We start from the raw sequence: 71,181 nt of genomic DNA on the forward strand, positions 1-71,181 counted from the left end.
CTCATTTTTTCCATTTTAATTCTTGATTATGAAATTATTAACGGATTATTATGAACTGTATAGAATTTAGCCATGTATTGTGATGTGATTGAGTTTTTTGAGCAAAATTATTATTTATGCGGAATCAAAGAGTGAAATTAATTTATAATTAGCTGCTAAAGTAGTCAAAAAAAAAAAAAAAAAAAAACAGATGTTGCTGTTGCAATGGTCGTGAGTTTGCTAGTTTGACATTAGAATTTTACACGATATATACAAATTATTACTACTATATTATCTGACTTGATTAAAACCGAGTATGCCATTTAATTCAAAGGATATACAATGTTAGCAAGCCCCGTAAGAGTTTTGTGAAAATTCAAAGTTTTAACGTCGAAGATGAATATTCCACCAAGTTTAAAGAGTTTTGTGAAATTTTGCATGAATAAAACTGTGGAACTTGTAAGCTACCAGATGCAGTCACACTGCATCCACTTACCCGAATCTGACTGTTAACCTACTTACAAAATTAGTTTGCAGCAAATTCACCCGATTGTGTTTCTTTTACCAGCTTCTTCACAACCATATAGTCACCTCTAAGAGGAAAATATAGTATTCCTTCCGTCTCTAAAACATAGACAGGTTTGTGTATAAGTTTACATATAAACCTGCCTATTATTTTGAAACGTAGGTAGTATAAGACTAATATTTTTCTCCCAAAGAGATATATTTTTTTATGAGATCCTCAAAAGATGATACAAAACAATGTTTGATGGTATTTCCGTTCTGCAAAAGGTGATACAATTTGCAACTTTTTAAAGAAATGAAATTTGAAAATGACTTTCGCCCTTCACTGCCGATCGTCATGATGCATCAAATAGATTAATGTACGATAGGGAAAATTAAGAAATGACTAATGGGGTTTGTTGAATTATTGCCCATGTTTTCTTTTAAGATACTCGTGATCCTTTCGCCTTTTTTTTTATTTGAAATGCATGAGCATGATCCATGCACTTTAAAGACAGCAACTAAGAATACATTAAGGCAATGCAGTACAAGTTTGTACAACTAATTCAGTGTGCAAATATTTTGGTTTTCATTTATCTGTTTGGTCAATGACAATGATCCTGTGGACACGTATATGTATATGTAAGAAAATTCTTTGCAGATCGCATGGTAGACTTTTCCGACGTTAAGAAGTTAATTTGCAATACAACAAGTTAAATTGTTTCATTGTGAATAAAGAGATTAAGCATGGAAAAGTAGAGAGTAGCTAATTAATTTGGTGTAACCAACGAATGTGTGTGTGTTTTGGTCTCCGGTCTATTCCCATTAAGTTTAGTTAGGTGCAAAATATTCATCATAGTCTAGGCTTTACTTCTATGGGGTGTCCATATTTTCTTGACTCGATACCAATGTACGAGTCTGTAATATAATTATCCATCGATATGCGCTAATCTTGGTTTAAAATTTGGATCACTTATTATTAGTATAATTTAAGGCTAAAAACTACCACCCTACTAGAAGGAGCTATCTACCAAAACCATCAAAGGATTCGAAAAAAAAAAAAGTACTATCACAATACTATATTTTGGCTCAATATATTACTCCAGTGTTTGATTAAACGAAAGCCCGTGGTTTTGATCATCATTCAGATGAATTTTCAGGACGGTGGGCTCTTTTCAACCTGGTTTGTGCATATGCTTGCTGAATTCTCAAATAATAAACTGATCACTAGTTGGTACGGGTCAACCATTATCGAAAACGCCCCAATGTATATAGTTATCCACACCAAAATCACAAAACTTCTTGTTTTTGATGAGCAATATCATTTGAACTTTTGCCGATCAAAAAAAAAAATAAATCATGTGAACTTCTAAAGGTAATCGAGTAACAGTTTATTTCATATGACTTCCACTGCTTGATTATTCAGAATTGTCATACGTTTTTCTGTTGCTTTATTACTCGTTAATTGCACTACTCATTGGTCATTTCTCCATGGACAACAACTGTCTGTAATATTCAGTGACTTCAGTTACAGCGCTGTTGTCTGTATATTATTAACTCATGCAACAAATTCATTAAATTATATTCTTCTTTCAGGTATTCTATGATCCAACCAACCATTAGTTATTGCTTATTATTATTAGCAAGTTACATTTAATTTGAGTCTATCACTTAGCTGAAACTGAGTCAGCTCGGTTAACTTCTCTTTTTTTTAAAACAGAAAAGTGGGATGAATTGAATATCGTATACCTCCTTTTTGAGAGAGCAGGTGAAGTAACTATTAAACTTTTTATTTAAAAAATAAAATGAAATTTGGTGTTGTTTAGATAATGAAATAAAATCTTAACCTCGATTTCAATTTACAAACTAAAGGGTGAAAAAAGAAAAAGAAATGAATAAATGATGATTGTTATTCACCACCCCACCAATTTCTTGATACCGTACTTTCACAAATTCCGAAGGATGACTCTTAGTTAAGTGTGGAACCCATTCACCGCATCATCATTGCTGACTAGGGTACCAACCAGTTTGTTTTATATGGATTTTGACATCCTCCCCGATAGACTAATATATTCTTATAATTAGTAGTGCTGCTATTCATGAGGTGTTTGATTGTTCTTGTTGAAAATAAAATTTTCTGTTAATTTGCAGTTTTGTTAGATGAATTTTGAAACAAAATGATGTTGGCTACAATCATAAAGTTTGTGTCCGGTTTTTTTATTCTTTTTTTCTTTTCTTTTTTAACTTTACTCCCTTTTAAATATTCTGGATAGGTTTGTTGTTCAAGTTCTAAGAATTTGGAAACAAAATGATGTTTCCCATAACATAAAATTTGTGTCCGATTTTCTTTTTTTTGCTCCCTTTTATATATTCTAGATAGTTTGTTGTTTTAAACTTCACTCTAGTTTTGAAAATCACTTTTTACAGTCGGGTACCCTTACAATATGAGGTAAAAAGCATTAGAAAAACCAGTGTGACAAAACGGTTATAATAGTCGTGTTAGACTCTTATAACGAGCCTCAATACTACTACAATGTTCTAATTCATGACTAAAATTTAAGGAAAACCTTAGATAAAATTTGGAGCATAAGTCAAACTTATGAGTACGCACTACAAGAAACTTAATATATTGTAGCACCCAATGTTTATGGCATAAACCCTATCAGTATCGCGATAACCTATGTAGCAAGAAGTCTATTGCTGCACCAAATTTTTATTGCTGCAGCAAGAGATTATAAATTTTTTCCACATTCTTTTCATATTGTTGCCACAGTTGTGTGGCAAAAGTTTCCTTTTGCAACAGTAAATTATAGCTTTTAGCTGCAGCTGAAAAGTAATGTGACTAGGGATTTGCTTTTGCAACACCTATATTGAAGGTGTGGCAATATATGGTGTAGCAATAGCTAGATTTTCTTGTAGTGACGTGTCACATGGTGGTCAATTTGTACCCTTAAACACATGGCTCTCCTTATTGGGTATCGATATCCTATCAGTTCTCATATATGGGTAAAATATCGCGACGTCGGTGATATTGACTTATACTGACCGATATTGAGGACTTTTGTGTAGTTAAGGTGTTGTCATCCAAATAGATTTGCATATATTAGATGTCCAAATATACCTCAAGTACGTTAAATAATTAAGTTAAATAAAGGTGATGGACCGAACCACCGGATCCGAAAATACTGTAATTTTAATAAATTATTACATTAAATACGACTAGGTATGCATATTTCATTGTTTTCACTGGTCACAAAAACAATGGGAGAAAGTATTAGAATTTGAGTTAGCTCCTTCAAAATTACAATAATTCGTAGATAACACTCGATGTTGAGACTGTTGATTGAAATTTCATTGATTCTTCATCGTGAAATAGGATTGATCATTAAATGACATTGAATACATTTGATAGCTTAACTTCCAATTCGTTCAGCGCACAAATATTGAGAATATGTAATATCTTAACTATAAAGTTAGCTTGATCTTGAGTAAGAATAAGGTAGCTAAATATACCTTTTGTATTCCGCATCCGTCAGTATTGGACAGTAGTTGTACATATTAACGGATACAGTCGATACAACACTGAATCGGTCCGTATAAACGGATACGTATCTGATACCAGGGAATAGTGATAAACTGACGATTTTGGATTAGTGTCAATAAACACAAATACGATGGGATAGATATATACAAAAATTCCTTTTTAATTTATCAGTCCCACCGTTGAATTTGGAAACCAAGTTCTCCCTAATAAAGAAAACCCGTCTGAAATTTATTTCTTTGCCCATTTTCTATTGAAATCCTAGCTCTTTCCGTGATCTCATTAGTCTTTACACAATTTTTGGAAATCCGATTTTTACATTCGGAGATTGTCGTGTCACATAATTCAAACAGCCTTAATACACTTCTATTACTTCCTCTGTCCTTAAATAGATCACATATTCACCTTTAAATTTTGTCCCACTAACAGATGACCTATATTACTAAATAAGAGGATATTTCTAAAACTATCATTTTAATTGATTATTGTCGGTGTAAGAAATATGTGTAATTTGATAGCCATATAGTTACGTGGGTGTTTTAAAATGCTTTTCAATGGTATAAAGTTTACGAATATCCACTTGTCTGATCAAAAAAAAAATGTACGAATATCCATGATATAATTTAAGAGATATGTCATTTCTTAATTTTACTAGTTATTATCCATAAATATATAATTATGAAAAATACATTAAAATATTCTCTCCCTATTGTCTTAAGAATCTTTCAAAATTGAGCTAGATCATCTATTTAAGACCGGAGGGAGAATTTCCATTCGAGGGAAAAACTCAAACAAAAAGGCCCAACACAGCTCAGCTTTTACGCCGCTCAGATTATTTTAACGGCGGTGTTTTTAAACATCAGCCTACCAACAACGGTGAGTCCCACAGAGGACAGCTAGTTATGGAAGGATAACATGGAAGAATCCCCAGGATAGGAAATAACAACAATTTAATGTAAAAAATCCTTTGTTTGTCCGAAAAGAAAGTTAATTATATCCAAATCCTAATGTAAGTTAAATAATTACCATAAAAATTAGGATTTTATTTCCAACTCTGAAAATCCATAATTAATACTATAAATTTATACATCCCACCACCATCTTTTCTTCGTATTCAATTCATTAAAACCACCACCATCGCCAACCAAACCTGACTTCTTTATATCTCTCTAGACCCACTTTCTCTATAAATCTCTCCATCTAAATCCTCTTAAAGATCTCTCTTTCTCTTTTTCTTTCATTCTTTCTCTGTAAGAATATCCAGTCCATAAACAATGGCACCAGCAAGCAACACTGTTAATGGTACTGAATCAAATTCACTTATAGTATCTTTTGGTGAGATGCTTATAGATTTTGTACCGACAGAATCAGGAGTTTCATTAGCAGAAGCACCAGGTTTCTTGAAAGCACCAGGTGGTGCACCAGCTAATGTTGCCATTGCTGTATCGAGATTGGGTGGTAAAGCTGCGTTTGTTGGTAAACTTGGTGATGATGAATTTGGTCATATGTTGAAGAATATCTTGAATCAGAATGGTGTTAGTAGTGAAGGTGTTATATTTGATCAAGGTGCAAGAACTGCTCTTGCTTTTGTTACGTTGAAAGCTGATGGTGAACGTGAATTCATGTTTTACCGGAATCCTAGTGCCGATATGCTCTTGACTGAATCTGAACTTAACCTTGAGCTCATCAGAAAGGTAAATAGTACTTCTTTTCTTTTATATCACTTATTCAATCCTCCAACTTAACCTTGAATTCATGTTTTACCGTGAAGTTCGTTGGGTGGATGATACCAATGACCTGAGTAGTTCGAATCAAAATTCACTGGATCTGATTCTGGGGCTGGTTGGTTTGACTTGTTTTAGTTTTTGGATCAAGTATATTCAGTAATGTATATATGGATCTGGATACAGGATTGAAACAAGAAAGTTGTGTTTGTATTTGACTTTTCTATCTTGGAGTAATTTGATGTTGATACATTAATTTCTTAATCAAAATCACTAACATAAACAAATCATTTTGCAGTAATGAATCTTTGAATTCAGTGCTTGTAATACTTTTGTATTATCCATAGAAGATTACAAAATTTTCAAATTGATAAGGACATGAGATTTTTTTTTAGTTTTTTGTTGTCCAGATTCTTTTTTTGTCTTTTCAAATTGAAATTTTAATTTATTCCCTGATGCACATCCCATTATTCAGTAAATTTGGTCTAATTTTTTGATGGATTTGATTAATTACAGGCTAAGATCTTTCACTATGGATCAATAAGTTTGATTACTGAGCCATGTAGATCAGCTCATCTAAAAGCAATGGAAGTTGCTAAGGATGCTGGAGCAATTCTGTCTTATGATCCCAATCTGAGATTGCCACTATGGCCATCCGCCGAAGAAGCTAAAGAACAGATCATGAGTATCTGGGAAAAGGCAGATGTGATCAAAGTCAGTGATAATGAGTTTGAGTTCTTGACTGGCCTTGAGACTGTTGATGATGAAGTTGCAATTTCCTTGATGCACCCAGGATTGAAGCTCTTGTTGATTACTCTAGGTGACCATGGATGCAAATACTACACTAAGGTACACAACAATTGCCTGCCCCGGACAGATCTATCAGGTCCTTGCTAAATGCCATGGTACATTTGTTTAGTACTGACAACTTCTGTAAAAAATGCAGCATTTCCATGGAACAGTGGAAGCATTCAAAGTAAAAGCTGTGGATACAACCGGGGCAGGAGATGCCTTTGTTGGTGCCCTCCTAAACAAGATCGTCGAAGACGATTCTATTCTTGAAGTAAGTTTACATTGCTCCATAATCAGAACATATCATTTAAATTGTTGCAGGAGATTTAGGCGCCAGTTGATTCAGTTCTGATTAGCGCAAACAAACTAATCCTTATTTCATCTAATTGCAGAATGAAGCAAGTTTGAAGACAGTGCTTAAATTTGCAAATGCATGTGGAGCGATTACTACAACCAAAAAAGGAGCTATTCCTGCTCTACCAAATGAAGAAGAAGTTCTTAAGCTTTTCCAAGCAGCAGCTTAAAACACACACTAAAAGTTTCATATTTTCTTTGATTTTATCCTTGTGTCTGTTTTTGAAGTTTACATGGAAATCAGTTTTAGAGTTAGGCCGTCAGTGAGAAAGAAAGCGAGTCTAATTGTTCTGATGGACTCTTTTCTTCTGTTAGTGAATTGTGCAAGTGTTTGTATGCATCAAATCTTACGAATAAATGAATGAACTTGTTTAGAGTTGAAAATATACTTCACTCCCTTTTTCATCCTAAACCTGCAAGATTGAACAAGTTTTCCAGAATGCTCGACTGTCAGTGCCCGAGAACTGGAAGAGCTCATGCTCTTTGTTCAGCTTCAAGATAAAGAAAAAGAAAATGAAAATGCACTGTCACTTTTTAAGATCAAGAAAATTGAATTAACTGAATCTAGAAAGCTATAACAGGGACATATAAAAATGCAACTCCAGGTCAGCTCAATATCTTCACATGGGAAGATATTCTGAAAAAACTTGGTGAACCTTAGAAAATCACTACATCAGTAAAACCTTTCAGGATCTCATTATCAATCAAGCAAGAACAATATCTTATTTATAACAAGTTGTATTAAACAAACCGAAACATCATTTTCAGTTTATCAGATACGAACTAATTTATGATATATAACTATAGGCGTGACTTACAGAATATAATGAGATCATCAAAAACTCAATTATACTGATTATTTTTCTTGAAGCATAAGCAGTTCTTGTATTTTGTGCTTCTACTCATAACAAAGATTACTAACTACTACCACTATAGTACAATTGCTTTCGGGTTTACAATTTTACATTAACTGACCTTCATTATCAAAGAAGCTGAAGCGTGCTTGCACTTTTCTAACTTCGCCAGCGTGCGAGCTAGAAATGCCTTTACCAGAGGTTCATTCTCCCTTCCATCCTGTTCAAGATATAGATAAAGTAGGGTCAGCTTATCAGACTATAACACGAAGGCGTAAAGGACTATAAGGATGAATTTGGTGCATGGCTCATGGGGGGCCAAGATGAAGATAATCCCAGGGATGATATTTGCATACTCATAGGTCAACTACACTGATTAAGGCCAATTAATACAATAAGTTCGGATGATCAACATGGTCGGGCAAGATCATTCGTTAAGAAGAAAGAAAACAAAAAGGTGGTGGATCACATTAAAAAATGCAACAATAGTGTAAATAAATTGTGGCAGTAGAGCTGTTTACTACAAATGCATGAACTTATGAACGACAAAAATATTTAAGAACTGTATTTTGAGCCCAATGAAGCAGAAGAAAAGCCTAAATTCAATTGAAGACGAGGAAAAGAACAACTCCATTACTAGATGTACCACCAGTTCAGTGGCAGTTGGACACTAAATGCTTTATTAGTTCCAGCACTTATGAACTGTTTTGGGACCAATATAAGAAAACAACATAGATGTGTATTAAAATCTGGGGAACTTGGTGGATAGGTTCTAAATAGAATCAGATACATGCTTCTTGCCAAAACAAGTACACTACGGATAACTAAGAATCCATCTGATGGTAATCAAGGATTGACATCATTATATGACCAACAAACAAGTAAACTTAAAAAAAGAGAAATGTCACTCTACCATTTTTTTAGTCTCACTTGTCTATTACATCTGCAATTCTGATTCAAGTTTGTGGATTGTCATTATGTGTTTTGTTAGTGCAAGCAAAAAAACTGTTTTAGAGACTATAACCAAGGAAGATACTGCAGCTACTAAGGCTGAGAACATTTGAAGAGGATTGGGAAGGGAGAGCTCACCAACCAAGGTTTTATTGCTAGCCACATCATCCTAGGACAGAGGAAGAGCTCTTGGTCCATTCCATCAGCAGAAAATACTGGCAAATAGAATCTTTAATTTAATAAAAGTTCTTCTAGGATTCAATTATTTTTTTGTTTCACATTAAGATATCATCCACAGAACCAAAAAATCATAAAAACAAACCCAGTTACCCGAATATTGTAGATCCCTATTGAGGAAACACCATCAGGACTGTTACTTACAGAAGAGTGTGTCTGTTCACATTTTAATTGAGTTTTCAAATGCAGTATCAGATTTAATTTGGTATTTTCGACATCTAAGAACAAATTTGATGCTAACTTCAATAGGCAGAAGTCTAATAACTGCGAAAACTAATGATTTTCCTTGAAAATACCTAAAAAGTAAAAGCAGATACTTAATAATCGGTGCATTCATTTGTTTAGTACAAGTGCAATCTAATCTTTCAAGGGGAAAAAATATTTATCATTTCAGGATCACTAAACAAACATTATCCAAGCCGTTGGAGAAAAAAACCGACCTTTCCTGTTCAGCAAAGTGCGCCTGTCTTTCTGAAGTTGGGCTTAATTTTTACATAGTCGACAAGTTCTTTGACATGTTTTAAAAAGCGAAAGCGTGGGGCGAAGCGCACTCATACCAAAGCGTAAAGCGCTGCAAAAGCGTAAAGCGGAAGCGAGCTTTTTGAAATATATAATAATATATATAAATAAGAAGTTATCAACCTAATAAAAGAAAACTATGAAGTTCAGACATAATGAAAGGAACAATTCGACTAACTAAGCATATATTCTACCCAAGAGCTATTTAAATATACTAGCCACGAATGTCTGCGTCATTCATATCATCATGTAGATAGTCATCGTCATCATGATCATCATGCCCTATAAATTAGGTTTATTAGTATTTAGTTAGAAAACGTGAAATAGGCCCTACTGGGCTTCAAAGGCCGACTTTTCACTGCCTAATATAAACAGATTCGTAAAGCGGCGCTCTAGAAGCGCCTAGGACCTGAAGCGCAAAAAAGCGACCAAAAGCTCGCCCCAAAAGCGCCTTTTTAAACCATGTCACTCTCTAAAGGCCTCAAAACAGATGATTCCTGCAGTACACAACAACAATGGAAACCGTATAAGCAACAAAACAATGAAACTCAAACTGTACATAGGAAATGAGAATGTGAATCTCATTCATATGAAGGGGTCCAGAAACAAGATCATAACAAGCACTCTAGCAGACATTATAGCTGCACTTATCATATTCAAAAATTGCACATTTTGGCTAGATTGTAAGACAGAAGAAAAACATTCTTGTAGTTCTGGCAACTTTTCTACTATAATCCACCATTAGCAGCACCGCCTACATTCCTGAGTCGAAATATCTGCCTACCCAAAGAAGTAGTACAACAGACATAAAGATGAACATAATCAAACCCAGTAAACATAAAGTGAAAATTTCATTACTCTAAATAAAACCCAGATTTTGATATGCTTAATAATGTAATAAGAAATCACCAAAAACTCTAAAAAGCTTGATAAAAAAAAACTTAGTGACAGAATCCATAAAAATAAAATTAGGGAAAAACCCAAAGACTACCTATTTGATACAGGAGTCTCACATGTGTAGCCATGTCTGTGATTCCCTCAGAATCACCTCAGCAGATCTTCTCCACTTCTGCTCGACAAACAGAGATGGGTGAGTTAAAAGATGAATTTTCCCCCAGTGAGAAAGTCTTTTCTACATGCCCAAGTTTTACAAGGCTGCTACAGGGCGTCACCAAATATCACAGTGGTTACTATTACTAGTACCCATTCCTATTCTTCAACGTCATGGAGTTTGGTAACCCCAGCTAACATCGGGTCTTCAAAAGAACTAATCCGCTAACCGAACCAACTCACCAACTCTCACCAATTTTAGAAATTTTAGATCCGATCTAAAGGACTGATTGAGTCAGTTTGTTTCGGATGGTCTACTTTTGATTTTTTTTTTCATTACTAACAACTACTACATTACAATACAATGGGCTGCGGGTTACATTGACTGACCTCCATCTTCAAAGAAGCTTAAACATGCTTACACGTTCATAGCTTTGCTTGCATGCGAGCTACAAATGCCTCTGACAAAGGTTCTTTCTTCACTCCCATGCTTTAACCCCAAGGTGTTGAGAAACTGTTCAAAGCATAGATAAAGTAAGGTCAGCCCATCAGACTATATACAATCCAAAACGGAAGGCTTGAAGGACTAAAAGAATGAAGTAGGTGTGTAGGTGTGTGGGGGACTATTTAGGTCCAACATGGAGATGATCCTAGGGACACCTACATGTAAAAACTTAATTGCTCAAACAATTGTACCATGTCAAAAGCATGAGGAACTTGATCATCAAAAGAGCATTACGGCTAAAATTGATTAAGGTCATTAATATTAATAAAGATAATCAACATGGTAGGGCAAGACCTATCGTTAAGAAGAAGAAAACCGAAAAGGTAGAGGATAATTTACTATAAATACATGTACTAATGCAAGACAAAATATATTAAAGAACTCTATTCTGAGTCCAATGGAGCAGCAGAGAAGCCTAAATAGAATTGAAGAGAAGGAAAAGAACATTTACCTCGCTAGTTCCTCTTGCCGAGGTCCATTACTAGTGGTACCACCAATCTTTGGCAGTTGGGAGATAAATGTTTAACTACTTCTAGCTATATGATGAACTGTTTAGGGACCAAAAACCAACAAAACTTGTGTATTAATATCTGGAAGACTGGAACAGATGAAGGGACTTGATTGATTCTTACCAAATCAGATGATCCTCGCCAAACAAGTACAGTACTGGATAACTAAGAACCCATATGAAGGCAAACAGCAGTCTTACTATATGACCAACAAACAACTATACTTAAAAGGGATATCAGTCTTTATATTACACCATTTTCATTGCATCAGGCACTTCCCTAATCTCAATTGTGAATTATTCCTGGGACTCTAAATCAAGTTCCTGAACTAGATTTTGCGTTTTATAAGAACTAATTTCAGAGCCAGCAAGACCAATATTGCGGCTAACAAATTTGAGAACATTAGTAGAGGATTGAGAAGTGCTGAGCCCACCAGCCGAGGATTTATTTTTATCCAGTAGCCACATGATCTATCCTGGGACAAGAGAAGAGCTGTTGGTCCATTCCATCAGCAGCAAGAAGAATCTTTAACCAGATAGAAGTTCTCCTAGCATTCAGATTTCGGTTGAGACCGTGCTGTAATCTGCACTCTGCGGAACTAGAATAAATTATCATGTAGGTGTTCAGTTTAACTCCATGTTGGACCTAAATTCGGAAGTCGGATCCCACCTTCCCTGTTCTGTAACTTCTAGAGACTCTTATAGAACAGCAACTGTTCACATTTTAACTCCGTATGTGGTACTTTTGACATCTAAAAACAAATTTGATACTAAGTTTATTATGCAGAAATCTAATAACTCGGAAAGCTTACAATTTTCACTGAATAGACCTAAAAAGTAAAAGCAGGTTTTCTATAATCGGTTATTCACTTATTCGGTACGAACGATATCTAATCAAAGCGGCTTATCGTTTCAGGAACATTAACCAAACATTACCCAAGCCTTTGGAGAATAAACTGACCTTTCCTGTTCAACTCCACAAGTTCTTCATTTAGTCATTTTTAGGAACTCCACAAGTTCTTTGACATGTATCCGTCTCCAAACATCACTCTTTAAAGGCCTCAAAACAGATGATTCCTGCAAGTACATAACAACAACAGAAACCGTATGAGCAAAAAAAACAAGTGATTTTGCAAACTGTTTATAGGAAATGTGAATCTTAAAGGGTCCAGAAACAAGATCATAACAAAGCACTCTAACAGACATTATTCAAACAACCAAAGACCAAAACCCGTTTCCAGTAGCAAGTACCGGGTTGGGTTGGGTAGGAGACAATGTTAACTCCCGAAAATAGGACATAGTTTTTACGCCGGCCTGACCAAGCCTTGCACAACCCGTAGGCAACATTATTCAAACAACCATCATTTCAAAAATTGCACCTTTTGAATATAGATTACAAGACAGAATAAAAACATCCTTCTAATTCTGCATCTTTTCCACTGTAATCCACCATAAGAAGATGAAATAAACAAAACCCACTAATCAAAAAGTGGAAATTTCATCAATCAATCCGAAACAAAACCAGATTTTGATATTCAAATGTAATACACAATAATCAAAGAACCTAAAGAGCTTAATAAGAAAAGCAAATAATAAAATCCATAGAAACAAAATTAGGGCGAAAAAGAGTACCCATTTTGATAAGTTGAGTTTCACATGTGTAGCATAGAGAGAAGAGATAGATTTCCTCCGTTCAGCCGGACAAACAGAGATGGATGAAAATGAATTTTGCCCCAAGGAGAAAGTTTTTTCCCCTTCTAAAAAGCCCATGTTTTTACAAAAAGCCCATGATTTTCTAAAAAGCCCAGTTCCTTTTTTCCTGCAACGGAATTACCAAATTTCACAGGATTGTCATTACCAGGGGTGAGCATTTGGCCCGTAATCTGCAGATTTAACCGGGATCTACCGTTCATTTGCGGATGGATGCCCGGACCGTTCGTTAATGGGTAGGATGCGGATGGAATTTTTGAAATCCAACGGATAACGGATTGGGCCCGGATGTAATCTTGAAAATCCGTTGGACATCCATATCCGTTAAATTAAGGGCATTTATATAGTTTTAGAAAATACTATGGATCATTTAAGAATTTTTAAGATGTTTGCTTGGGGTGTTGTACATGACATTTTTATATTTGTATACATATATAAGATATGTAGGTTTTATAAGGAGTCATTTGTGTTAGCTTTATTTTCTTTATTATAAATTTTAACTAAAACAAATCCATTGGATTATCCGCATCCAATCCGTCCATCCATGTATCCATTGGATGCTAATCCGTTGAATATGGATTGGATGCGGATGCCAAATTTCAAATCCGTAATGCAATGGATTGGATGCGGATGAGGCGAAAACCGGTCCATACCGGCCCATGCTGGTGTATGATTTCTATCGGCTTTGGCCACAATGTAACCAGGAACAACTGCCATGGTATTGATTTCTTTCGTTCTCCTTTTTAATTTTACTTTGAAAGGAAAAAGGGATCCACAGAGCCCTTAACTTTTATTTATTTAGACCACCTCGTTATAATTGAGGTTTGAAGAGATACATACTAGTGATGACATTGAATTCCACCGACCTGATGTATCATCGTGTTTGGAAAACTGATAAAGGTCATGAGCCAATACATTTACATTTTTAGAAACACAAAGGAAACTAATGTCTTCAAAATAATAAGCTTCGTCAAAAATGCGCAGAACCAAGGAGTTAATACTCCAGGGTATATCACTTGTATCTCCCATGATGACTTTTTGAACATTAGAAACATCTCCCTCTATGAGTACCTTCTTTAACTGTAATCTTTTCTCTCGTTTCTCGTAATCTTTTCTCTGGTTTCTCCTATATAGCTCATACCATGGACGTGCAAAATTAATTAGAGAAAAAAGTCGGTTACGACCCAAAGAAAGGAAAGTTTTTCGACAATGCTGACTAAAAAAAGGTTGAAGGAATAATTCTTTTCAATTTATCATGTTTAATTTAGACGAATTTAATCAACTAAAACTAACTTTAATCTATAAGTTTAATCGCACTAATATAATCTAACAATTAATACTTTTAATCAAACTAAGGACATTTTTGTCACCGATAACAATATATATGGATAAGGGGTTTTCACTTTGAATAACCCTAGAAAAATTTTATTAGGAAGACCCGATCAAATGAGGTTATTAATATATACGAGTAACTCAATATGTAGCCAAAATATGCTTCAGTTCCAAATATTTTTTATCGGAGTATTTATCTTCTTTCTTTCAAAGATTATCTATTAACAATGGCACCTAAGAGAAGCTTTACTATCAATGCTTTTGTTAGTATTAGTGATGCATCAAATTCACTCATAGCAAGTTTTGGTGAGATGCCAATAGATTTTGTGCCAATAGAATTAAGAGTGTCATTAGCAGAAGCACAAGTTTTTTTTGAAAGCACAAAATAGGTGTACCAACTAATGTTGTTATTGTTGTTTCATGACTTGGTGATAAATATGTTTTTGATGGTAAACTTGGTGATATTGAACTTGGTCGTATGTTTATAAATATCTTGATAAAAAATGGTGCCAGAAGTGATGGTATCATATTCGATAGAGGTGCAACAGATGCTCTTGATTATATAACTTTAAAACCCGACGACGGAAAAAAATTCATGTTTCGTAGGAACCCTAGTGCTAATATGCTCTTGGCTGAATTTACCCTCAACTTTGAGCCCATTAGAAAGGTAAAGTTTTCTCTTCGGATCAACAACACCTCAAATTTGAATTTGTCAAGAATGATTTCAATTATTTTAATCAGAATTTTTGTCCGTAGATAAGAAAGTTTCAAGAATATACGAAATTATGGTTGGTGATAAAGCTTTATATGAATTACAGAAACAAGTGATTTAAGAATGTCTAAAAGCTAGATAAACATTCTTTAGTTAAGAAACCTTATTTTTAGATTTTTTTTTCAATCCTAAGCAATAGAGGAGAACGATTGTGTTTATCCATCTCTTACACGAGTCTTCCTAAAAAACATTCATTGGTGTAGTACCTCTAGGTACTATTCATAAGTTCTTGAAAAACTCTTACAAACCCTTATAATAAATTTCTCAGATTATAACATGGTGAGAAAGAGGATCAAGAATAGGTTTTCAGACCAGTTTACTGAGCTGGTGAAGAAATAAAAATCAAACTGTGGGAATACAAAATTAAGAAATTAATATTTACGCTATATAAAACTAATAACTAGAGAAGGTTTGCGAATACAAAATTAAAAAATTAGAATTTACATATATGCAAACTAGTAATTAGAGAGTTTGCACACAAATATTTGCAGAATATGTGTTTAGTTACGCATAGTTTTAGGTATTATTATAGTTACCGGATATGTATGCTTTCCCAAATAATTAACATTCGAATTTTGCCATCTTATTAATATTTATCCATTACTTACTTAAGAAATTCCGATTTCAAGAGTTTTTGAATCTTCAATTATTTCTTTGTATTATCTTTCAATACATCCTGTTAATACACGAGACACATTTTCATGATTAAGTTATTATAATACACATAGTAATTAAATAATAAATATATTTAATTTATTATCAAAATCTTCCATTATTGTTTTCTAAATATTTTTTGTAATACTTAAATAAAAACACATACACCACTATCAAATATGAAAGTGCCTTTATAAATTCGTAGAGCTTGTAGTAACTCTACAAACTTAGGAAGGCAATCTTAGTCCATTTTGAAAATGCAGGGGTACCAAGATACACCACTAACTTTTTCTTAGGCAATCTGTATGAAAAAACTCAACATAACTCTGAAAGTAAAAACTTAATCAAGGAAAATGCCTAAAGTTATATCTCTCTCTCTTTTTTTTCAATTAAAATTTCTTATCGATTTTTTTTTTTGTTTCATTAATAGATTTAGGGCATTTAACGTCATTACAACGAAAATAATATATGAAACCAAAAGAAAAGATAAGGTTGCGGCGAGCTGATGGTTTAATCTTGTTGTTCTCTTACTAGTGATGGTGTTTCATTAAACTTAATGTAGATGGCTTCGGCAAAATTACCAGTGGAATCAGAAACTGCTCCGGCGACAAATGATTCTCTTTCTTCACGTTATCAAGTACCGCTTTGGCAGTAGCAGAAAAGCTACCGGAGATGAGACCTTCTACAATGCCAGTCTCATCTCGATGAAACAGCTTGCGCACGGTAAACAGATATAGGGAAACCAGCTTACACAAAATAAGATATTCGGTATTCGTCTTCTCGACGTCACTGAAAAGCTCAACTACCGGATTATTCAATAGTGCAACAACCATTTTCCGGAGACTAGCTGTTAATAATCCTATATAATAGAAGCGGAAATAATAAGCTAGTTTAACAACACACATCCCAGCAACAAAAAAACCAAAAAAACAACAAACTTTATAGAGCTAGGCCTATGTTCCCATAGCATATATGACATACACCCCACCGTGCCGAGGTTAAGAAACACCGGCCATCGGATTGTTATTCTCCAATTCGCCAGCTTTAGTAACTTTTCTTGTTCATCCTCATCACCTGGTTGTGCTTTGTGCATGACTTTTAGTGGTAGGAGATCTGGTGCGAACCTTTCAGGTGGAATAAACACCTTGACACATGCCAAATCCATTCTCTTAAACCTTCCAGAAAGACAACGAGGAAGAGAGAGAAATGATTACTATAATAACCATAGAGTGGGGCATTTCTCTCTCTCTCTATCAATCGAGATTAGAACGTTTACATAAACAAGTACGTGAAACTAATAAACACGGAGAATACTCGAACGATACCAAAGACCAATGTTCAAGTATCAATCAATCCTTATCCAACTAACAAGGATGGATCTAGGAACCGTGATTGATCAAACGCACAACCTATGATATTTGGATTACAAAGATAAATAATATAATGCGGAAAAAGAAATAACACAGAAACCAGAAGTTTTGTTAACGAAGAAACCGCAAATGCAGAAAAACCCCGTGACCTAGTCCAGATTGAACACCACACTGTATTAAACCGCTACAGACACCAGACTACTACCAATTAACTTCGGTCTGGAATGTAGTTGATCCCTAAAAGTAAATCCACCGATTAAGGTACGTCGCGTTCATTATGCCTGTTGAATCTCGCAAGACTCTGCGCACTTGATTCCCTTAGACGATGTTACCCACGACTAAGAGTTGTTTCAACCCTTAATTGAAGACCTTAAACCAAATTTGCATCCCACAGATTAAGCCTATATTTGCTTTCCAGATTTACAGTTTAAACGGATGATCATATCAAACGATAGATTCAGGTGATGGAAATCGATAAAAACTTAGGAAAAAGTCTGGTTATCCTCAAAATCCGGACTTATGCAACTCGAAGTGCATCCTATATTATTATTCACCTCACAAGTATAAAAATTGCGGAATCAACAAAGTAAGAGACGAAGAGACTCTGCTGATTACTATCTATCTTGATCGTTGGAGCAAGCTCTGCAAACAATCAAGATCAGGATACTCGAGTTATCAAGATAAAAGATAAATGGACCTGGCTTCACGAATCCATGTGAATTCTTTATAGTCGCTACATCCTAAAAGTGTTTCTGGAGAGGACGAATCTAGATACAACTAGGACACACCAAAAAGTAGTGTCGGGATTCAAAGATCCAAGTTTCCAAGAGTTTCCCTTATATAAACTTCAAAGCCTAGGTTGATTTAGGTTTAAGCTAGTATATCTTTGGAACCAAGCAAAAAATATCCACTGTTAGATGAAAGCTTTGAATCTTAATCACATATACAAGATATACATTATGGTTAGGTAAACCATAACCGAGCCATGCACAAAGACTATGTTCAACATGGTTAGCCGAAACTAGCCGATTTGAACTTAAAGGCTTAACACTCATTTTCATCTTCACTAGGAGATTAATATTGAGTCACAATCATGTGATCAAATGAGTCTAGTGTTAATTAGAAAAGATCAAATGCAAATTACTTCATAGAATAATTTATTCGTAAATGAATCATAATCCACATAGTTTTTAAATGCACAAAGTAGAATTACTTGAACCATTCGTGAATCGGCTCACAGTATGTGAACCGGTTTGCAAACTTATATGCAATTACCGAGTTCTGGAGTCAACAGAACTTTTCAGCTGATAAACCTGTTTGCACACTTATGCAATTACCAAGTTCCGAACTCTTACAGAACTTTTCAGTTCACGTACCGGTTTGAAAACTTTGACCCGTTTCAAAGTTCCAGAGTCTACAGAACTTTTTAGTTCATGTACTAGCTTGCAAACTCACATACCTTTGTCGGATCCATAGTTCACAGAACATTCAGTTTGCGTACCGGTTTTGTTACTAAACTAGTTCTAGAACATAGAGCTGTTTTGGTTCGCATATCGGTTTGATTAGGTTAACACGGTTCCCTTACCACAGTTCTACAATTGTTCGTATACGAATATACAAACCTATCTGGATCACGAAACCAACAGATTCACCCATGATATACATACGAATATGCGAATCACACAAATCTGAAAGTCGATATATAGCTACTCTTATGGATACATGTAATACGGCTTCAAACATATAACAGTTTTCTCAGTTTGTAACTGTCATATATTCCGAATATAGTAGTTCTATTTCTCTAAATCAATTCGAAACATTCCTAAATAAATAACAATGACACTTATCACTGTTCTAGGCTATTTTCGAATGATGAACTTGAATCATGATTTTGTTCCAAATAATAAATTTTCTCCACCAAATAGATCAAGTATGAACAATTTTTCATTAATCTTAGTCATTATATTTTGAGAAATTCGTAAACGAAATGATTAGTTCTCGACTCGAAATTCTTGTCTATCCAAGCTAGTCTAATTAGTTATGTGACAATCGTCTCAAGATAGAAAAGTGGACATAACTTGAGAAATAGGTGGTTCAGTCTTTACTTACCTTTTGTTGATGAAGTTCTCCAAAATCATATCTATAGACGACACAACAATTCCCACTAGTTGAATTGCTAGTTTCTCCACCTAATTTACCACCAAACAATGGGCAAGCGCAAGAACCATAGCCCTAATGTCCAATTTGATCACATTATTATGCCGCCCGAAACACGGGAATTATTAGAATGCACCTTCAATTTCCACTAGTGAGCTTCCGTAGACAATTGAATTACTCATAGTTTTCCCTTTGTAGAAGCTCTTTATGGTCCAACTGCTACCACTGTAATAAGTCAGGTTTGATGTTGCAGTTCATAGGCCTTAATCTCAAACCCATCTCCCTAGTTCGCTTGCTGTGCACCACAGCCACTGGTGGCTTCAATTTATAAGGAAATCGAGTAAATGGAAGGACAACAGTCCTTAAAACTACTAGACTCAGCCAACTTTGTGCTCAAAATGCAGTTAAACTCCATCAGCTCTAATCCACTATTAGCATTGAATATATCTTGTATGTGGTTCTGAATTCCGTCTGTTGGTTCATTAGGCCCCTCTAGAGTGATATGCCATAAATATTTTGTCGCTTATTTGGAAATTTGTCCAATCTATTTGACATTTCAAGTTTTCAACCTGAAGTGTCGTTCTCTTGACAGAACCTCCAAAGCCGCTTTGCTAGAAAAGTATTGAAAATTACATACGTGTAATTTTCTTTCCAACCTGTAAAGAGTTTTTCATCCTAATAAAGACTAAAAGGTTATCAAAGATATTGAAACAATGAGAATCAATTCCGTATATCTCATATTCAAGACTACAGGCTGTCATATATCACATGGAATGGAAAGAAGACACCTAAGAAGATACTAAACCTTTTTAGTTATGTAAACTAGGATTATATGTATTCATTGTGAATATTTTGTTTCCATCTTTACGTAAATTCTTCGTTGTATTCATGCAATAGTAAAATATAAATAGACATGAAGTTTTAATCTTCCACTATCACGGAAGAAACCAATATTTGTGTTTTAGTCTAATCTTTAGTTATCAAATTTAAGATGGTATCTCCTAGGGTTACAGATCCATTAGATGCTTCCGTTGACAAATCAAACTCTGAAAACTCAAACTCAAATGGTCGTTCTTTGATCACACCATTCACCAACCCATTCGAATTACATCATTCAGACAATCCAACAACAATCCTAGTAACTCCATTGTTAACTGCTGATAACTACGGCATATGGATCCGTGGGATTTCACTAGCCTTAAGGGAGAAAAACAAAATCGGATTCATCGATGGGACTCTAAACAAACCTGCAGCATACTCAGAGGATCTAAAAAAGTGGGAACGCTCAAATTACATGGTGAGCAGCTGGTTGCTCAACTCCATCGTCCCTGACATTCGTTCAAGTGTCCTTTACTGTGACACCGCCAAAGAAATTTGGACCGATCTCCATGAGCGTTTTTCCCAATCAAACGCTCCAAAGATTTATCAGTTGAAGCATTCAATTTCTTCCCTCAAGCAAGAAGGTCAGGATGTCTCATCCTATTTTACCAAGCTGAAAACTCTCTGGGACGAACTCAACTCTTTGACTACCGTCCAACCTTGCATTTGTGGCCACGGCAAGGATATGATGGAACGTTTTCATCAGGATCGTGCTTTTGAATTTCTACAGGGTCTCCACGATCGCTTCTCAATGGTACGTAGACAAATTCTTTTAATGGATCCGTGTCCATCTACTGGAAAAATTTATGCTCTTGTACGTCAGGAGGAGAAGCAACAAGAAATTGCTTCCCTTGCTGTACCCACTGTTGAATCTGCGACACTCAATGTTCAGCGATTCCAAGATCGTAACAGTGGTCCTAACAAGCGGCCTAGGCCTCACTGTGACCATTGTAACCGTGTCGGGCACACTCGTGCAACATGCTACAAGTTGCATGGTTATCCACCAAAGAAAAAAGAAGGCTCCACCTTTATTGCTGCATACCCTACATTTGGTGAAGCATCGTCCTCTGTTCCGGCACCGGCACTCACAGCTGATCAATATGCTAAGCTCCTGGCAATGCTCTCTTCCGAGCCTGCTGACACTGCGCCAATTCTCAACATAGCAGGTAAATCTTTACACTTTTCTTCATCAGTTTTTAATATAACTTCTAAATCATCCAAATCATTAGTTTTTTCATCACACTCATGTATTATAGATACTGGTGCGACGAATCATGTATGTTTTGATATTACTGTCTTTAGTACATACGAACCAGCACCTAAGAATTTCAATGTCCAGCTTCCTGATGGTTCTCTTGCAACCATATTACATATTGGACGTATTATTTTCTCCAAAGATTTAATATTAGAAAGGGTGTATCATGTACCCTCATTCAAATTCAATTTAATATTTGTAAGTCAACTCACCAAGTCGTCTTCTATTACAGCACTTTTCTCATCAAATTACTATCAATTTTAGGCCCTATCCGGGAAGAAGCTGATTGGTCTGGGTGAGTACCGTAATGGTCTCTATTATCTACGGCCACCCCCGGAAACATTAGTCACTACTCAATCATCGTTTGATCTATGGAACAGGAGATTAGGACATCCGTCTTCAGCGCGCTTTAAGTTTTTATGTCAAAATTTTAATTATATTAGTTCAAGTTGCAGTCGACCTTGTGGGGTATGTCCGCAGGCGAAACAAACTCGCAACTCATTTCCTTTAAGCACTAGTTGTAATAAACAACCATTTGAAATAATACACTGCGATATTTGGGGGCCGTTTAATATTGCTTCACTCTCTAATGATCGTTATTTTCTTATTATAGTCGATGGTTACACACGTTGTACATGGATTTTTCTTATGAAAACCAAGTCAGAAACATCAAAATTTCTCAAGTATTTTTACGCTCATGTTATTACTCAATTTCAAAAGAGAGTCTCCGTTATAAGCTCTGGATCTAGAGATATATATTTACCTCAATTACAAACGATTCGCTCCGATAATGGAACTGAATTTCTTTCTAATGAAATGAAAGCTTGGTATTTCCAACATGGAATTACCCATCAAAGAAGTTGTGTCCACACTCCACAACAAAATGGTATTGTTGAACGTAAACATAGGCATCTTTTGGATGTTGCGCGTGCACTACGTTTACAATCTAATTTACCTTTATCATTTTGGGGTGAATGCATAATGTATGCTACTTATTTAATAAATAAGATGCCTACTCCTACTTTGGGCTACAAATCCCCCCACGAAATGCTCCTGGGTGGTCAACCAGACTATTCAATTTTAAAAACATTTGGTTGTCTCTGTTTTGGACGCAACACCAAACCATCTCACAAATTTGATAATCGTTCATATCTTGCAATTTTTTTGGGTTATCCACATGGACAAAAAGGATACAGACTATATGATTTGGCTACCAAGAAAATTTATGTCTCTCGTGATGTTCATTTCCATGAAACTACATTCCCTTACAGTGACATATCTCCAGATGGTCAATCGACGTCACTTTCTCATTCCGTTAATATTAATCCCTTGTCTGACTATGCTTCATTTGATGAAGATGATCACTATTTCACTGAATCTTCTGATGGTACACACATATTGCCACTTAATCATCCTACTACAGTTGATGTTCCTCCTCCAATGGATACTACGACTGATCCATCTCCTACTATAGTTGACATATCATCCACGGATACTTCGCATTCCCAATTAATATCTCCATCACCATCTATGTCCCAAAATGAGGGACGACCTATTCGTACTCGTAAAACCCCAAGTCACTTAAAAGATTATGTTTGTCAGACTACTACTTTACTTACGCATGAATCTCCAAAATCCGTAAAATATCCATTAACCTCCTATTTATCTTTTCAACAATTTTCTCCTACTCACAAGGCATTCATCACAAAAGTTCTATCCGATAGAGAGCCACGATCCTATACGGAGGCTGCGAAAATTCCTGTATGGCGCAAATCTATGGTTGAAGAAGTTAAGGCACAACAAGAAAATGACACTTGGGACATCGAAGATTTACCTCCTGGCAAGACACCTATTGGATGTAAGTGGGTATATAAAATCAAACGCAATTCAGACGGATCTATACAATGCCACAAATCGCGCTTAGTTGCCAAAGGGTATACGCAGGTCGAAGGGGTGGATTACCATGATACATTTTCCCCAGTTGCTAAATTAGTTACTGTAAGAGCCTTACTATCTATTGCTACCATTCAAGGTTGGTCTCTTCATCATCTCGACGTCAATAATGTCTTCCTACAAGGAGATTTACATGAAGAAATTTATATGCGTCTACCTCCAGGTTTCGCTAAACAAAATCCAAATAAGGTATGTCTTTTACGCAAATCTATTTATGGGCTAAAACAAGCCTCTAGACAATGGTTTGATAAATTTTCAAATACTTTGCTTCATGAAGGATTTCAACAATCTTACGCAGACTACTCACTGTTTACCTTTCGTCGAAATTCAATCATTATTTATCTTCTAGTCTATGTAGATGACATAATCATCACTGGAAACGACGATCAGACAATTTCTCAGTTAAAATTATTACTCGCTCGTCATTTTTCCATCAAGGATCTTGGACGATTACAATATTTTTTAGGTATTGAAGTGTCTCACTCTCCACGTGGTCTATTTATTGGCCAACATAAATTTATCGCAGATATTCTCAATGATGCTGGTCTGCTTGGAGGAAAAGTTTGTAACTTTCCAATGGAACAAAATCTAAAACTTCTTCCCACAGACGGCACTCCTCTTCCCGACCCATCTGTTTATCGTCGTTTAATTGGTCGTTTACTATATCTAACTGTAACACAGCCGGATATCACCTACTCTGTCAACTACTTAAGTCAATTTATGAAAAATCCACATACAGCTCACATGGATGCTGCTACACGAGTTCTACGTTACCTAAAAGGTACTATCAATCACGGTCTTCTTTTGTCTTCTTCTAGTTCACTTCATATTAGTGACTTCACTGACTCTGATTGGGCTGGTTGCCCAATAACACGTAGATCTACTACTGGATATTTTACCATGTTGGGTTCTAGTCCACTCTCCTGGAAAAGTAAGAAACAACATATTGTTTCAAGATCGTCTGCTGAGGCTGAATATCGAGCACTTGCCTCCTTAGCCTCGGAACTTCAATGGCTCAAGTTTCTACTCCGTGATCTTGGGATACCTCACTCTAAACCCATGACCGTCTACTGTGATAATCAAGCTGCATTGCACATTGCAAATAATCCAGTCTTTCACGAGCGCACGAAACACATTGAAATCGACTGTCATTTTGTTCGTGAAAAAATCAAATCTGGTCTACTTATCCCGTCTTTTTTTTCTTCCCATCAGCAACTTGCTGACATTTTTACTAAACCACTGGGAGCTGAAGCTTATCAAAGAATCGTTAGCAAGTTGGGCGTGGTCTCTATCTCTTCCCCCGCTCCAACTTGAGGGGGGTATTGAAAATTACATAGTGTAATTTTCTTTCCAACCTGTAAAGAGTTTTTCATCCTAATAAAGACTAAAAGATTATCAAAGATATTGAAACAATGAGAATCAATTCCGTATATCTCATATTCAAGACTACAGGCTGTCATATATCACATGGAATGGAAAGAAGACACCTAAGAAGATACTAAACCTTTTTAGTTATTTAAACTAGGATTATATGTATTCATTGTAAAAATTTTGTTTCCATCTTTACGTAAATTCTTCGTTGTATTCATGCAATAGTAAAATATAAATAGACATGAAGTTTTAATCTTCCACTATCACGGAAGAAACCAATATTTGTGTTTTAGTCTAATCTTTAGTTATCAAATTTAAGAAAAAGCTTCATTCCTAGGTTGAAATTTAATAGCATAGGCCGTGCGCCTCCTTGAGTTTGCACTCATTGCTCCAATTCAGGGTTAACCTACTTGCCATGGAGAGTCATAGTCTCTTTAGGAGTCGTGGATACAACATACTAGAAATCTCTGGTTGCTTTTGTCACAAAAAGTTTCTAATTTTACTTTTGCAGATGTTTCATTATTTTTTTGTTTACAGTTATAACCCTTTCCTAATTTGGTCTGATTAACAGAAGGCACCTTCAATTTCCAAGAATCAGCTGCCTCAGACACTTGAATTACTCATACCCTTCCTTTATAAAAACTCTTCATACAACATGCCACTATGTCCAACTGCCACCATAAGGAGTCGGGTTTAGACCTTTGCAGATTCATGGCTAATAGAGCTGCTAGCAGGTTTGAGAGCGCTAGAGAGCTCCTAATCCAAACGTCTTCATCTCAAACCCAACTCGCAAGTTCCTTTGCTATCCATATAATGGTCACCTTAGCCACTAGTGTCTCTTTGTAAGAGAAATTCAGCAGATGGAAGGGTAGCAGTCCTGCAGAAAACTCCTGCACCCAAAAACTATTAGCATTGTACAGTTCTGAAATTCTGGCCATTGGTTCGTCAGGCCCCCCTAGAATGCTGTATCATGAGTAATTTTTGATTTGATTTGGCATTTGAACAGTTCGACCCATAAAATGCCCTTTTCGTTACAGAACCTCCAAAGCCGCTTTGCTAAAAGAGCTTCATTCATAGGGCCATGCATAAGACCTAGGCCTGAGCCTCCTTGAGTTTGTACTGCTCGTTGCTCCAGGACAGGGTTGAGCTACCTTCCTTGGAGGGAATTGATTTTCTAACCCGGATCTCCAATTGAGGGTATTCATGGATTTGATTACAGCATACTAGAAATCTCAGGTTGTTTGTCACATTTGATTTTCTCAAACAAATGTTCTAAAGTTTTGCGTTTGCTTTTTTAATTCCTTCTATGGATCTCATTAACAGGCTAAGATCTTTCACTACGGATCGATAAGTTTGATAACCGAGCCATGCAGATCAGCTCATTTACGAGCAATGAAAGTAGCTAAGGATGCTGGAGCAATTCTTTCTTATGATCCAAATCTTAGACTAGCATTATGGCCGTCAGCCGAAGAAGCTCGTGAACAGATCATGAGCATCTGGAAACAAGCCAATGTGATCAAAATATGTGACAACGAGTTTGAGTTCTTGACTGGCCACGAGACTATTGATGATGAAACGGCAATTTCTTTGATGCATTCAGGACTAAAGCTCTTACTGATAACTCTAGGACGCCATGGATGCAAATATTATACTAAGGTACACATTATGCATGCCTGACCAATTAAAGCAAATGAATCATCTGGCCTTATACGCGCAATTGTAGGACATCATTGGCCCAGTTGATTTTTAAGACCTTTTGATTTAACAATGGCCCTTTTCTGTAAAAATGCAGCATTTTCATGGAACGGTAGAAGCATTTAAAGTAAAACCAGTGGATACAACCGGTGCTGGAGATGCCTTTGTTGGTGCCCTCCTAAACAAGATAGCGAAAGATGGATCTATTGTGGAGGTATGTTCACATTATCTATGGGATGACTAAAACACATCATTTAAATCGTTCCGTAGTACTGAAATTGCTGCAGAATTGTTTCAAATTAGAGAAAGCATGCCAATGATTTTTGAATGTATTTGCAGAATGAAGAAAGTTTAAAGGAAGTAATTAGATTTGGAAATGCATGTGGTGCAATTACTACAACGAAGAAAGGAGCGATCCCTGCTCTACCAACTGAAGAAGAAGTTCTTAAGCTTATACGCGGAGCTTAGAAAACAACTAGTATAACCATCTTCGAGTTTTGTTATTTTAGTTTTATTGGTAATCAGTTTTTAAAGTTAGTCAATGGCGGGGGACGCGTTTATTGTTCTAATCAAATTTCTATTTACTTCACTGATTAGTGAGTCAGAAGGGTTTAACTGCATCAAAATCTTACGAATAAACTTGTTTCAAATTGAAATTTTGTATGTCAGATGACTGCCTGAGAGAATGGTCAAATTAATCAAGTATCCAAATCCGAATCAAACTCTGAACCTTACTTATTATAAACAATGGCACCAGAAGGCAGCAGTGCTGCAAATTCATGTTTTACTGGAATTCTAGTGCCGATATGCTCAATGAGTGAATCTGAACTCAATCCTGAGCTCATCAGATTTGCAAATGCAATACAAAAGAGAACGGAGCAATTCCTGCTCAACCAAAATAGGATGCATTATCATGTTTTTCATCAAAATAGGCTGCGGCTTTAAGTATGATTTTACTCACTATGGTAAATTACATTCCATCAAATGAAAAATAAATAAAAATAATAAAATCTGGGGAAAAATTTCATAGAAGATTAACATCAAATGAAAAACATGATACAAGATTTCAATATAAACATCATCCACAGATATTTTCATAATTTCATTAAAATAGAAGTGGAAGATATTTTTTCGTAACCGATCTATTAATTGGTTCACATACATCTATCTGGTGGATACCTGATTTGGTATGGAAAACAAAAAGAGAAAACGAGACTTGGATTAAACATCCTCTCATGGAATACCCGGTCAATTCAAAAGAGAAAGCCGCAAACTCTAACACAAAAATGGAGTTTTAGATCAGAGTTAAAGATCAAGAAAAATAATATTGTGAGAGGAGTACTATTTCTTTTCATTTGATTGAAAGGTGCAGTTCCTGCTATACCAAATGTAAGCAGTTTTTCGTATTTCCTACTTCGCCATTTTTAACAAAGACATATCATGAAGTTTAATCAAGTAAAAAGGTATAAACATTACTCACCACTGCTACAACTATTACAGCTACTACAATACAATTGCTTGCGGATAACATTGACTGACCTCCATCTTCAAAGATGCCCAAACATGCTTGCACGTTTCCAGTTTTGCCAGCAAGCGAGCTAGAAATGCCTCTGCCCAAGCTTCATTCTCCCGTTCCATGCTTAGACTGCGAGGTACTGAGAAACTGTTGAAAGTATCGATATAGTAAGCTCATCACATCACACATAATCCGAAACCGGATGGCTTAGTTAAAAGACAATAACAATGAAGTTTGTGTGAGAAAGATTTACATGGGGATGATCTTTCCTCATGTAGGGTCATTAGCATGATTGTCCTAAGAAAGGTACTATATCAAAAGCATGAGCAACTTTGTTACAAACGAGGAAAAGACTAGGTTGATCAAGGTCATTCTTATTGTAAGTTTGATTATATAATGGAGATGCTCAACATGGTAGGCAACATCATTAGGAAGAAGCAAAACTGAAATAGTAGTCGGTCACAGTGAATAATACAACAACAGTGTAAATAAAATGTGGTTTAAACACTCCAGGGCCATATTTTATGAATACAGATGAACTTATTTAGTACGATATATTTGAGAACTCTACTTTGACCCCATGGGGAGCAGGAAAGTAGTCTAAATTTAATTGAAGACGAGGAAGGAAACAAATACATAGGAAATATAACTACCTCATTAATTCCTCTTGTCGAGGTCCACTAGTAGATGTACCACCACTTCTGTGACAGTTGGATATTAAACGGTTTAATTAGTTCCAGCACTTGTACAGTATAAGCCGTCTGAGAACAACGAAAGAAATCTACAAACCTGTGTATCGAAATCTGGAAGAGCTGGAGAGACTTGGTGGATAGATTGTAAATAGAATCAGATATATGGTCCCTTCCAAACAAGTAAACCACCGGATAACCAAGAAGCCATCTGAAGGTAAAATAAGGATTAGCACTTAAGGATATATATAATTTGTGACAAAAGAAAGGAAATGTCAGTTTTCTATAACTTCCACTGCGTCAAGAACTTTTGGGTGTCTCACTTATCTGTGATATATATAATTTGTGAACTGTGATTACGTGTTATTTATTGTAGCAAAAGCTGTTTGGGTGCCTGCAATCAAGAAATTACCCATTAAGAGTCGGAATGGTGACTTGACAATCCTGCATGCAGCAGCTAAGGTCGATAACATCAGAAGAAGACTGAGACGTGCTGATCTCACCAGCAATAGATTTATTGTTAACCACATGGTCCCCTGTAGGAGGAGGAAAGAGCTCTTTGTCCGTTCCATCAACAGGAAACACTGTGGAGAAGAATCTTTGAACTGATACAAGTTCTTTAGCATTTGAATTGGGTTCTGATTGTGCTATCATCTAAACAAAACCAGAATACATTACCATACACCCAGATAACCTCTTTTAAAGAAAACCGTCAGCACTTCATACTTGAAACAGATTAACAGAGCGAGTCTTATTCACATCCTGAATCTGACTTTCAAAACATTAAATGAAATCAGTACTTGGGAACAAGTCCGATACTAACTTAGGAGGACATTTATATAACTTCAGAAACTAATAATTTCCACCAAGAGCAGCTAAAACTGATGTCTGAATTAAAAAAAAATTCAGGTTTTGGCCTTTCAAGTTAATGGTATTCAGGATTGTATGAGGTCTAACTACAATGTATTCGCATGAGTCTTACCAGCCCGTTTGGATCTCTTGTGTGTATAAACAGTAAATCCAATACGGATCATTAACCAAAGTTACAAAAAATTACCTAAAACTTTGAATGGAAAAGCTGACCTTTGGAGGATCTTGTTCAAGGTCCACAAAGTGCAATTTTATATCCGCATTTAAGCTTGCTTTTACATACTCAGCAAGTTCTTTGACATTTATCAAATAAATCATATCGTCTATAACCATCACTCTCAAAATCCTTAAAATAGATGATTCCTGCAATAGAACACATACAACCAACATCAACAACAAACATATCGTCAGCTTCTATACCATTGCGGAGTTTTATCTGCAACTTCAGCTAGAAATGACCATGCCTCATGACACTTTTTCATCAATAAACTCACCAGTACACCTAGACTCTATCATGGTTAGGGAGTTAAATTCTAATCCTTCGTGCAAAATTGTGACCAGTCTTCACTTGTCAAAGCCATGGTAACGACATTGAAGCAACAAATCATTAAACCGCTCTAAATAAACTGACAGAGTTTCATCATCTAACTGGACATACCATGATTTGCACAGAAATTTTTGAAAAATTCTTTCGTGAATAACTTAATCATCAAAATTGCACCCACCCACTCACCTTTTGACTAAGTTGTAGAACAGAACATAGACGTTCTTGTAATTCTGGCAACTTTCCACCATAATCCACCATCACTACCGGCCGCATTCCTGTGCATAATGCCAGAATATCTGCTCCAACAAATTTAATTTATAAGATTTTTAAAATTAGGTCAAAGAAAAACAAGAAGTTTAAAATTTTTGGGGGAAATGGAACGAAAGATTAGTACCCGTGTGTAATCGGCGTCTTGGTGAAGGTTTTAATCTCCATTTGATTTGAGAAATGCATGAATCGATTATATTCAGAGCTGCGTCTAACTCCATTGTTGGCAATCAGTAATAGACAGTAGAGAACTGTAGAATGGGATGGATGAACTGTATTTTATAATCGGGTATCCAGATCCAAACAGTCTATCATTGATTGAGATATGGACGGCCCAACCTTTTTATACTGAGTCCAAAACCATGGGTCCTGTACGAATACGAATACGAATACAATGTTAACTAGTCGCCAAGTCCCTTTTCTTTTTCCTGATGTTTTGACTCGAGGTCTGAGTAGGCTCGTATATCCGATTTGGAGCTGTTTGAGGCGGTTGTCATTTTTAATTTGACTATAGCAATTCTAAAACAACCAACGAACAACACCGCCTCCTCGCATACGTTTGGAATATGTGGTAAGGCCCAAAAAAAAAAAAAATATTTTCATTGTCAGGCCCACAATTAATTTTAGGTACCGTGACACCCATAATTATTTCCGTGACACCAATGATTATATGAAATTATTAAGAATGTCTGCATGATTGATTCACACGACGGGTTATGCATTAGGGGTATAATTGGAAACGCAACTTGGATATAACATATCTAAAAATCCGCGCCTTGGAATTTTTTACAAATTTTATATCGTTGGAAATCTTTTTAAGAGAGCTACGCAACGAGTACAAACAACAATATCAAATTTTTGTTTTTCATGAAAAAATCGGAAGTGATCATCATTTTAGGCAAAGTTTCGAAAACTGACTACATAACCATTATGCAGCCACCAAAAAAGATGCATAACACATTCAGCAGACGCATAACGAATTATGCAACCATTTTCTCCACTGCATAACAAATTATGCATCTATAAAAAGTTACGTAACCATTGTTTTAGTTGATTTTAGTGCGTACATAAAAAATGGATGCATAATGCAGTATACATCCATCTTTACGGATGCATATCAGGTTATGCATCTATTTTCTCGATGCATAAAAGATTGTGCAATAATTTTCTCGATGCATTATGCAGTCATATTTTCGGATGCATAGCATCCATTTTCACGACTGCATAACATGTTATGTAAATATTATTGTAGGTGCATGACAAGTTATGCAACCTTATTTTTTGTTGGTTTCAATACTAAGAAAAAAATAGCTGCATAACGTGTTATGCAACCGTTTTCTGGACTGCATAACAAGTTATGCAAAAAAAAAAGTTACAAAACGTGTTATGCAACCAATTTCAAGAATGCATAACAAGTTATGCAACAAATTTGTAGATGCATAACCTGTTATGCATCACTATTCACACCTCCATTTTCTTTTAAATGCATAATAACCAGTTTGTGAAATTGAATATTAAGATATATTAACACAATTGAATGCATTCATTATCACAAACTGAAGTCCGCACATGTCAATGATAATAGGGAAGGCTACCTCCGCTTCTTTTGGTGCTGAAAATTTCTCATAAGCAACAAGGGGAGTACCACTTTTTTCCTGCCAAGTGCCAGCCATACATAGAGAAACTTACAATTTTTCTAGAAGTGTGTTTCGAAGGTAATATCTCAAGTTAAAGTAGGCAATAAACTCTTACTGAGTGAGCACGTAGGTCTAATGCAGATCTATCAGCAATACCAACACACTCCATCAAGCGGTACGAGCATTTAATCCCAAAATCCGAATAATCTACCGCACAGTGAGCCATCTCAGTTGCACGATGCTGCCGGAACCGTAGACGTTCTTTATTTATCCCAAGGAGTGTGAGGAACAGATATACCCTCCCAATGAAGTAACCAAGAGTAACCAAGAGTTTCGTACTATGATGAGGTTAGCTGGGGGAGCTTCACTGTCGGTTTTCTTTGTTGTTTTTCACTCGATTCATTAAAACTTTTTGATTTGACTAATGGGGCAGATATCTGACTGGAATCCAAACTTCTTTTTATAACTCTACTGTTTTTATTTTTTGAGTCAAATGTTAAGAATTGGAAACGAAAATTATAAGTCACATTCTGATGAATCAGATCCAGATAGACAAATCGAGTCAGAAAAAAAAACTTAAAGAGACTCATAATCCATGCTTATTTGATTACTTTTTTGATTAATAACACATTTGTCCTCTAAATAACTACCTAGGCACAACCAAAGATTATGCTTATTACGAGGGCTCGGTCCCCAACTTCCATTCCTTATGGGAGGAAGTTTGAGAACCATCAAACCACTAGATGGTTCTTTCATGCTCATTTCGGAAAGCACCAAAAATACACGATCATACAATAGTAAACAAAATGAAAAGCGAAACACACACACAAAAAAAAGCACTTTAAAACGTAGAACTTATTGGTTCTATATCGCATCCATATGCAAATCAAGCATAGACTTCAGGGTTCTCAACGAGGTAAGACTCGATAGCTTTGTACTGTCCCTTAGCTTTCTCTTTCCCGGCCTTGATCTCTTCTTCATTCAAGACAGTGTCGCCTTTTGGGTGATAAGTGCTTTTAGCCTTAACAATGCATCCTCCGTCAGGACCAGCTTCAAACTTAAGCTCGTTAGAGACATGATCGATTTTATCCCCAAATGCGTCACATTCAATCACGGTATATTTGCACACCAAGTTTTCTTTGTCTTTTGAGTCCAACCTATGCTTCATATATTTCACTGGACTTTCTGCACACATTAATTAACATGTCATTTACTCTAAAAAATTATAATCAAAGTCAAAAAGATTTAAATAGGAGAACAGTTCTTCTATAACCTTACCATCTACCATGTTAACTTGTTGAACACTTCCGGGACCTCCGTCACCGGATAAAAAGTCGATGCTCTTGATACTAGGAATGATCTTAGGCATTAAGTTGTGAGCGTCGAGGAACAATGCATGGAACAACCTGTGAGGTGCAACGGGTGAAGAATATTCATCTTCGAAACTGATAGCACCCATAGTTAGTAAAGATTGTAGGATCGAAAAAAACTTTTCTTGGAGAGGAAATGATTTGATTTTGTACAAGTCATTAGAATGGTGGTATTTATAGATTAGGAGATTAAGCTTTTGATACAAAAATTTCAAAGAGAGTTAAATTCAAGTATTTTTAATTTTTTTCTAGTCTTCATTCAAACCTTCGAGATAATAGAAAATTCAATTTTCTCCTCTAGGATTTTTACAACTACTCAAAATCATTGAGACTTCTTGGATCTAGTTGATAATGCTTGGTACGTTCACATGTTTTGTAAAGGTAAAGTCAAAATAAGTTGCTTTCTAGAGGTTAATGCATGGACACCGGCGGCAAGACTTTTCTCTTTCTAATCTCAATTATTTACTAATAATACTTTTCTCCTTGGGTTCATTGGAAGCTTATCTAACTCCACAGTTGAGAACTACAGGACGGTACAACTGTGGAACGGAATAATATGTTATTATTGTCTACTTGGCATAAAGAGTAGTATATCCGGAATGTCGGACGGTATCCGAGTTTGTAAAGTTTATCGGATGGATCCTGATATCTTTGAATTCCAGATGGTGCAAATAAGTTGCTAAATGCTAATGGAAGCCGAAGGATCACGGGCCGGGGCAAGAGTTTTGTTGCTAAAATACTATTGCTAATGGTGCCAATGAGTTGCATGGTCATTGTCATGGTCAAGCAACCGAGCGGCGGTGAAGCTCCCCCAGCTAACCTCATCATAGTATGTACTAGTAACTCCGCCTATCATTTCCTTTTACCTAGCTACTACTGTTATATGATAATGTCTCAATCCTTGTAGGAGAAAAATGAGATAAGAACAATTTTTATCTTGATGCAATGATATCGTGTCCGATAAATCTTTTCATTAATTGACACAAGGGACTCATGGCCAACATAGCATGACATGTCAAGAAGCAATGGTTTAGTCACCAAACGACGTGGGAATTAGGTGGACAGCCACCAACGATAACCATTGGCGTTATAACATGAGAAGAATTCTCGTTCTTTCTTTGGTGTTTCGCTTAACACGCCAAGGCATCAATGTTGGCCACTCCTTGCGCGTGCTGCTGACACTTAAATTGTCTACTTACTTTCTGCGAATCTCATGCAAACCCTGTAGGCACAAGATTTTACCGTAAAGTAACTGACAACGCCGTGGAGTGCCGTTTCAGTTGTCAGTATTTGCAAAGGGGAAGTCAAACCAGTGTTAAAAAAAAAACGGACAACGTTTTCACGGCTGTTTCCACTCTGTTTTGCATATTCTCAGGGAAGTCTTCCGTTACCTAAATATATACGCACAAAAGAACAAGAACAAACTTTACTCTCTCAACAGTCTCCATCGTTTACATTTCCCATCACTATATCTTCAAATTAACCCTAAAATTTTCTAAATCCTTCCTTGTTCCACGACATCTTCAATGGATTATTTCAAGATTCTCCCCGTGGAGATCACAGTAGACATTTTAACTCGTTTACCGAGGGAATCGGCCCTTGAATGCAAAATGGTATGCCCAAATTGGAGAAGTCTTATTTCTCATCATCCATCGTTCTCCAAACTGCACTTGAATCGTCTTCTAAACAATCCTTCTGATCATAATTCCGGTAAGTTGAGTTTTCTTTCAATGGGTTATGAGGATGACCGTTATATTTCCAGGGAACTCTACTATTTTGATTATACAAATGGGAATAATATCAGTAGTATTAGAAGGATCAATTTAACCTTTCCTTTTGTATTTTATGACATCGTTGATTCGTTTAATGGTTTGGCTTGTATTTATGGGAGACAATATCATGAAATATATGGACCTGCATGTATATGTAACCCAATTACCAGAGAGTGTGTAATTCTTCCAAAATGCAAAAATCCTCCAAATTTAAGATGGAATCATCTGTTCGATGGATTTGGTTACCTACCATCAACTGATGAGTATAAAGTTGTTAGAATGTACGCGTTACTAGGAGAAACGAAGAATTCTGTAGAGGTGGAGATATACACTGTTGGCAGTGGTACTGGATGGAGAAACCTTGGAAAGTTTGACTATAGTTTGGAAATTTCTCATGGCGTACACGGTGCCTTTGCGAATGGAGCTCTTTATTGGATAGACATGGAAGAAAGGGTTGTGGCTTTTTATTTGGCTGAGGAAAGGTTTCGTGGATATTCATCTCCTCCTCCTTTGCCACTTCATCTTTACTCGGTTGTCTCCACATTAGGAGTTTGGGAAGGATTTTTACAGTATAAGGCCAATCATAATAAGAATTCTAGCTTTGAATATGAAATATGGATACTGAAGACAGAGAATGATAACCATGAGTCTCCGGGTTGGAGTAAAGCGCACACTGCAGTCAGAAGTGAACCATTTGCCTTTACCAAGAGTGGTTGTGTTTTGGGGTACCAGAATTCCTGGTTTTATATCGACGACCCAAAATCTTCAACCTCGACAGTGCTTGTGGATTGTGGTAAAAAAATATTTCAAGTACTTAACCGGATCCAACCTCAGCTTCATGTAATTAACCGGACTTTCTGCATTCATTTTATTTATGTCACTCTACAAATTCTAATTGAGTTAAGGAAAAACGAAGAATACAATTCCTGTACTTACCATCTACCATATTAACTTGTTGAACACTTCCTAGACCTCCATCACCGGAAATAAAGTTGATGCTCTTGATACTAGAAATGATCTTAGGCATTAAATTTGTAGCGTCGAGGAACATTGCTATGAACATCCTGTGATGTGCAACAGGTGAAGAGTATTCATCGTCGAAACTAATGGCACCCATAGTATAAACTTTTTCTTAGAGAGGAAATGAGTTTGATGATTTTGTAAAGGTCATAAGAATGGGTATATACTTTACAGATTAGGAGATATTGAGCTTTTGTTGCAGAATTTTATAGAGAATTAAGATCAATTATTTTTGTAGTCTTCATACAAACCTTCAAGTTAATAGAAAATTTCATTTTCCTCCTCTATAGGATTGTGACAACTACTCAAATCATTAAGAGATTACCTTTCTGAAAAATATTTCTGCAGGAACTGTGGTTTGATGGTTTCCTCCAGGAGGATTGCTTTGTCGAAACCCAATAACACGTACCACATGCTTTTTTTCCTTCCAAAAATGTGAGAATCGGTTTTGGGTTCTCTCTAGAACTGTTCTCTTCCACATGCCATTCCGTCCTTGTTGATGGTTATATTCCACATGCTATGGGGTCCTTGTTGTGTCCCAGATATTCCTGTGAAGGACCGGCCGCATCTGGTTAAAGTTTTGAAGGATATCATACAATTGGGTAGTCCTTACTATTCTGGCAGTCTAGTCACTAAAATTGACAAGTCCTGCAATAGAGCTGCTGCCTTTCTAGCAAAGCGCGGAGCAAAGAAAGAGTACCGGCATGACCAAATTCCCTGTGTAGTTGTTGAGTATTTTGTGAAGATGGAGTGCCCTGGCAGATACGAACTTCATAATTCGGTTACTGAACAAGGAAAGCTCTATCGAAACTAGATTCCGTAGACCATGAAGGTTGTTGTCTGAACTCTCGTAGCCTTCATTTTAAAGTTGAAGCCAGATGTATTTCAATTTTTAGTTCATTTTATTTCGTAGTCTTTGTTTCTGGTCCTGCAAAGAGTTTTTTTTTTCCATAATAACCATCATTAGCTGCTAGAAAGTTGCTGCTGCCTAATATTGATGAATGAGATGGAACACTTGCCGAAAAACTATATATACATACGAAATGAGGACCTAACATTAATCAAAAAAGAAAATGCAGGTCAAATTCCGTACTTGAAACTAAATTGAACTAACAACAACCCAAGGTCATTAAAAGCATATATAAAGCGCTAATAAAAAGTGCGTCAAAGACGATCAAGATTGTCGATAAGCTTTTACACAAAAACATACATTTGGTAAGCACGAATATATACTTGGTTTGGCTTCATACTAAAAATACATACATTTTCAGCAGTCTTTATGTATGTGTTAATATGAGTTTTATTCACTCAATATATCTAACCAAGATCAGGGACCATGAAATTCTCTTCATCGTCAGAGATTTCAATTCTTGGTTTTTTGTTGGCAGGCATGTAGTAATTGGATTTCATTATGGATTTGTATGTAGCTGCAGTGTTATTGGATGGTTGCAATGATGAAATAGAAAGTTGTGGGACTTCTGCTGCTGCCATTGAAGCTTCTTGATTAACTTGGTTGTTGTACATACCAATATCTGTAAACCAGTCTAGCTCTCCAAAATCGATTGATGAATCCTTCTGTAACTTCGCAACACAAAACACAATCAGATATATTTCAGGACAATTACACCAAAAATGTAATCTAATACCGGAAATTCGTACCTTGTCACTAGATTCAAAATCGGAAAATTGTAGCAAATCATCAACAGCCCAAGTTGGAGAGTTTGCGTAATTAGACGGTTGTTGTGGAACAGTCTGGAGACTCTGGACAGTATGTTTGACTGCACATGGAGGCTGCAACTTTTGATTGCTTGGTGGTTCTGGAATTTGTTTTTCGATTTCTTTAGCACAGCTAGAGGCCAACGCTACGCGAATTCCAGTAGCCAAAAATCGCTGATGGTTACTAGAAATACTACCAGCTGAATGAATTGGCTCATCACAATCTTTGCAAAACAGTGCTCTGTCTTCAACACAGAATATAAATGCTGTTTTGTCCTGTAAATCAAATAAAACATAGAACAACAGGGTTGTTTATTAGATTCATTTCCAAACAAATAATATAAGGCCAATGCACTTCATCAACAATTTATCCATAAAACATATAGTTTTTCACTAATTATGAAAAATCTTCACCTCAAAAATCACTTTCCCCCCTAATAATTTTAGGCTAGTTAGTTGACAGTTTCGAACTCAGAGCAACATCTAACGACTTTACCATTTCACTAGAAGCGTCTGCTATTTGCTCTCTTCTATATACTTCTCTCCATAACTTCTAAATTAAACCACAAAATTTTAATTTCCATGTCACAATAAAGACCATCTCTACGTGTTCTTTGTCTGGTATGTTTCCATTATAACTAAACATACTAAGACTGGCCTAAATTTTTGTGTGTGTGTGTGGGTGGGTGAGAGTAATCAAAGATTAAACAATAATTAGTGCAAAATTTTCCACTATTTTAAACCATAATTAGCACAAAATTAAAGATTAATAAGATAAAAGTAATAGAGATTAGATTAGTTACTTGGCAGATATCACACTTAGGGAGCTTATTAGAGAGTGCATCAAGATGAAGCCTCTGATGCTTGCTAGCAAGTTTGTTAGCTGCATGAACTTCAACATCACATTTACTACACAAAGCTGCTTCATCTGCACAACATATTACTGTTGCTGGTGCATTCTCACACACATCACACTGAATCTTCATCTTCTTAGCTTCTTCTTATTCTTACAGCAAAACAACTTCACACAAATGTTGCTGCAAATAAAAGAATGAATATCCGAGCTTAAGCTACCAAACTTTAGAGTAAAACAAGATTTTTAGAACTAAACAAGTTCCAATACACTTGAGATTGAGAAGAAAGCTGAGTTCAAGAAAGAAATGAAAAGATCCAGAGTGCTATAAGAAATGGGAATGGGATATTTAAGATGAGATTAAAAAATCAAGAAGATAATGTTAGGATTCTCTCCAAATCAAAAAAATTCTATAACTATGAGTTTATGTTGGGGACCTACAATTTTTCCATTTGTGGCTCTGCATGGAGCAAACTTTTTTAGTGGTCTCAAATTTATTTTCTTCTTTTTTCTTTTCTTCTTCTCACCAGAGCTGTAATTGACAGCAGCATCTACTAATGCACAACAACAATGTATACAAACTATAATGAATCTTTATCAAGTTGTTATGTGCACCATAGGATTCAGGGTTGCAATAGGTGGACTTTGGTTGTTGCAGCGTTTGATGGTTGGATTGAAGATGTAATACAGTAATAGTAGTTTATTATGCTAAGAGAGTAGATATGTTAGCAATTGCATGTGCTGAGTCCAATTGATTGAGCCAACCAACTCTCAAAAACGAACGGAGGAGAGCAAACCAACTTTAAATGATTATTTTATTTGGTTGAGATGTTACTGTAGTATGTCGACATAAGGAGGTTCTTGAATCGGGAACAACTCGTTCCGATTTAATAATCCAATATTACCACCTAACCGAGCTGCATTAAACGGATATTTCAAGAAAGTGGTGGCCATGAAAATTGTTTTCCTGCATAATGTAATTTTCTTTTAGTGAGTAAATGAGTGCACTCAAGTGATCCAGATTGACCGAGCAGAATTCAAAAAAAAAAATATCTAATGGTGATTTAGGAGGCTGTTTTGAGTCAAATGAGACCCAATTTTTTCTTACGTAGGATTTTGTTCGAGAGAAATCCACAGTCAATCCGGTGTTAATCTAGTGTACATATCGGAATTTATGAGATTATTATTCTAGCATACTTCCTTAATTGTAAGCCACCATGTTTCTCAACACTATGGCTGTGATACATCGATGTTTGTCAATGTTGCGCATTGCCATTTGCCTAATTACTGTAAGAACTTGCTTGTCTGGTAATCTTAATTTCGTACTTGTACTGAAATGACTCGGTTCTTATCTGCTATTTAAGGTTTGGAATGTATTCAATGCAACTCGATGGACTCAACTCCACTAATTCAAATTTGTGGACTAGATGATTTTGACTAATCAAGTTTATAGGGATTGGTGTGATTTTGATAAATATCCCTTTTGGTAGATTGGAGACACTGGACCAAATATCATGGCTAGAAAATTAGTAGGGATTATATAGCTCTTAAAAGCTCAACGCTTTGGTTGGTGAGGTAGGTTAAGGTTCAACCCCCCTTAAAGAAAGCTGTCCGGTTCGATCAAGCATTTACCTAGTGTGATATAAAGTAGCAGTAGCAGTAACAGTAGTGTCTGAAGTAGCAGTGGTAGTCTGAATCGGTCTAGAACCGATTGAGTTGGGCTGATTTAGCTTTGGGGATGCGTTAAATAGAGGAACTTGTTGATGGTTATCTTGATCTATTTGTTGTTGTCTTAGTTTCCATAGATTGAGTTGTTGTTGTTCTTGATGCTGATCGTGCTTGATTCTTTCTACAGAAATCCAAATACTAGACGAACAACAAAATTCCAAATACTAGATTAAACCCAAATCTAAAACAGATTATAATAAATTTTTAAAAGCTCTCACTGAAATCAGAATTAGGGTAGAAAGAAGCCCTAGAATAAGAAATCAACAAAAATGAAAATTAGACATTTAGGAATAAAAAGGTGAAAAAGAAAAACTTAAATCTAACTTAAATCAAGAAACTATCCCGATTAAACTATGAAAATCAAGTACATCAACAAGATCAAAGAGAGGATTAGATTGGGTTGAGCTTCTCCTGCTCAGATCTTCCCCAAAAGAGCCGATCTGAGTAGAGGAAGGTTAAAGTTTCTGTAGCTGAGAGGTTTTGGAGTGAAAGGTGAGAAAGAGTAAGAGAAATGTGAGAGTAGTGTTACGCTCTTCTCCCTATATTTTATTTTATTTTTATTTTACTTCTTCCGAACAGTTAGATTCTACAATGTTGCTGACGAGTACCATTTTGAGGTTCCAAAATTTATATAAGACAAGATGGAAATTTTTGTTTTGTATTGACTTTGTACGTCCTTACCCTTATCATTGGAAAATAATTAAGATCCAAGACTTGACACGTCAGCTTAAATCAACGACCAAGATTTACCATGATTTAAAGTTCAATCGCGAGAACGCCAAACCATTTGGCTGAAGGATTGGAGCCTTTAGATTTTATAATTTAAAGAAAATCTGATGGTTGAGATTTAAAGAGCCAAATAATTTGGTATAAGAAACATAACCTCTATATTTTAATTTCTAACATAAAATATGGTGGTTGAGATTAAAAACGCCGAATAATTTGACGCACAAAGTAAATTCTCCGGTGCCAAACCTTTTGGCGCCGCAACATTGATTCCATATTGTCTTCAAACAAACCATTTGATGTAACTGGAATTAAGGGTTTAGGCAATCCTTTTTGCTTTGAATCTTGAATGTAGAACGATCATAAAACAAAGCGTGACATACATATGGATGCTCTACACAAATCACTATCTTCTTTAATAATGAAAACCATTTACGAAAAAATTCTCCGGTGTCTTCAAATTTTAGCATCTTAATCATACAAACTTGAAATAGATAGTCGCCAAGTTATCGCTTTATTTTGTGTTGGACATGTTAAGATGTCTATAACCATAAAATCGGAGGAGCTAGTATCCAAATTGCCGCTTTCTTTTGTTTTGGAAATGTCAAAATATATAGGCCTTTTAAAGTACCTGACTAATTCCTGATTAAGTTAAGACGATGGACATGTGCTTCCATACCTGACCAAACTAAACATTAACAAAGAACTAGTATGTTATACTCTTTTTACATTTTAGAATGTTGCGTTTTTGGCATTTTCCTCAAAACCTTTTTGTGCAAAGGAGGAATTTCCTTTTCTTTCTTTTTTTTTCCTTTAATTTTGATAGGTACTTTATGTATAATGAAATTCATTTACGAATAAATTCTTCAAATTTTAACAAATTGATCCTACATACTAGAAGGAGCAAATTTGCAAGTTGCCGCGTTCGACTTTACTAAAACGTCCCAATCAGATCAGTTAACTAACAAGTTGTTTATCTTTTTGTTAACTCAATTAATGAATCCGAAACAGACTCGAAAAGATAAATTTTAGAATCTAGAATATGCATGTCCAGCGAGTCAGATGTATGATTAAATATTATTAAAAAGTAGGGTTACAAAAAATTATACATGACTCAAATATTTCTGAATTAGATGCATAAGGAGAGTCAAAAGCTCGAGCCAGACGTTAGTAAAAAAATGAAAAACAAACAATCTGATCTGAGTTAGATTCAAATTAAGCCAGACCCAAACAAAATAGAAAATTGGCCGGTCCAATCAAGCATTCACGTAGTCTAAGAGAAATGCACAGAATGTCATGCTCATTGGAGAAAATCACAACTATAGAATAATAGAAACAAAAGATTAGTTTTTATTTATATTTTTTCTTTTTTTTGGTTATAACAGATTTAGGCCTATTTTTCAACCCGATAGACAACCATAGGCCTGTTTTTTAAAATTGTAAATCTAGGCCTCCATCCATGTTTCCATCCAAATACGTTACTTTTGTCAATTACTCGGTCAACAAGGTCAATTTCATTAGATGAGATGAGTCAATGACGCGGAATTACCCATTTGCCCTCTATACACGTGTAATCTATTAGGTGTAAAGTAGCCACGTGTAACGTAGCTATTTGCCCTTTAAACACGTGTGAGATATTAGGCACGTGTACTCGAAGACACGTGGTGGTCATCCGAGATGGATGGAAAAATGGATGGCTAAGATTATTTCACTTCGTAATTAACGACACCTTCATGAGATCTGAGTCGTTTATCTCAATTTCATTGGATCTCGATGTATTCAGTCGGTTGAGATGAAATCAAATAGCGGCAAAAGGATAGAGTAGATAAAAAATATCTTTTAGTTTCTCCATTTTCCCTTCGTCTCTCCATTTTTTCACTCTACAACTTTATTTTCTTTCTCTGCAATTTCCTTTCTTCTTTGCAATTTTCACTTTAGTCGCCTGATCTATCACTGGTTTCTGTTACTGTATGTGATGGGTATACCTAATAGACCAAAGAAACTAATAAGTAAGATAGATTCAGAGAATAAAGAGAAGATGGATAAAAGAAAGAAAACAAAGAAACGTCGAACTAAAACACGAACAGAAAGGTAACAGCGAGACCCTTATTGTATTTTATTCAATTTATTGTTAGAATAGATTTCAATTTCTAGGGTTTATGGAAATTTTCGATTTCTAGGGTTTATGGTTTATGGGTGTTTCGATTTCTTTGGATTATGGGTATTTTCGATTTCTAGGGTTTATGGGTATTTTTGGTTCTTAGGGTTTACGGGTATTTCGATTTCTCTGGGTTGTGGGTATTTATGATTCTAGGGTTTATGTGTTTGATTTTTAGATGGTTCTCTATGAATTGACCTTTGATTTTTCTAGGGTTTGTGTTAGATTTCTAGGGTTATTTCACTCTGTTTTTCACCTTGTTTATCACTCTGTTTTTAGTTATGCTGAGGATAGTTGCATGTTAGTTAATATGTTTATGTAATATGATTTATGTTCATATGTTGATAGTTTCTGAGAATAGCTAATATGATTTATGTTGTAGGAATGAATCTGCAAGTGTGGAATGATGTTGAAAATTGTTGTTGTTGAATGATGCTGATAATTTGAATTATGTTTCTTGTAGGAATGATGTTGTTGTTGACAGGATGCCTTTCAGAAGCTTTAAGGTAAATGTGATAGGAACTTGCCATAGTTTGGAGTTTAGGGACTGTGCTATAGAGGATATGGGACTTGATAGGTTGAAGGACATGATCAGGACAAAGCTGAGACTGAAGGGTGATGATAAGATAGACATATTGTGGTCAGATGATCTTTGTACTCCCATGTCACTGGATAAAGAAGAAGAGTTCAAGTCTTTGTGAGAAACTGCTGAAATTGATGAGAATGGTTGGAGTCAGGTTTATATACAAGTGTTGGATGGTGAGGTTGGTACAATTCCTCCACACAAGTACTTTACACCAGTAAAGAAGACACCCCCAAAGAAGCATGTATCCAAAAGAAATAGCACACCAAAGAAAGCAGCAGTATCTGAAGAAACTCAAGAAGAAACTCAAGCACAAACTTAAGAAGAAACTAAAGGAGTATCCAATGATTCTAGTACACCAACAAGTTCAAGAAGAAGCCCAAGGCTAGCAACATTGTTTAAGAAGCAAATAGGAGGAAAAACTAAGAAGAAGTTGTTTGTTGAAATCTCAGATGATGATGAAGTATGTGAAGCAACAAAGTCAAATGTGGTTAATGACATTCCAGAAGTTTATGTTCCTGAATTCTGTGAAGAACCAACACAGGCAAGTATAGCTGACATTCCAGATGAATTTGGTCCTCAAAGCACAACACAAGCAACTATGGCAGAAGAAGAAGAAGAAGAGTTTAATCATGATTTCAGGGTTGAACCTACAACACAAGCAAGTGTTCTTGAAGATATTTACAGATTAAGTGAAGAGTATAAGAAAAGTGATGATTTTGCAGTTCAACTTCCAAATATTGAAGAAGATGAGTGCCATCCTGATGAGGATATCAAAAATTTACCTGGATATGAACAAGAGCTTAAAGATGATATGGAGTACAAGAATTTTTTGAAGAAGGTTGACAATGGTTATTTATCTGACAAGGGAAGTGATAGTGAGAGTGAAGGTGAAGGTGATTCTGATAGTGTTAATGGGGATCCAGACTTTGGTGAAGTTGAGGTGGAAAATGACAAAGAAGGTAATGATGTTTCTTTACATTTGTTGTTTGTCATTTTTGTTGATTGTTATATTTGTTGTTTATTACAAATGGGTACTAATGTTTTTGTTTTCTTACTTTAACTGCAGAAGACCATTATGGGGACTTACTGGATTCTGAATCTGAAAAGGAACAAGAAGGTAATGTTGTTTGTTTACACATAGGATTAACTCCATTGCTTAGAAATATGGTGGAAAATTAGGTATTTATGTGATTTGTTTTCCTTTATCAGATCAAGATGATGCTGTTGGGGTGGAGAAGGCTTCAGTTGAGTGTAGTGGTGCTACACATGACAATTCAGAGTTTGAGAAGGAATATGCAGATCACCTTAAGGAAGAAGATGATCAGGATATGTTCCCAGCTGAAGATGAAGAGTCATTGGATCCAAATGACCTCATAGTTGGAAGTAAGTTTATGAGTAAAGAATCTTTCTACAACCATGTGAATAACTACTGTATATCATGAACTGATAGACACATTTTTGTGTCTGATATAATCTCAATTGTATATATTGTTAGTGCTCGGTTTTGTATTTATTTTGGCTTTTTATGTCTTTGTAGGTATTTTTGGAAAAATAAGATTTTGCGGCGAAATTGGCTCAAAAAGTGTTTTTTGCGTTCATGGGAGGATATTTGCTATTCGGACCCTCACTTTGGATAAGGGGTAACCTAATTACTAATGGGCATCCCATTTCCAGGCATCTTCTAATCGCACCCCATCAGAGGATAAGGGGCACACCATCTTCTTTACGGTTCCAAAACCAGGTTTTTGGCGGGAAAATAGTGCAGTTAAAGAACAGTTTTGGCAATCGTGATTTGGAGGAGTTTGAGGTCGATTAAACCTCTGATTTTCATAAGATAAACTCCTTATGGGTCTAGGAATCAGATATGGGTGTTTAAATCGATTAGACTGGGCTCAATCGACGGATTTTTCTCACAACAGAAAATATGGAAAGTCACGTGTGTGACCTGTTTTAGGGAATTTTAGAGAGATTAAAGCGCTGTAAACCTTCCCAAAGATTTGTATCTATCTAAGGAAGAGTTTAGAATAAAAAGGAAAGCTCAGAAATGCGTAGAAATCCTAAAACAAGAAATTGCCGCAACTTGACCGTGAAGAGAAGGAAAGAGATTTTGGAAGATTTGGGAGGGATTTAATCGGTATTTCTGATATAAATAGATTTCTTGGGTCATATAGAAGATGTGCCGAGAGTTTGGGAACCTAAGGAGAGCCAGAGAACAAGAAATTAGAGCTTTACCAAACTCTGTTTCTGCTGCTGCTGATGCTGAAGAGGAAGAACGCGAAGAACATTGACGCACGGGAAACAGTCGCAGAACATTAAGATGTTCAGGGCAGTCTTATTCTAGGGTCTTAAAATCAGCGACAAAGCAACAGTTTTTCTGTAACAGTTCCATTGTAACAGTTGTTTTGCAACACCAATACACTGTTGCAAACAGTTTGTGTTATTACTTTTCACTCTTTTAATCATCTTTTGAGCAACAAACACATATTTTGAGATCATGATTAATATGAGGAGCTAAACCCCAAGACTGGGATGACGGAGGAAGCCATATTTCATGCATGTGGTAATTATATTTAATTCTTTCATGACTTTTTTCAAGGATTATTAATTGTTTTATGGTTTTTATTGAACGGTTGTGATTTCAATTGATGGTTTATACTTAGGTTAAGTCTTTTGATATCCCATGCTTTAGGTTTACAGTCGTTTCTTTTCAAAAATCTACCTTGGCAAAGAAACAGAGTCAATATTCTATTTGAGCTATAATTGTCTAGAATAACTATATGAATCGCATGCATGGATTTATTGGTGGAATCCTGAGTCCCAGTCTCTCGTAACATTAAGTGAAACCATAATTAAGTCTGAAATCAAATCTTTACAAGTCTTTGAACGAACTTCTACTTATCACTTTCAAAACTACATCATGAACAATCATTAGGCTTATGCTACTAAGGGTTCTAAAATTAAGCTGAGGGTCAAGTGCATTCATTGGAGGACTCAATATTTTCCAATGTTCATTTATGGCATGGTCAAGAAAGGTGAAGGTAAAACTTTTACACTTAGAGGCTTTAATGTCACTCACACCTGCAATGGTGACAAAGATGACTTGAACAAGCTTGCAACCCCAAAGTATGTAGCTGGACGGTACTATGAGAAGATGAAGACTGAGCTTGGAATTAATGAACCAGTACCATGTCCAGATGACTTAGCAACACAGTTCAACAAAGCCAGGAAAGTTAATATAAGGTATCATACTGCATGGAGAGCAAGGGTGAAGGTGTTGGAGAAACTACATGGCAATTATGAGAAGAGCTACTCACTGGTGCCAACATTTTGTGAAATGGTCAAGGTATAACATTTTATCTTTAAGTATTTGTATTTTTGTAATTATCTCAATTTCTTTGTTTGACAACACGTTCTTTAAGTTTTTGTATTTTGGTAATTATCTCCTTAATTTGTCTATGTAATTTTAGTATGGAACAATCCCTGAAAATATACATGTCATTATGTTTGTAGATGACAAATCCAGGCAGTATAGCAACTTTTTCTTATGGAACTACAAACAACACTTTCTTGTCCATGATAATTTGCTTCAAATCCACTATAGTTGGATTCTTGTCTGGTTGTAGAAAGATCATTGGCCTGGATGGATGTCATTTGAATGGGAAGTTTGGTGGAGTGATGTTACATGCAACTGGACTGGATGGTCAAAATGGATTAGTTCCATTAGGTATCATGGTATGCAGGAATGAAAAAATAGAGAATTGGAAGATATTCTTGGAGGATTTGAAGAAGCTGCTGGGTGATGATCATGAGTTTACCTTCATCTCTGACAAGCAGAAGGGGATTTTAGAAGGTGTTTATTATCACTTTCCCTTGTTTGAGCACAGACAATGTGTCAGGTGATCTCATTTATTTCCATTTATTTTTCAGTTTTGTTCCATTTATTTCCATTTAATCATTTGCTTCATTTATTTTTTTTAATTTTCAGTTGTTAATCATTTATTGGTTTTGCAGGCACTTGATGGCCAACTTTAAGAAGTACTACAAGGGGTACAGTATTCAGACTCATCTTTGGAATGCTGCCAAGTGTTATAAGATCAAACACTTTAATGTAAAGGTTCTTTACTTGTCTTGAATCACACAATTATTATGCCTCACTTTAATGTAATGCCTCACTTTAATGTAATGTTCCACTTTAATTTTCAGCAACACATGGATGATATGGCAGCTGAGAGTATAGAGGTTGCAAGATTTCTCATGGATGAAAGGCCTGAAACCTGGTCTAGGGCTCATTTTCCACCTACTAGCAAATGTGAGCACATCAACAACAACTTCTCAGAATCCTTCAACAATATGGCCAAGAATATTAGAGACAAGCCAATTTCCAAGCTAGGTTTGATGTATGGACAACTGGTGATGGGACTTCTCAACAAGAGGAGGAATGAAGCTGCAAAATGGAAGGATGGTGACCTTGTTCCAAAGGCAATGCAGCTGATTACCAAGATGTGTGACTTGACCATAAATTTTCAACTAGAGAGTGTTGTTAGGGGGAAAGTATATGAGGTTACAAGTTGTCATGGAGCCATATTTGTTGTGGAATTTCCAAAGAGGACTTGTAGCTGTTTGCAATGGAAATTGAGGGGTTTTGTCTGCCAGCATGTTGTCTGTGCTCTAAAGCCATTGAGACCTGTTTGGGCTGAGTAAGTATTGTGATATTTCATTGCATTTGTTTTCATTTCATTTTCCTTTTTTCCTTATAATATTTCTATACTTTTCATAGTGATAATGTACTTTGAACATTTCTTAATTCTAATTGGTTTGTCCTAAATGATTTATTTTTTACATGTTGGGTATTGTTCCAGTCATTGTGACAAGTATTATTGGGTTGACATCTATAAGAGAACATATGCTTCAGAATTCAACCCATTTTTGGGCCCAGAAGACTATGAAAAGGTATATTATCACTATGAAAAGTCTCTGACCCATTCTTTCTTTTGTCATTATCATTTGTTTTGCAATAAATAAAATATCCATATTTGATTCCTTTAGGGTTTCAGCCTTTCATTTATATATGATACTTTCTTTGTTTCCTTCTTCTTATCCAGACGGCATTGAAAGAGATGATGAAACCTCCAGTTAACATCAGAAAAGCAGGTAGACCAAGGGGAATAGAATTAAAGCCTATGATGAACCTCCACCCACAAGAAAGAAGAGTAGAAGATGCAAGAGATGTGGAGAACCAGTTCATTATGAAAAGACCTGTGCTGGAGGAGCAGTTGGTTCTAATCCAAAGGTACCAAAGGCTAGAACCTGTGTTGATGGTGATACTTTCACATCTTATGAATCTGGTCCATCAAAGAGGAACAAGAAAGGTGCAAAAGTTGTTCATGGTTCATCTGCAGGTCAAAGTACCAGTGTAAGGGGTGCAACTAAGACCAAATCCAATATCCAGAGTTGTGTTGGTGAATCATATAAGCAAGCTGTTGCAAGATCTGAAAAAGGTGTTAAGGGTAAGGCGACAAGAAAATTTGGATCTTCTCAAACCTCATGTATGAATCAGAATTTCAAGAATATTGGTTCAGTTAGCAACAATGTCACCTTTACAGTGTCAGATCCAAAGAGCAAAAAGAAAACAAAGAAGTATATGAAAATCTGAGTTGGTTATGTTGATTGAGTTTCATTTTTTTTAGAAGATATGTATGCAGTTACTCCTTATCTTTTGTGTAGTTTAAGTGTGGAACTTTGAATGGATGCAGTTTCTTTTGAAGAACAAGTTATGAAATGTTCAATTACAACTTCTGATTTCATTACATTTTCATATTTTTCTTAAATTCATTACATATTTCTAGTGCTTTCCCTTTCAATGTTTCTTTTGTTTCAATTACAAGTGCATCTGATGCCCATCTGGAAGCATCATAGTCTTTCTTCTTGCATACCAGGTAAGCAAAATTGAGATTGTGTTGATTCTTGCAAACCTTTAGTTCTAACTTTGAATTGCAGTTCTGTTTGAAGCAAGGTTGATTGTGCAATGGATAGTTGTTGAAAAAAATGGTTTTCTTCTCCACAGGCAATGCAGCAATTTAGACTTGGAAGCTTGATTTGAAGTGTTGTAGTTGGAGAAGTAGCAAGATCAAACCACTCAAAGTAATTGCAGGTAGGATTCAAACATTTGAAGAAGGTCCTTCCATTTGTTTAATCTGTTTTAGATCTTAACAATGTTCTAACTCCATTACAAGGTATATGTTTGCACCTTGAATATACCCATGGACAACTCTTGGTTTCATGGTCTTCTTTGTCACATATATCACGCTGCACCTTGATGCTGCTACTGCTACAATTTGATGAAAGATGAACACCACCAACTATTTTTAGATCTGATTGAAAAAAAGAAAGAATAAGATATGTTTTTATTGAAGATAATCCTGTTGTTGGGTACTGTGGGGACCAAAATTTTATCTGACACGTGGCAGAAATGATGACGTGTGCAACGTACACGTCAGTTACCAGTCAACACCGAGTTACTAAGCAGACTCAGTGAGTTAATTGGGAACTCGACGAGTTGAAGGAATTATAGGGCATATAAGTCTTTCTATACTATCCTAACGGTGCCAAAAAGGTGGATAACCACCGTTAGCCGTTTCTTAAATAAAACGGTCAAAACCGACCTAGATTTGTAATTTTCAAAAAAACAGGTCTATGGTTGTAACCCTGAAAAAAAACAGGCCTATATCTGTTTTTCACCTTTTTTTTTTTGCAAAACCATCAAATTTTATTATTCTATTTTCTTTTCGGAAAAGAGGTAAGCTTCATATGAATTCTCTAATTTATGATTGGACTCGATTACTTGACAGACTCTTAAGTTAAGTTTTCTATAATTACGAAATTTCAAACAAGTCAGGTTGAATCATGCACTGTGGTGCACAGTCAAGAAACACAATAAATACTGAACAACAAAGTTACACGACCAATTTTGAGAAATATTTCATATTATTCCTACTTGATTCCAAGCTAACATAACTAGTTTCAATGATCTTGGCTAGATCAAAAGTAACAAATCTGTAACCAATAGAAACATTAGGATCTGTAAATCCTACCATTTCTCAAAGGTTTTCTCTAAATCAAAGTGATGATATAGGTATAGAAGGATCCATGGATCCAACCCATTGTCAATGATTTTATAGTAGTAGTTGCAGGGTAACCCTATAACTTGACTCGGTTTGCATGTGACGAAATCGGTCCGGACCGGTTTGGGTCTTCATCTGACTCGGTCTTCTAGAGAACTGTTTGTTGCTGGTGTCTTCCGTGTCTTTGAAAATCCTGTTGCTGGTGTCTTTGAAAATCTTGGTTTATTTGTTATTGTAGATGAGTAAATCGGAATTGGAGTCATGTAGCTTGTTTATAGGAATTTTATGCTGGTGCTAGTTTAATGTCATTGAATAATCTTTTGAACAAAAGCATGTAATGCTAGAGTGAACAAATCAGCAAGAACTTTAAAAAAGAACTTGATGAAATTTCCAAATCCCAATTAGGAAATACCATTTTATCAAGAAACCCTTATAAACTTTAAACCCCCAAAGAGAACTGAAGATCCCAAAATAAGAACCCTAGAGTAAAAACTAAAAGGAAACTGAATTAGTTTATTTCCAACTCTTTCTGAAACCAAAAGTTAGGTTTAGGAAAAATCAAGACCTAGAAATAAATCAGAGACGAAAGTAAGAAATAAACCCAAAGAAAATGGTAATATGTCTAAATCTAACACCTTGTGTTTGAATCTGAAAAAACTCATCTTTAGATCGGAAAACCGATTATATATATTAGCTAGATACAAAAGTTGTTAGAAATGTGTGGCTTTCCTTTGATTTTGAGTTGGAATCCCACACACTTCAAACATGGTATTAGAGCTAGGCCCGTATGACAGTGGAATGAGAAGTAGACCAAAGGGATGCCCGTCCACCCGTACAGAAGTCCACATTGTAGTGGCTTAATCTCCTCCCTACACGTCGAGGGAAGCATGTTGGAGAAACTATAAAATAGTCCCACATAACTAACTCCTTAGCCTAGATATTAATATATAAGGCCACTCCATCATTTCCAATTGGTTTTGAGTTGGAAGCCCACACACTTCAAACAAAAGCAGATACAGAAGATTAAAAGTAGAATGGAGTTGGGTGGATCTTATCCTGCTTAGATTTGTTCCAATGATACCAAGGTTTGGAAATTCGAAGAGCAAAGAAATTTTTGAAGATAGAGAAAGTTGGTTGTAGATTAAAATGCATACTCTCTTACGAAAAATTGTTCTCATCAAAGACCTGAAAACAAAAGAAGAAGAAAAAATCACAAATAAAAAATACATGTCATGCCACTTGAAATCAGGCAATAAAGAAGGTTGGGGTAAAATCTCAGATGATAAGAGTTACTAATGCACCTCTTTTATCCAATTTATCAGCCAAAAAATTTGTTTAATGAAAGTAATGACTAAACCTCAGCCTAGTAATTGTCCTTTGAATACCTTTCCTACTTGGTATAACAAACCCTGGTAGATTCCTGGTTATAAAAGTAGCACTTACAAAACTTGAATCAGAATGCACTAGAGTTTCACACAAATTTTCTTACATCAAGAATTATGCGCTTATGACATCTCTTTTACACACTGGACTCGAAAAATTTATGTGCTTTGCACAAAAGAGAATTGTCTTTTTTTTGGATGGATTCTCTACAAATCATTATCTTCTTTAACCTGGCTTGATTGGGGTATGCCCAGATCAATTGGGGTATACCTAATGAGACAAAATCCAAGACATTTTAAAGTAAAAGAAGCCACCCTTAACCTTGTATTTTCTAAATGACTAATATACCCTTGTTTAATTAACACTAAAAATTATGATTAGGTTAATTAATTGAGTTTAGATTAAAATTTTGAAAATAAGAATTCAGTAGATTAAACCTTTTATCTGTTTTATGAGTTCGATTTCGATCCAAAATTTTGGTTTTGAAAATGTGAAAAGTTGGCAAGGTCGGCGTTTGGATAAGGTGCCGACTAAGTTCGGACGTCATGGTCGGGGTTTGAATAAGATGCCGACGAAGTATAGCCGGCATGATCCGCCGATAAAGAAGACGCCGACCTTTCTTAGGCCAGCAATCTTACGGTCGGCATGTCCTACCATGCCGGCTATTTATGGTCGGCATGCACATAATTTCTAACACTTCCGGCTGACATGTAGTCGGTATGGTAATGATTTCTAACATTGTCGGCTGTTGAAAAGTAGGCAATGTAACCTTTCCGACCTATAGTTATACCAACAGAAACCAGAATATGAGAAGATGTAATTCACTTTATTCATACAAATTTGGTCACTACATTGATTGAAACATAAAACCTAACTCCTTGTCGACGGAAAAACGAATGCACTTAACATGTGCATCAATCCTTTGAACCCCTAGGCGATCCTAGTGGACGAGTTATAGTCTCGTGAGGGTTTACATAGAGATCTACCCACAAAACCTACACTAAAACCATCAATCTTCGTTGGAGGAATCCCATTCATCTCCGGCTTGCATGAAGTTCGGGGCTTACTCCGGGATTTTGGAGACCATGAATTCATAGCTTGCATCGAATGCGAATGCTTCCCCCTTTTCCTCCAAGTAGCGAGCTTTGAAAACTTCATGCTACAAAAACAAAACAAAAACTTACTTTGTTAGTGGTGTTTAGTAGGAAGACCAAACAACATGTATCACGTAAAATAAACCACAAACATACTTACAAATTGTTCAATGGACAAGTTGAAGTTGGTAGCATTGAAAATCCGGGGTTAGAGAGCTAAAAAAGCGAGTATCGCATTTTCGATGACTAGGTGCCTATCATGGACTTGTTGAACACTTCTTCCATTAGGATTCCCAAACTCTTGCCTAAATTTATTGTGTACCCTAATCCGAAAGGTTACGGCATCCACCCTTACGGAGGACTTATGTCTAATTCGAGTTTCCGCGTACCAAGCTTTGGTGATTGACAAATATTGATTTTAATCAAATGATGCCATTATTTATGTAGACAACTATTGGGTGAGTTAGATGGAGTATATGCTGATATGAGCTTAGGAGAGTATATGCAAATAGTTGTGTGTTGTTTTGTAGAGAGAAGTAGTGTATTTATATGATGATGCACAAATTTGGCCGTTATAGTTCCTAAGTAGAAGTCTCAATGCAATTGTACTTGCCAAAAATTTGAATTTTGAATTTGCCGGCGAAGTTTTTGTTTCCCCAGTATACCGACTATTATATAATCAGCAAGGTCGAAATTTTGTTACCATGCCGACCTTATGATGATTTTAGGCATCAAGAGTTCATTTTCTTCTGTTTAACCGCCGGAAGGGTATTTGGTCATTAGCATGCCGGCTACGGTAAAGTCGGCAATGTCGAAATTTTGTTACCATGCCGCCTTATCATGATTTTAGGCATCAGGAGTTCATTTTCTTATGTTTAACCGTCGGAACGGTATTTGGTCACTAGCGTGCCGGCTATGATATAGTCGGCAAGATCGTAATTTATAACCATGCCGAAATTATGATGATTTTAGGCATCAGGAGAAGGTATTTTCTGCAACACATATCCGGCAGGGTCGATAACATAATACCCTGTCGGATGTACAACAGCCAGCTAGGTATTGATCTGATTACCTTGCCGACCCTGGTATGCAAATAATTTCTGCTGTCAGGGCCGGCAGTATGACAGTTCACAACCTTGCCGTCCCTGGTATAGTCGGTAATGTAACTTAAAAACAGTGATGGTATTTTTCAATGATGTTGTAGTAATAGGTTCGTTGAGACTTGTGAAAGCAAAAGATTCAAGATTTAATTTTAAGACTAAAAATATAGCAAACTTAAATAAAAGTGATATGAAAAATATGGAGAAGACTGGGGCTATGTATTCCACTATATACCAATATCAAAGTGATTTATACTCTCTAATTATAATCATGCAAATCATGCATTCAAATTGATGCTTAATATTGCAATAGTCTAGTTTTTAGAAAATAACAATTGTAGATCGAAAGTATGGGACATCAAAACGCTAGGCTAGCATGCTCCATCAATTGAAATGACAATTGTTTAACAAAAACCATTTTATCAATTTATTTATCAAGGCAAATAATCATATAATAATTGCATAAATTAGAGATTAACACTTTTCATTGGTGAAATAACTTCCTCCTTCGCCCCAGAGGATGGGTTTAGCTCATCATTGTGTAAACACGCTCAAAATATTTGTTCATTGCTTCAAAAATTGTTTACAAAAATGAAATGGAGAGAAAATGATGAAAATTGGGTGTTTGCAATATTTTTAATTGTTGCAAAACACTGTTACAGAGAACGATAAAAGGAAACTGTCGTTGTTGTTGTAGCTTCCAAGACCCACGCCTCTGTGTCGTTAACATTGTTGATAAACGACTGTCTTGGTTGGTCTGTTCTTCGTGTTCTTCAGCTATGCAGCAGCAGAAATGGTAGCTCTGCAACTCGATTTTTTTTTTTTGCACTGTGGTGTTCTAAACTCTCCCAAACTCTCTGTACCTCTTCTCTGCTACCCCAGGATGATATTTATACTCAGCAGGCGAAGAAAATCCTCCGTAATAACTCACAGTAATCTCTCTTTATTCGGCAATGAAGGGTAATATTCTCAGAATATTTTCTTTCCAAAAATCCTTCTCCTACACGTCTGCTGCCTATGAAATTTCCTTATTCGACTTCTCCACGCTTCTTCAGAGACCAAGTGGTATCCAAACACGAGAAGCACACGTAAAACTTGTCGTAATCACGTGAATATCTCTTACGGTGTACGTGTTTCTCTGACTTCTTCTTGCGAGTTATCTAGTCAATTTCAACCGACGAAATCAACCATATCCTGCATGTTAACTTTAATAGAGTCCCCCCCCCCCCAATCAATCTGAGCCATTGAGTATCTCTACAATGCCTTCCAATTTCGAACGAAAATTCTTCAGGTGAGAACCATGTTTTCCCGCCTTTTTTCAGAATTTAAAAGATGAAGATGAGTGACGTTTAAAAAATTGGGCTACATATAGCCGTGGGTGCTCCTTAGCCAAATCCGGGGTCCGTATAGCAAATGTCCTCCGGGGATGCTCCAAGTGATTTTTCGAGCCGAATTTTCGAACAATATTTATTTCCAAAAAAAACACTTACAAACACACAAAACACCATAATAAGTACAAAATCGAGTACCAACAGTACAGAAAATTGAAGACAACGTAGACACAAAAATATGTCTATAAAATACCCCCAAACTTATTATTTGCTAGTCCTCGAGTAAAACTAATATAGAAAATAAAATGACTACACTTAGCACGTGCAGCCAGCCGTTAAATCACTAGGTGTCCCTAGCGGTGGAGTGTTGTCTCCGGAGGGTTTACCAGAGGTGTACCCATAAAACCTTTACTCTAGACCCTAGCTATCTACACAGAACCTTGGAAGGCACTAAAGAATCTCCTTGGTTGGCATACTCTCATTGACTACAGGAGGAAGTACCCTGATGCGAAATTCCAATTGTTGTACACGAGTTTGCACTCAGCATACTAAAATTCATATATAAGTGACATAGCTATACTCAGATAGTTTCTGGACATCATAACCGGAGTCAACCAATCACATGAAAAGATTAAGAAGATGGATAAAGAGAAAAAAATCGATGGTTTGAAGTGAACGGTGTTTCCCATATCTGTCTGAAGGCCTCTGCCAAGATGAACCCATCCTAATGGACTGAGATACCGGTCAATATCAACACAACTGGCATATATAAGAGGACCAATGGTCGATAAACCTAACTCTAGGTCAACACAACTGGCATATACAAGGGCACCAGTGGTCGACTTTATTGAATTTATACTGGTTGGTCTGATGGTCTGGTCTCAACTTTTTTTTTTTGTATCTCAACCACTCTATTTCACCTAGCAATGGTAACAACTTCAATCGTGTGCCCCACCAAATCACTTAATAAATAAAAACAGAAGGGATTAGGATTCAGCGAGATATGGCGAAACTACCATGTTTTTTTTTAATTATAACACCTGAGCTCCGTGCTTTTATGAATAGACTTTTTAGATGTTTCCATCTAATCAGATTGGTTCCTCAACTACTACAACTAAGATGTTCCCATCCACTTAGATTGGTTAGTTCCAATCTTAATAAGCATAAATTTCTAGGCTCTGGAGTTTATTTATTGTAACCAAAAGCTAACAAAAAGTTTCTTCCCCACCCCCAAACTTAAATCTAACATTGTCCTCAATGTTTCTAATGAAATAGCAATACCAAAAAGTAAAGTAACATGAGGAATCAGTAAAGAGAGAAGTCGGAAAGATAGTACCTGGGTGAAGAGAGAAATCAAAAACTAATATACAACATACAATCGCCTCGATGGTCAATCAAGGGTAAACAGGGTCCTCCAGAGGGACCTCCTCAACATCACCTGTAGGAAAGGGCTCTAAAAAGGGTTTCAATCTCTGACCGTTAACCTTCGAAGAACTACTATCATCCGGTGTCTCGATCTCAACAGCTCCATGAGGAAAGACAGTGCGAACAATAAAAGGACCCGTCCACCGAGAACGTAACTTCCCAGGAAAAAGATGCAAGCGGTTATCATACAGAAGAACTTTTTGACCTGGAGAAAATGACTTTCTTAATGTATTCTTATCATGCAAACGTTTCATTTTGTTTTTATACTCCTTACCACTATCGTATGGATCTCTATGAATTTCTTCCAACTCATTGAGCTGGAGTTTCCTATGGGCTCCTGACTTGTCGAGTGAAAATTTTAGCTGCTTAACAGCCCAATATGCTCTATGTTTTGACTCAACAGGTAAGTGGCATGCCTTTCCATACAAAAGTCGATAAGGTGACATTCCAATGGGGGTCTTACGCAGTACGGTAAGCCCATAAGGCATCAGTAAGCCTAGACGACCAGTCTTTCCTATTAGGATTAACTGTTTTCTCTAATATACATTTTATCCCCCTATTGGAAACCTCTACTTGACCACTAGTCTGTGGATGATACGGGATATCTACCTTATCTGTAATACCATATTTCTTCATCAAATGCCTAAAAGGTCCATTACAAAAGTGCGGCCCTCCATCATTAATTATAGCATGCGGTGTACCAAAACGTGTAAGTATATTATCTTTCAAGAACTCAACCACAACCCTATGGTCATTGGTTTTACATGCAACCGCCTTAATCCACTTAGAGACATAGTCTACAACGACAAGGATGTATAAGTTACCAAAATAATTAGGAAACGGAACCATAAAGTCAATACCCCACACATCAAAGACCTCAACAACTAAAATAGGGTTCAAGGGCATCATGTTCCTACGGGAAATGGTTCCTAATTTCTGCAAACGCTCACAAGTAACACAGTGACTATGCGAGTATTTAAACTACGAAGGCCAATAGAATCCACACTGCAATATCCTAGCAGCAGTCTTCTTAGCACTAAAGTGACCCCCACAAGCATGATCATGACAAAAGGAAATAATACTGGACTGGTCACTCTCAGGTATACATCTCCTAATAATCTGGTCTGGACAATACTTAAACAAATAAGGATCATCCCAAAAGAAGTTCTTCACCTCGTCTAAAAACCTAGAACGATCTTGTTTATCCCAATGTTGGGGCATTCGACCAGTAACAAGATAGTTCACTATATTTGCATACCAAGGTAATTGGGTAACAAAGAACAGTTGTTCATCAGGAAAGCCATCCCTTATAGGAAGGTAATCATCAGGGGAATCAAAAACTAGCCTAGACAAGTGGTCTGCTACTACATTTTCGGCACCTTTTTGTCTCTAATGTCTGGTGAAAACTCTTGCAACAAAAGGATCCACCTAATCAATCTAGGTTTCCTATTCTTTTTAGACAGAAGATATTTCAAAGCAGCATGATCAGTATATATTACGATCTTATAACCTAAGAGATATGATCTAAAATTGTCTAAGGCAAACACAATGGCTAACAGTTCCTTCTCGGTAGTGGTATAGTTCAACTGGGCATCATTCATAGTTTTGCTAGCATATTAAATCACATGAAGTAATTTGTTTTCTCGCTGACCTAGAACAACACCAATAGCATATCTGAAGCATCACACATGATCTCAAAGGGTAGGTTCAAGTTGGGTGCCTGGACTATGGGGGAGGTAGTAAGTAACATCTTAAGCTTCTCAAAATCCTCTAAACAAGCATCATCAAAGACAAACTTAACATCTTTTGCAAGCAAATTGTAGAGAGATCTAGAAATCAAGATAAAATCCTTAATGAATCGACGATAAAAACCTGCATGCCCTAAGAATGACCTAATATCTCTTACGGTTTTTGGGACCTGTAAAGTTTTAATAAGGTTAAATTTGGCTCTATCTACCTCTATACCCTTCGAAGATACGATACGCCCTAGAACAATTCCTGAACGAACCATGAAGTGACATTTCGCCCAATTAAGAACTAAATTCTTTTCCTTACACCTAGTCAAAACTAATGACAAATGATGCAAGCACTCATCGAAAGACGAATCAAACACTGAAAAATCATCCATAAAGACCTCTAAGAACCGTTCTACCATGTCAGAAAATATGCTCAGCATACAACGCTGAAAGGTCGCAGGGGAATTACATAGCTAGAAAGGCATGCGTCTGTACGCAAAGGTACCAAAGGGACAGGTAAAAGTGGTTTTCTCTTGGTCTTCTGGGGCTATGACAACCTGATTCTAACCGCAGTATCCATCTAAAAAGCAATAATGGCTACGTCCAGCTAATATCTATAGCATTTGGTCGATGAAGGGAAGGGGAAAGTGGTCCTTCCTAGTGGCCTTGTTCAATTTCCTATAGTCAATACAGACACGCCAACCCGTGGTCACTCGAGTTGGAATTAACTCATTGTTATCATTCTGTACTACAGTAATACCGGATTTCTTGGGAATGGGGCTCTAGGTTATTCCCCATTTCCTTAAAAGATAAAGCCAAATCTTGGCTGTATAGTTTGGATTCTGAGTCAATTGAAACCTATGACCAACTTACATCTTCCTTTATACAGAAGTTTTTCCCAAGGCACAAAACATCGTCTTTTAGGACACAAATCTGTACCTTTGCTCAACAAGAGGGAGAATCTTTATATAGGTATTTAGAAAGGTTCAATGACTTAATATATCAATGTCCTCATCATGGTTTAGAAAAGTTTAGGTTAGTTCAAATCCTCTACGAGGGTTTAGATTATTCAACAACAACAACTATGGTTGAGTCCTTATGCACAGGTGGGTTTGAGAATAAAACTGTTGATGAGGCGAAGACATTTTTGAATGAAATCGCCGATAAGACCCAATAATGGGAAAATTGTAGGGAAACCAAGAAAACAATTCTTCTAAGTAGTGGAAATGTCTATAGGGTAGAAGGATCTTATGAGTCAGATGCAAAAATAGCAGCCATAGCCAAAAGGTTAGAAGCCTTAGAATTAGGTCATTCTAGTGGTAATAGTGGTGGAATAGAGCCTTTTTGGGAAGGCCATACTGTTGAGGAGCAAGGCCATACATTGAACCTTTCTAAATACCTAATTAAAAATGTTACAAAACACTGTTACAGAGAACGATAAAAGGAAACTGTCGTTGTTGTTGTAGCTTCTAAGACCCATGCCCCTGTGTTGTTGACACTGTTGATAAACGACTGTCTTGGTTGGTCTGTTCTTCGTGTTCTTCAGCTATGCAGCAACAGAAATGGTAGCTCTGCAACTCGATTTTTCTTTGCACTATGGTGTTCTAAACTCTCCCAAACTCTCCGTGCCCCTTCTCTGCTACCCCAGGATGATATTTATAGTCAACAGGCGAAGAAAATCCTCCGTAATAACTCACAATAATCTCTCTTTATTAGGAAGTGAAGGGTAATATTCTCGGAATATTTTCTTTCCAAAAATCCTTCTCTTACACGTCTGTTGCCACTGAAATTTCCTTATTTAACTTCTCCATGCCTCTTCAGAGACCAAGTGGTATCCAAACACGAGAAGCATACGTAAAACTTGCTGTAATCACGTGAATATCTCTTATGGTGAACATGTTTCTCTGACTTCTTCTTGCGAGTTATCTAGTCAATTTCAATCGACGAAATCAACCATATCCTGCATGTTAACCTTAATAGAGTCACCCCATCAATATGAGACATTGAGTCTCTCTACAATCCCTTCCAATTTCGAACGAAAATTCTTTAGGTGAGAACCATGTTTTACCGCCTTTTTTCAGAATTCAAAAGATGAATATGGGTGTCATGGACATAATTGGGCTACATATAGCCGTCGGTGCTCCTTAGCCAAATCCGGGGTCTGTATAAAAAATGTCCTCCGGGGGTGCTCCGAGTGATTTTTTGAGCCGAATTTTCCAACAATATTTATTTCCAAAAAAAACACCTACAAACACACAAAACACCATAATAAGTACAAAATCGAGTACCAACAATACAAAAAATTGAGGACAACTTAGACATAAAAATGTGTCTATCAAAAAGAATGCCGGCATAAGTATTGAAACTTTACATAGATAAACAAACCATTCATTCAACAACTAGAAATCCAACATTTGTTTGTCCAAAATACGAAAACATGTCCCATAAACCTTAAAAAAAAACATTTATCCAACAGTTAACCTTAACATTTGTCTACCACAACATAAAGAAATAAAGTAGGAATGCATTCATTCACCACCACGACCACGACTACGACCACGGAGCCGTTTAGGAGCACCACTACTACTACTACCTTCACCACCACGACCACTACAAGCCCTCCTTTTGTCATCATTCATATTCTCTTGTGCTTCCCTTCTGGATTTTTCTTCCCTCTTTACTTCAGCATCAACTTGCTTGAACGATTCATAGGTATCCTCATTGCCAACATTGCAAGCATAGTCAATGTACTTGCTTTGCTCCTCAATCGACAAAGGCTCTCCTCTGTCTTTCGCGCAACGCAACACTTTCACAAAAGTCTTCAAATGCTCCTTCTATTTTCAATTAAAAAACAAACAATTAATAAAATGATTCGACAATGTAATCTAAAAACAGTAAGAGCAACTCTAAAATACTTACAAAGAACTTAAGACTTGTTGCAGGGTCTTTCTCTGCCAGCTTCCTCTTACGAGCCAAATCTTCAGCAGTCATTTCCCTAATCACAGTAGGAGGATCCCAACCCAAGTACCACGACATGTATCTCTCATGAGCTTCATCACCTAAGGTCACCTTGTCCAAAAGACTCGTATCGAATTTACGGCCACGTCTATCGTCCCAATGATCCTTAACTGGCGCTGGAACGTAAGAGACGACAATACTTTTTTGGGACGTGCTGCAGTCATTCCTTGCCACTCTAAAGGACGGCTCATCATCGAAATGGGGTTTTTCTTGGACGTAACCCAACTATCGTATTACTCGATGTGGATCGTACATAGAATATCCATGGGTGATCATCAAGGGACCGTAGTATAATGCAACATCATCTCTCCTTTGGATTAAACCTTGATTTCTAGCATATGGATACAGATCAAATGTTACCTCATCCGTAGTCAAATTGCTAATGGCGATTCGGAGTTTGATAAGCTATTGTGGCATTTCCTTATCTTGACCACCCTTAAAACTGTATCTCTGTCCTCTTGGCCTATTAATCGCTACATTCTCATTCACTTTGATGTAGGAGTTGGCTTTCACCAAAGAAGGGAAGTGCTCATATATACAAACCTATGCAAACACAAATTTTAGTAATAATCTTATTTTACAATCATTTTTCGAATATAAACGATTTACACAATAAAATTACCTGAAAGAGACATATATTTCTGTTGACTTGCGGAGTGAGTTCCCTTGAAGCCTTTGTCAACTCATTGTTCAGGAACTGTCGGGAAGATACATTTTCCCAGGACGTATAGCAAATAACCTGTTGCGGTAGCATTGATTGGCACCAAGTCCACCCTTCCTTTCTCATCAAAGATTTTCTTTGTCCTAGATAATGCAGCCTTCAACTTCCTCAGATTAAACTTCTTGGCTAGATGACCATCCTTCAGCTCAAGTACAGACACCGTCCGAACCTGATTCCAATCGAACAAATCTCTGGTCAATTCAAATATCTTCTCCCAATAAAATTTACTACCGAACCCGTCACTGAATGCTTTTCCCTCAACCTCGAGACCTAGAATTTGATGATCATCATCAGGAGTTATCGCCATCTCACCGAATGGGAATAACATAGTATCAGTCTCTCCGTAGAACTTCTCACAAAATAAATATACGGTAACTCTGTCATACGCAATATTCGAACTCTCCACCACATGCCACAACCCGGAGTTCTTGACAATTAATTGCACCTCCTCACATTCCTCGTCAAGTGACCAAGTTTTAGTCACTGAACATGAAGCTTAGTGCCTCAAGAGACGGATGGCATGCTTGTGATCCTAAATACCAAAAACACAAAATGAAAAGAAATTCAAACATTTGAAGAAAATTTAAGATAGATACACTTAAATAAAAAACAAAGACGGATTGAGATTACTTACGATAGTATTCTGGAATTCACATGCCCAGGAGTCTATGTATCCAAAAAGAACATTTCCACCATCTTTCGGGGTTCCTTTTTTAGGCTCACCTGGTCTCAGTTTAACCTTCAAGTGAGCGGGAGGCATGTGGGAATCAGCTGGTTTAGTGATGTTCCTCTTCGGTCTTTCGATGGGGGGCAGTTGCAGCTTGGGTTTGTTCTCCACCTTCTTCTTCTTCTTGTTCCTCTTCTTGTTGTTGTTACTCTTCAACAATTTCATCTTCTCGATCCTTATCTTTATCTCCATTACCATCATCACCATCATTACCTTCTCCAACATGTGGCATGTCTTGATCACCATCATCATCCTCATTGTTGCCTCCTCCACCAGTCGAAGCTCTTTCAACATCATCATCATCATTACCTCTTCTACCAGATGGAATTGATTGGTCTTCATCTGGAGTCTCGTCTGAATCACTGGGTTCCGATGGTGGTTCAGAATCATTCGGTACACGGATCTTAAGCGTTCCCGGAACAATGTATGCCCCTCGATGTGTTGAAGTCAAGAGTTTTTCACCAACACGAGGAGGTCTTGAAGGAGGACTAAGAGCTTTCTTCTTTGCTTTTTGCAACCCGAACAAGAAAAATTAAGAAAAAAAATTATAAGTCGGCAGGGTCGACATATAAAACCAATCTGGCGGACCAAGGTCGGAAGGGTCGATATCAAACAATATGCTGGCTAAAACACAGTCGGCAGGGTTTTATTCCAATAACCTGCCAGCTTTTAACAACTATGAACACAGGGTTTTCAACATCAATAGTCGACAGGCTCTATAATAAAAACAACAACGGGAAATGTGATATTTACATACCATTCCGACTTTCAAAATTTAAGGCATCAGGAGATGCTTAAACTTTTCAACTACAGCCGGCGTGGTATTTAACTTGTAACCCACCGACGAAAAAAAAAAACTACCGCCGGCAAGCTCCTAGGTTGAATAACTTGCTGACCCTGTAAAATTAGTTACAAATACTAAACATCCGACAAGATCTTCAACCTAAGAGATTGCCGGCGAAACCCTAAGCATGAAAGGTCGGCAAGGTCGTGGAACAAACACCTTGCCGGCTAAATAACTGCAAATTCGAACATTCAATTTTTCTGACCTAATTTGACATGTAAACATGACATTGAAGTACTTGAGTGAGTTTAAGCAGGCCTTTACTTTCTTCATCGCACCATTTCTCCTTTTTTAGTGGTTACGAATTCTTCTTCTTCAACCGTTTTATTCTTCTCTTTTTGTTGAACTAATTTTACAAATCCAGGGTTGTAGTCATTGGGTTTTATATTAGCTTCTTTCATACGAGTTCCCTTCCACCGTGGTGGTTCCATTTTTGAAGATTAATCGGAATTTTTGAATCGACGATCCACTCGATTTAATCGTCGAGTTTTGATGGTGGTGGTGGAGGAAGTCGGTATGGTTGTGGTGGAGAAGAAGAGAAGAAGGAAGATGAAATGAAAATAAAGAAACTGATTAGGGTAATAGAATTATAAAGGATAAGAATAATATTGTAACTTCGCCCATTAACCCTTAAAAAAGAGTCCACTTAAAATTGGATATACCCAGCCCCAATTAATCTGGGTATACCCCAATCAAGCCAGGTTCTTTAATATTGAATACCATTTTCGAACAAATTCTTCTACGTCTTCAAATTTTAGCATCTTCATCTTACAAACTTGAAGGAGGCAGGTAGCTAGTCTCCAAGCTGCCGCTTTTCTTTTCTTTTTCCCGACATGGTATGGGCCAGATTCGACCCACTAAAAATGGTCAGATCGAGTCAGTTAACTACTACAAGTGTCTGACTCAGGTCTAAAAGTCTGACTCAGGTCTAACTAAAAAGCCCGACTTTGAAAAAGAGATTATAGAAAGAAATCCAGTTTCAGATCAGAAATAGAGAGACAGAGAAAGATGAGTGAGTTCTTTTCTGCGTTAAAATTAGGTTTGATTCTTCTTTTTCTTGTTGCCCCTCTGGTTTCAGGGGAAGAATTAAGTTCTAAAGAATGTGAGAATCTAGGGTTTAATGGTCTAGCTCTCTGTTCAGATTGCAATACATTTGCTGAGTATGTCAAAAACGAAGGTAACAACCCCATTTATTCATATCTTTCTGAATTTTTCTGCAATTTTAGAATCATGGGTTTTCTTTGATGTAGTCAAAATTGATTGATCTGTTATTAAATTCCTTCAAATTTGAGTAATTTCGAAAACCATGATTAGGGTGACAACCTAGGTTTAGAAAAAACCCATGATTTTTTTTTTCACTCAATTAAGTATCAGCATTAGTTAAAATTTTCAATCTTTGAGGAATATGAACCTTACAGTGATCTATGGGGACTTTCGCTAACTATTCTTATGCGCAAATGTCTTTGAGAAGTGAATATGCTGAGGCAATTTGATTTCTTTGTGAAACAAATGATAATTTGCTGTATATTTAATCTGGATTAGGATCAAAAGTAAGAATGATTTGTATTTTGCGGGGTTTATGTATGTGAGTTACCTGTTTCTAGTTTATAGATTAATTTGTGTGATGCTGCTAAAAACTAGTACTATGAGACTGTAAGTTCTTGAAAATACTTGTCTTCAACCGCATTTGTGGTTTGAAAAGGTCTTTTTGCAGCTGTTTGGAATAATGGTTTTTCTCTCGTACGATGTGTTCTCCTTAGTACAGGCATGATTGTATTTATGTTAAATGTGTTTTAACTTTTGTTTGCAGAATTAGTGTCGGACTGCAAGAAATGTTGCACGGAGGATTCTGATGATTCCACGAGCAAGGTATGAATGAACCTATCTAATTGTTGCTGAACACATGATTTTGATTGCCCCCTCCTGTCCTTCATGTGAGGGTTTCAGTTCTAATGCTGGCATCTTGCATATTAGTTTTATTTTTCCTGTTTCCTAATCTGAAAGTAAACAAGCAACTGAATTTAGAACTTTCTGAATTCATAAAAGTGGTCAATCCTAAAAGGGAAAGCAAAATGCATATAATGGCGTTCTGGTCTCCTATGTGTTTGCCGAGATTTCAAATTTGACCAGTGCTATCCTCTTAAATTAGTCAACCAGTTGATACTTCCTTGTTAAGTTATTAGCCGAAGTAACATAGAAACTATGGTTAAAAACCAAAGAAGCATGAGAATTTAAAAGATTTGTCTACATATGACAACAGAGTTATACTATTGTCAGTCACTTGGTCCTAGACTGATAGCTCATTTAGTGCTCACATGACCCGGGACAATTCTCTATGGGGTGTTTGTCTCACTGCAGAACTGATCTTTCAAAAATGATGAAACCACCTAGATTTCCTCCGTGATAATCCTCTTGAGACACGGCTTTAAGTTGGCTCTGAAAGCCAGGCCTCTGTTGGGATACAGCTTACATGACCAACTTAAAGCCATGTCCCAAAAGGGTTACAGGGGAGAAATCTCAGGACTTTTCTCGGTGGGTGCAGAAAGACTTTAATCTATACCAAATATTAGCAAATCCCTATACTTATTTCCCCATTCAAAGTTGGCTTAAAGAACGGAAACAAATCTGGAGGTTACAGATTTTGGAATGAGACAGTTTTTTGGGCATGGATGGTGGAGTTACTTCCTGGACCTTCACCAGTGTCCCTAATGAATATTGGTATTTCCAGCTTTTGGGATTAACTGAAAAATACGAGTTTTCTCTCTTTCCAATTGCTGTCTTGGTTAGGCGTATTCTAGTTCCCCTGATTGAAGAATTAGGGCCAACTTGATTCCGTTCAGGTGCATAAGCTTCATTGTAAGGGAACTGCTTGATAGAGTGACCAAGATGCATAAGTACACTTGGGCCTATTATGTTTAGATGTTTTGATAGAAAGTCATGTACACATTTGATGTAATACCTCCATTTTAGAAAGATAAGCTTGTTGCTTGTACACACATGAGACAAGCCTATTTTTCTGAAACGGAGGGTAATATATAAGTCTATTTTTATATTTTCAGGAAAAAAAAGAAGTAATGGGACGAATGTACCCTTTGTCTCCGTATATCTCTGTCCCTGCTACTAGGCCCATTTCTCTTCCCCGGATTGAGTGTGGAAGGGTTAGTTCTGTAAATCATAAAGATCGGGATTGTGGGAGATGTCCAAAACTAGAACATCATGGTTGACAATAAATCCTCATTTTAGCTAGAGGCAAAGCCGCTGAACTATAAAAATAGACTTATAATTTATACTACATCCGTCCCACAAAAAGTGGGTTTTTCACCTTTTGGCAGAATCAGAAATGTAAAAAATCCACTTTTCGTGGGACGGAGGTATTATATTATAACAATGGAAGGGTTTCCTCTGTATTTGCAGAGATTTTTTAATTTGACCAGTACGATCCTCTTACGTATATAGTTAAGAAGCATGAGATTGAAAAGATTTGTCTAGTTATGCTTCTTTTCAAGCTTATGGTTTTACTTATGGTTACACAGATGTAACTTCATTTGAAATAAGTGCAGTAGGTATCCGTTATTGTAAGGTGATTCTTGTTTGCTTATCTTACGATAGTAAAGTTTCAAAAATGTGCGTACTTTTGTTGTCATGTTTTTAAAACAGAAGTTCTACTGATTCGTTTAAAACTAGGTTGCCACAGTTTGGAATTACAAGTTAGAATCTGGCTTTAGTAGAGAAACAATTGGAAAGTTTAAGCAAGTAACAACAACTCAAAACCTCAAAATACAAGGAACCTACTGGGGCTGAAAAGGGCAACAAAAGAGTTCCATTCCTGGATGTTCACTTTGCACTAGGCACCTTGAGAAGCCCTCAATTGGTTCCTCTTGGAGCAGGATGTTAACTGTCTTTTTATGTTTTTTGGGAGTTAAACCAGAATGTCTTTCTTATGTTATTTCAGTCACTTATTGTAATTTACTTCAATGTACAACTGCAGATCACTTACTCAGGTGCCTTGATAGAAGTTTGTATGAGGAAACTTGTATTTTATCCCGAAATAGTTGGTTTTATCGAGGAGGAAAAGGACCAATTCCGGTCTCTCAAAGTTCAGTATATCTTCAATTCTCCTCCCAAACTTGTAATGTTGAATGAAGAGGGTCAACACAAGGAAACAATAAGGTCAGATTTCTTTTTCTTTCTTGAACCGTATGCCAGTGGGTGCTTTTTTTACTCAGTCTGTTGGAGTTCGTAGGAATCAGCATTAACCTTTATCTTTCAGAATCATGTGTGTACAATCATCATGTATTAATTTCCTTTTGTTGAACTTCATTTTAGGATTGACAACTGGAAACGTGAACACATTCGACAGTTCCTGAAAAAGAAAATGAAGTCTGGCTCATCCGCAATCTAAGATATGGTTAAATATGAGCTTTAATCTTGCAGTAGATTCTATGTTATTTATCGTTATAAACGTCTCACATATGATGAAGTTTAGTTTGAAATGTACAAGTACATAAACACCAGAATGATTTATATGATCTTAAAACAGTTTTGGCCAATCTCTCTTTAGCTTGTCCTTGATTTTCCTTTTGTTTCTTAATATAATTTGTCCTTGGTGTTCTTATGTAGTGTGAGAACACTATGATCCAGTGCAGGTTTGGCTATGCAATAGTATGTACACAATCCGATTTACAATCGGATTTTCTTATTCTGATTTTCTGATAAATCGGTTATACTAGTCAGATATGTCCATCCATTCAGTGCAGCTGAGTGAGTCTTAGAGCAAAAATTGATCCGGAAAGAGGGAAGGCTGCACTGTTTTTGAGTAGAATGTAGAGATTGACGTTTAATCCCCTTTTTGCTGGGCTTTGGACGCTCTAGTCCACCCCTTTCAGGTCTAGTATTGGTTAGTTCAAATGTATCCAATTTAAAACGGGGTAGTCCTTTTATAAACGATTCAGTCCAAAATCGTTATTATTTATGACAAAAATACCCCACCAGCTAAACGTGATATCACTTCTTAAAATTCATTTTCTATTTGTTCACTTCCTTTTCCTAGCAGCTGTCTCTTTCTCAATCGAAGAACAAATCCTAAAAGTTAATTTCGATATTTTCGATTTCCAAACATAAATCTGAGAATTAATCAAACACTCGATTCAATTCGATTCCAAACCTAAATCGTCATCATCGTTTTTTCTTGAAGATTAATTTCAAATCGAGAGAAAACGTTGATGATATTCAATATCATCAAATTAATTTGTGGATTTCATCATTGTAATCGATCTGAAAAGTAAGTTCAATCTATTATTATCATTTAATTTATCGATCTCTAAATCGATTCCGGAAAAAAAAAAAAAAAAAAACAGTTTCGAAAACTTATTAATTCAATTTGTTCGACTGTTCAGGAAAAGATTGCTTATGTTGGATACATAAAGTGAGTTCAAATTCATTAGTTTGGATTCGACAAAAATCCTCTATTAGTCAGCATAAATTATTCTCACATGCTTTCTCGATTTGCTTGACAATTTGCGATTTTTTTATTTTTTGCAATGTAGCTCTTAATCTCAGCCGCTGTCGGTTTATAGAAATTGGGATTAAAAATGTATTGAAATCATATTATTTTGTGGTTAAATGTGACACATAATGTAGATATAGTTTCTTGCTAAGTTGCTTTACTAATGTTGGTAGGAACTGTATATGTGAGATGGTGATACAAACCCACTGATACATCATTTTTTTTTTTATGTTTTACTATGAAATTATGTTATTGCTTGGAACAACTATAAAAAAAGGAACTAGCAATGCATGAGAAAGAATTAAAGACGAAAGATATGAAAATATTTTGGAGGAAGTTAATTTGTTTTCTGCTTCCATGATATTCATATTTTGGAGGAAGTTAATTTTTCTGCTCTTTAACTTTATGCTTTACTGATTTGCATGAGACCGTTTGATACTATTTTGACAAACAACGTCTTCGGTGATATTCTGTCCGATGAGGCTTTAACGCTTACTGGGAGTATACGAATGCTTCCGTTAGCTTGAATTGGTGACTCGGTAAAGTCATGGATCTCGTAACAATTTTATGTGTGTTGGTTTGTGACGGAAAAAAGACAGCCAAGCCCCTAACCTATTTTTCCTCTAAAGTAATGTGTCTCGTGTCTATGCTTTTTCCACAACTGTTTTATTTACTCTTTTTTTTCCTTAAGGGACCAGGACTATATGAACCTATCCACGGTTTTGCTCTTGATATTGCTGGATAGGTAGAGTTGACTATGAAATGGATTGATCAGTTTAAATTTTTTAAAGATGATAAGTCCCAACAGTTACGGACAACTTGTATGGTTTTTTTTTCTTACCTTATATTAGTGTAAATTGTAAATTTAGTTATTTAGACCTTAGTTCTTCTTTCCTCTTCGCAGGACAAGGAAAATCCTCTAGCTACGCTGCTGAGTGTTGAGAATTTATTTTTCTTTTTATTTGCAGCGAGTTCCCTACTCCCCAAAAAAGATCCAGTCTTGACTTCATAAGTTTATTTTTTGGCAAGGTAACTGCCGGCATCTGTTTGCTTG

General features: G+C 36.3%; 6 protein-coding genes, 1 long non-coding RNA gene and 1 pseudogene across 12 annotated transcripts; 4 read left to right on the top strand and 4 right to left on the bottom strand.

Moving 5' to 3' along the window:
• Window positions 1-5,144: 5,144 nt before the first annotated feature.
• On the top strand, window positions 5,145-7,280 carry LOC113330177 (fructokinase-2-like). The gene is made up of 4 exons (XM_026577025.1): window positions 5,145-5,718; window positions 6,265-6,597; window positions 6,695-6,811; window positions 6,933-7,280. The coding sequence occupies exons 1-4, from the start codon at window positions 5,299-5,301 to the stop codon at window positions 7,062-7,064; spliced, it is 1,002 nt and encodes a 333-aa protein (XP_026432810.1). The 5' UTR covers window positions 5,145-5,298; the 3' UTR covers window positions 7,065-7,280.
• On the bottom strand, window positions 7,174-13,228 carry LOC113330179. 5 transcript variants are annotated; one of them, XR_003350103.1, is made up of 9 exons: window positions 13,151-13,228; window positions 12,480-12,595; window positions 11,462-11,558; window positions 10,896-11,019; window positions 10,447-10,524; window positions 9,377-9,952; window positions 8,838-8,914; window positions 7,870-7,968; window positions 7,174-7,307 (listed from the first exon to the last, which is right to left on the bottom strand). It is a non-coding gene; the product is annotated as an uncharacterized LOC113330179 (long non-coding RNA). The 5 variants fall into 5 exon arrangements; XR_003350101.1 differs by having other exon boundaries at window positions 7,274-7,385; XR_003350100.1 differs by lacking the exon at window positions 7,174-7,307 and having other exon boundaries at window positions 7,692-7,968.
• A 1,559-nt stretch (window positions 13,229-14,787) lies between these two features.
• Window positions 14,788-27,134, top strand: LOC113329873 (annotated as a pseudogene).
• Window positions 27,135-27,996: 862 nt separating this feature from the next.
• On the bottom strand, window positions 27,997-30,804 carry LOC113330178. The gene is made up of 7 exons (XM_026577026.1): window positions 30,683-30,804; window positions 30,475-30,584; window positions 29,955-30,104; window positions 29,284-29,525; window positions 28,972-29,082; window positions 28,836-28,883; window positions 27,997-28,329 (listed from the first exon to the last, which is right to left on the bottom strand). Exons 1-7 carry the CDS (start codon window positions 30,774-30,776, stop codon window positions 28,170-28,172), a joined length of 915 nt encoding a protein of 304 aa, XP_026432811.1. The 5' UTR covers window positions 30,777-30,804; the 3' UTR covers window positions 27,997-28,169.
• Window positions 30,805-32,760: 1,956 nt separating this feature from the next.
• LOC113330108 (major allergen Pru ar 1-like) lies at window positions 32,761-33,717 on the bottom strand. Its single transcript, XM_026576968.1, has 2 exons — window positions 33,471-33,717; window positions 32,761-33,377 (listed from the first exon to the last, which is right to left on the bottom strand). Exons 1-2 carry the CDS (start codon window positions 33,649-33,651, stop codon window positions 33,079-33,081), a joined length of 480 nt encoding a protein of 159 aa, XP_026432753.1. The 5' UTR covers window positions 33,652-33,717; the 3' UTR covers window positions 32,761-33,078.
• A 3,711-nt stretch (window positions 33,718-37,428) lies between these two features.
• Window positions 37,429-39,322, bottom strand: LOC113329984 (B-box zinc finger protein 24-like). 2 transcript variants are annotated; one of them, XM_026576837.1, is made up of 3 exons: window positions 38,874-39,322; window positions 38,014-38,346; window positions 37,429-37,935 (listed from the first exon to the last, which is right to left on the bottom strand). In XM_026576837.1, exons 1-3 carry the CDS (start codon window positions 39,054-39,056, stop codon window positions 37,672-37,674), a joined length of 780 nt encoding a protein of 259 aa, XP_026432622.1. In that variant the 5' UTR covers window positions 39,057-39,322; the 3' UTR covers window positions 37,429-37,671. The 2 variants fall into 2 exon arrangements, with proteins under 2 accessions (XP_026432622.1, XP_026432623.1); XM_026576838.1 differs by having other exon boundaries at window positions 37,429-37,929; window positions 38,874-39,310.
• A 7,818-nt stretch (window positions 39,323-47,140) lies between these two features.
• On the top strand, window positions 47,141-49,774 carry LOC113329874. The gene is made up of 8 exons (XM_026576696.1): window positions 47,141-47,464; window positions 47,589-47,647; window positions 47,745-48,017; window positions 48,133-48,235; window positions 48,325-48,818; window positions 48,981-49,071; window positions 49,224-49,272; window positions 49,395-49,774. Exons 1-8 carry the CDS (start codon window positions 47,141-47,143, stop codon window positions 49,772-49,774), a joined length of 1,773 nt encoding a protein of 590 aa, XP_026432481.1.
• A 15,826-nt stretch (window positions 49,775-65,600) lies between these two features.
• Window positions 65,601-69,171, top strand: LOC113330147 (selenoprotein F-like). Its single transcript, XM_026576998.1, has 4 exons — window positions 65,601-65,798; window positions 66,432-66,490; window positions 68,610-68,791; window positions 68,948-69,171. The coding sequence occupies exons 1-4, from the start codon at window positions 65,630-65,632 to the stop codon at window positions 69,021-69,023; spliced, it is 486 nt and encodes a 161-aa protein (XP_026432783.1). The 5' UTR covers window positions 65,601-65,629; the 3' UTR covers window positions 69,024-69,171.
• The last annotated feature ends 2,010 nt before the right edge of the window (window positions 69,172-71,181 follow it).

The sequence above is a fragment of the Papaver somniferum genome, unplaced genomic scaffold, assembly GCF_003573695.1.
Source record: "Papaver somniferum cultivar HN1 unplaced genomic scaffold, ASM357369v1 unplaced-scaffold_117, whole genome shotgun sequence".
NCBI lineage: Eukaryota > Viridiplantae > Streptophyta > Magnoliopsida > Ranunculales > Papaveraceae > Papaver > Papaver somniferum.

Bases quoted from the DNA above. Each gene is read 5' to 3' on its own strand.
- LOC113330147 (XM_026576998.1), top strand. From the start codon at position 65,630: ATGAGTGAGTTCTTTTCTGCGTTAAAATTAGGTTTGATTCTTCTTTTT. The intron at 65,799-66,431 runs GTAACAACCCCA...TTTTGTTTGCAG, and splicing joins TGAGTATGTCAAAAACGAAG to AATTAGTGTCGGACTGCAAG. The intron at 66,491-68,609 runs GTATGAATGAAC...GTACAACTGCAG, and splicing joins CTGATGATTCCACGAGCAAG to ATCACTTACTCAGGTGCCTT.
- LOC113330178 (XM_026577026.1), bottom strand. From the start codon at position 30,776: ATGGAGTTAGACGCAGCTCTGAATATAATCGATTCATGCATTTCTCAA. The intron at 30,105-30,474 runs GTGAGTGGGTGG...GTTCTATTGCAG, and splicing joins TTCTACAACTTAGTCAAAAG to GAATCATCTATTTTAAGGAT. The intron at 29,526-29,954 runs GTCAGCTTTTCC...GGTTTTGTTTAG, and splicing joins TTGAACAAGATCCTCCAAAG to ATGATAGCACAATCAGAACC.
- LOC113329984 (XM_026576837.1), bottom strand. From the start codon at position 39,056: ATGAAGATTCAGTGTGATGTGTGTGAGAATGCACCAGCAACAGTAATA. The intron at 38,347-38,873 runs GTAACTAATCTA...TTTGATTTACAG, and splicing joins CTAAGTGTGATATCTGCCAA to GACAAAACAGCATTTATATT. The intron at 37,936-38,013 runs GTACGAATTTCC...TGTGTTGCGAAG, and splicing joins ATTTTGAATCTAGTGACAAG to TTACAGAAGGATTCATCAAT.
- LOC113330177 (XM_026577025.1), top strand. From the start codon at position 5,299: ATGGCACCAGCAAGCAACACTGTTAATGGTACTGAATCAAATTCACTT. The intron at 5,719-6,264 runs GTAAATAGTACT...GATTAATTACAG, and splicing joins ACCTTGAGCTCATCAGAAAG to GCTAAGATCTTTCACTATGG. The intron at 6,598-6,694 runs GTACACAACAAT...TAAAAAATGCAG, and splicing joins GATGCAAATACTACACTAAG to CATTTCCATGGAACAGTGGA.
- LOC113329874 (XM_026576696.1), top strand. From the start codon at position 47,141: ATGGTCAAGAAAGGTGAAGGTAAAACTTTTACACTTAGAGGCTTTAAT. The intron at 47,648-47,744 runs GTATAGCAACTT...GTCTGGTTGTAG, and splicing joins GTAGATGACAAATCCAGGCA to AAAGATCATTGGCCTGGATG. The intron at 48,819-48,980 runs GTAAGTATTGTG...GTATTGTTCCAG, and splicing joins TTGAGACCTGTTTGGGCTGA to TCATTGTGACAAGTATTATT.
- LOC113330108 (XM_026576968.1), bottom strand. From the start codon at position 33,651: ATGGGTGCTATCAGTTTCGAAGATGAATATTCTTCACCCGTTGCACCT. The intron at 33,378-33,470 runs GTAAGGTTATAG...TAATGTGTGCAG, and splicing joins ACAAGTTAACATGGTAGATG to AAAGTCCAGTGAAATATATG.